General features: G+C 43.5%; 2 protein-coding genes and 1 pseudogene across 52 annotated transcripts in view; 1 reads left to right on the forward strand and 2 right to left on the reverse strand.

The window, feature by feature from the left end:
* DHRS7 (dehydrogenase/reductase 7) overlaps positions 1–11,043 on the forward strand; it is a 15,152-nt gene extending 4,109 nt beyond the window's left edge. For all 3 annotated transcript variants that reach the window (XM_051826398.3, XM_089322614.1, XM_002719519.6), the window contains exons 2-7: positions 2,653–2,805; positions 4,691–4,797; positions 5,371–5,610; positions 8,832–8,954; positions 9,657–9,872; positions 10,718–11,043. In XM_051826398.3, coding sequence (XP_051682358.1) covers positions 2,670–2,805; positions 4,691–4,797; positions 5,371–5,610; positions 8,832–8,954; positions 9,657–9,872; positions 10,718–10,765 — 870 coding nt within the window. In that variant the 5' untranslated portion in view covers positions 2,653–2,669 and the 3' untranslated portion in view covers positions 10,766–11,043. The remainder of the gene's footprint in view (positions 1–2,652; positions 2,806–4,690; positions 4,798–5,370; positions 5,611–8,831; positions 8,955–9,656; positions 9,873–10,717) is intronic.
* Positions 11,044–14,319: 3,276 nt separating this feature from the next.
* PCNX4 (pecanex 4) lies at positions 14,320–59,333 on the reverse strand. 49 transcript variants are annotated; one of them, XM_089322597.1, is made up of 13 exons: positions 58,572–59,034; positions 58,216–58,270; positions 52,918–53,036; positions 50,384–51,128; positions 41,855–42,034; positions 41,233–41,747; positions 40,885–40,985; positions 40,635–40,757; positions 35,617–35,980; positions 34,204–34,307; positions 30,112–31,142; positions 29,562–29,748; positions 14,320–15,450 (listed from the first exon to the last, which is right to left on the reverse strand). In XM_089322597.1, the coding sequence occupies exons 4-13, from the start codon at positions 51,070–51,072 to the stop codon at positions 15,199–15,201; spliced, it is 3,546 nt and encodes a 1,181-aa protein (XP_089178723.1). In that variant the 5' UTR covers positions 51,073–51,128; positions 52,918–53,036; positions 58,216–58,270; positions 58,572–59,034; the 3' UTR covers positions 14,320–15,198. The 49 variants fall into 49 exon arrangements, 40 of the variants coding, with proteins under 40 accessions (XP_089178723.1, XP_089178726.1, XP_089178727.1 ...); XM_089322600.1 differs by having other exon boundaries at positions 58,984–59,016; XM_089322601.1 differs by having other exon boundaries at positions 35,617–35,734; positions 58,984–59,013.
* LOC138847195 (gamma-soluble NSF attachment protein pseudogene) lies at positions 23,468–24,371 on the reverse strand (annotated as a pseudogene).
* Positions 59,334–71,309: the final 11,976 nt, after the last annotated feature.

Genomic DNA, 71,309 nt, shown 5'->3' on the forward strand with positions numbered 1-71,309 from the left:
TCAGCGCTAGCACCTGTGAGGAGCAGTCAGCTTTGGGCCGACAGTCACCTGGCTGTGAGTCACCTGTGAGGTGGCTGCCGGAAATAGGAGGCGAGCCTGGGCTGCCTCTGGTGGCTGAAGCAGCAGCGGCAGACAGTAGAAGCCTCCCGCGCACCTGCTTGTGGGTGCTGGGGCTGCAGCGGTGACCTGCCACATTGCAGGGCACGAGGGGAGTGACAGTGGTGGCAGGGCTGGAGTCCAGGGCTGCAAGCAGAAGTTCGAGGAGACCAGATGCTGGGGGCATGTGGGGGAAGGTGTCGCCTCGGACACGCTGCACTCTTCCAACGGGGCCCAGAAGGGAGTCAACTAGAGCTTACCCAGCCGGCCCCGAGACAGAATCCCCCCCACCCCCGGGCTGGGGTTCGCACCTGAAGTTTCTTTCCAGTTCTGAGGATCTCTTTCAGAGGCTGTGTGCTAGACTGGGCGGAACTGGCAAACAAAAGTTGCTGTCAGAACTCTGAGTGTGTTCAGGTAACCCCAAGCCTGGGGGCTCTCAGTAATAGTTCTTTATCAGTGTAAAAACTGAAGGCATCTTGGTAAATTCCAAGCTAGTCAGTGAATAATTCCAGAACCAAGTGCACTTATCCTGGAGTCTGGGTATTGCGACTCCTGGAGCGATGAGCAGCCGGTGATTGAATACATGATAGAACATGCATCCCGGGATTCCCGCGTGTGGTCCTGCGGGAAGCTTGCTCACTCCTGTCTTCCCACGGACTCGTGGGTCCGGACAGGAGACTAGAGCTTACCCAGCTGGCCCCGAGACAGAATCCACCCGCCCCCCCGCCCCAGGCTGGGTTCAGAGGTTCGCAGAAACCTTTTGTCCTGAGGGCGAGCTGTGCTTTCTCGCATGTCCGAGAGACAGCTGGGTCTTAAACCATGGATGGTGTTGAGATGTGTGCTCCCCGGGATAGGGGGCAGGGGGCCTCATATCCCAGCTCAGCAGGGACTCACGAGTTATCTCTGCCGTCCTTCCAATCTTCCGGTCTCTATGCTAGCACCGAGGCCTTGGGCGAGGAACAAGGCAGCCTTGATGGGAGTGACAGTCTCCTGGGGCTGTTCAGTGAGCCTCAGTTTCCCTTTCTGTATTAGCTGAGTTAACATAATACCTGCTTACCTCCTGAGAGCCTTCTGAGGGCTTTTAGAAGGCAGTCAGAAAAACACGAAACCGGCCGGCGCCCCGGCTCACTAGGCTAATCCTCCGCCTTGCGGTGCCGGCACACCGGGTTCTAGTCCCAGTCAGGGCACCGGATTCTGTCCCGGTTGCCCCTCTTCCAGGCCAGCTCTCTGCTGTGGCCAGGGAGTGCAGTGGAGGATGGCCCAGGTGCTTGGGCCCTGCACCCCACGGGAGACCAGGAGAAACACCTGGCTCCTGCCATCGGATCAGTGCGGTGCGCCGGCCGTAGCGGCCATTGGAGGGTGAACCAACGGAAAAGGAAGACCTTTCTCTCTGTCTCTCACTTTCCACTCTGCCTGTCAAAAAGAAAAACACGAAGCTGTTAGAAGTAGCAGCCACACACGTGACTGGCTGAATGTGCTGTTGTGCTGCCTGGTTCGTTGGTCCGCGCGATCTTAGCAGTTGGCATGCGCTAAGCATGGAGGATGTGCCGGATCCTACGCTCAGTGCTTTCCGTTTTTAACTGATTACTCTCAACACTCCTGTGAGGGCCGTGTTACTGATCATCTGCTCCCAGTTGTAGAAAGTTTTTTTTTTTTTTTTTAAGATTTATTTATTTGAAAGGCAGAGTTACACAGAGAGAGGAGGAGAGGCAGAGAGAGAGGGAGGTCTTCCATCCACTGGTTCACACCCCAATTGGCCCCAACGGCCAGAGCTGTGCTGATCCGAAAGCAGGAGCCAGGAACTTCTTCCAGGTCTCCCATGCAGGTGCAGGGGCCCAAGGACCTGGGCCATCTTCTACTGCTTTCCCAGGCCATCAGCAGGGAGCTGGATCAGAGGAGGAGCAGCCGGGACATGAACTGACGCCCATATGGGATGCCAGTGCCACAGGCAGAGGCTCAGTCCACTACACCACACGAGCGTTTGCCGTCTGTGAATTGGGTAGGGGCTGGTGTTGTAGCACGATAGGTTGAACCACCACCCATGACGCCGGAATCCCGTATGAGCGCAGGTTTGAGTTCCTGATGCTCCACTTCTGATCCGGTTCCCTGCTAATGTGCCTGGGAAAGCAGCAAAGGATGGTCCAAGTGCTTGGGCCCCTGCCAACCACGCGGGAGCCTCAGATGAAGCTCCTGGCTCCTGGCTTCTGCCTCCTGGCTCTGGCCATTGTGGCCATCTGGGGAGTGAACCAGTGGATGGAAGATCTTTCTCTCTGTCTCTCCCTCTCTCTGTCTGTACTGCTACCTCTCAAATAAATACATATTTTTTTTTTAAAAACCCACTTTGTTGATAACTGGTACTAGTATGATCCGTATCCACGCTTAAAAAATAGGCAGGAGATGTTTTCTTTGGGTAGTTAAAATTTTGAGTTCCATGCATCATTACATCCTCTTCGTATTTCGTGGTACCGTTTAAAGCTTTTGGGGGCTAATCTGTCGTTTCTGAGTGTAAGCCACACTTACTTAATTCTGTCCTCCATCTCACCCCTCCCCATGTAGAATGGGAGCTGACCGACATGGTGGTGTGGGTGACTGGAGCCTCCAGTGGCATCGGCGAGGAGCTGGCTTACCAGTTGTCCAAGCTAGGAGTTTCCCTCGTGCTGTCGGCCAGGAGGGTGCACGAGCTGGAAAGGGTGAAAAGAAGATGCCTCGGTAAGTTCACTCATCGCCAGCAGCAGCTTCCGGGTCCAAGTGCAGACCTGGCTTTGGGAATTTCAGAGGGAGGGTGGGATTCGCAGGGCCGGACCCCCCAGCCGCAGGCACTCCCAAGAGCCGTGTGCCAGATTCTCTTCTGTTTGTCATCGATACATTAACTGCCTTTGCCTTTTTCCTTTCTGCCACTGCTTCTCTCCAATGCTGGTGGAGTTTTATTGAACTCGAGTTAGGAAGGATTCGTTCTCGCTTTGCTAAAATGTCAGGTCTTAACCTGTTAAGTCCTAGGTTCTCAGTTCTGTGACTATTTCAGTGATATGATACGTATTTCAAAGTTACCCTGAGTGGTAGGTTTATTGCTCATTGTAAGCTTTTTTAGGATGTCCCATCGATGGGATGATGGGACATAATTGATCAGTCATCTGGGATTGTGTGGGATTTTTGTTATTATAGATAGGAATTTTGTTTAGAACAGGAGTGGAATTAGATTTAAAAGTGCAGCTTGAGACAGTGTCTTCCCTGTTGATGATAGAGAGCAGCAGTGTTCATGTTTTTGTTTGTTTGAACTTTGGTGCAGTAACTGAAAGCAGCCTCAGGTAATAATTATTCTCGCGGGACATTAAGTATTAAACCAGGATCATTTTGAATTTTCCAGAAGACGGTTCATTTCGTTGGTTCTCTCTCTACCTGTCATTCTTTTAAAAATCTTTTTGACTTCACTGCTTGGGCTGACCACTGAGAAGGAGAGTTACTGTGCGTACAACTGCAAAGGCTCTTGTCTTTTTGCACGGGGCGTCTTCCTCACTGCTGTGACTCGCAGTAGCCGCCCTGGCGAGGGTGAGGAACCGTGTCAGTGTTTCTTAGCCCCGTGCAGGAGTTGTTTTCCTTTTAACTCTCAGATCATCGATGCATACTTTTTCCTTTCTTTTTATAGAGCTCGTGGTACCCCAGTTTGCTCTTTTGTGCCTCAGGCCTTCCTGTTTCTCTTTCTCGCCTTACTTATGTTTCCTGTTGGCATTACTTGTTGCATTTCAAGATTAGGGTCCAGGAAAGCCAGCTTCAGTCGTCCTTTGGTGGAACAGAAACAGAACGGCCAATCCCAGCTCAACCTGTTGTTTCTTGGTGTAGGAGGTTTTGGGATTCTGTCCATTGCCTTGGTTGCATCCTGGAATCTTTTGTCTCTGGAGAGAAGCATCTCTCTTCATCTGACTTCAGGGCTCTGAGTTTCTTCACTGATTTTTATGCTTAAATTGCTGTCTTTTCATAGGTGTAAAACAGTGACCATGTAGCCTACCACGAAACAAATGTGTTTCTGTTCTTCTAAAGAGATCACTCTACAATTTTTGCTTTCTTATTCAGCTTATAGTATCAGCTTGATTTTATAAAATCTACTCTTAATTATTTTCAATGTCTTTATTTCTATAAGGTGAACGTGTATTTCATATATATAGACATAGGAGCCCGGTGACACTTCCTTCCATACTCTCCCTCTTCCTTCCTCTCTTATATTTTCTTTCAATTTTTACAGTGACTTACTTGGTTTACTTTATAATCACAAGCTTAACCCTCCACTAAATAAAGCATTCAACAAGTAGTAAGTACAGAAACCACCGTTCCTCACGAGTGTAGACAAGGGCTTCAGCTTGATCTCTGACCGTCGGTTCTGGTTGGACTGGGTGTGTGTTCAAGTTGAAGTGTGCCAATCCACTTCCCGTGTGGCCAGCCAGCGTTCTGTCTGCCAGTCCTCTTCCCGATCCAGCTACTTTCCCAGGCAGGCCCTCCCCAGATGAGTTCACCGCCCACGCCTGTTGCAGGGTGGGGAGCGGCTAGCAACTGGATTGAATTCTGGCATGACTCCCACTAAGTGTTCAGTGTCTTTCTTTAGAGAATGGCATTTTAAAAGGAAAAGATATACTCGTTCTGCCCTTCGACCTGACCGACAGAAGTGCCCACGAAGCAGCCACCAAAGCCGTCGTGCAGGAGTTTGGTAAAGTGAGTAGCGTTTTATGTCCATCGAGCATATGCCGTGGCTTTGTCTTGCTTGGAAGTAAGAGCACGAGAGATTGACATCTGTGGTGCTGTCTTGCAGAATAGTTTTAGGCAAAGGGGGTGCATGCAGTGAGATCAGGTCTAGGAGCTGGGCCTTTCAATCTCTTTGACTTTAGGTTAATTAGTACAAGGGGGTCTTTAAAACAGTTTGTGAAATGTGCCTGTCATGGAAAAATGATGCATGGATTTCAACCAAAATAAATTTATCTTTTAATTCTGTTTCCCATGAACTTTTCAAAACACGCTTGTACTTTTCTGTTCCTTAACAAGTACTGATTCCTTTGTGTAGAAGAGACGAAGCTAAAAAGTCACTGCTGCTTTCGTTTTTAATTACACTTACAATGTTCCATAAGAAGTCACCTAAAATGGGACTTTCATTCCTCAGTGAATCAGGTTCTTATTTTACCTGTTCGGTGCCGAGCTCTAGAGTTACCGGTATCAGCAGCCACCCCCAGGAATTTCTCGGTGCCTCCGTAGCGCGTTCCCAACGCGTGCTGTTTCTGATTGTGTACCCAGATCGACATCCTGGTGAACAACGGCGGGAGGTCCCAGCGTTCTTTGTGTGCAGAGACCAGCCTGGACGTCTTCAAGGAGCTCATGGAGCTGAACTACCTGGGGACCGTGTCCTTGACAAAGTGTGTCCTGCCGCACATGATCGAGAGGAAGCAAGGGAAGATTGTTACGGTGAACAGCCTGGCCGGGATCACCTCCGTGCCCCTCTCCAGTGGCTACTGTGCCAGCAAACACGCACTGCGGGTAAGGCTGCCGACTCCACTCTGCTGGGACCGATCTAAGTATGCGGATGGGAGATACGGCCATCATGGTGTGAGGTCACGGGACGGGGCAGAAAGACCCCAGAACGCCTTTGGAAGTAGATGCTCCCAAAGGCGGGAGGCATGCTTGCCCCTGACTTACTCAGACGTGCACTGAGCACCGGCACGGTGCCGTGTGCTGCAGGAGATGCTGGGAAAGTGAAGACGATGAGGTGTGGAAGAGCACCGTGTAGTCAGCTTGGCACCCTGCACCTTGTCTCTCTCCCCATCACGGCTGCGGGGCAAATTGGGGGTCTATCCCTGCTTTTTTTTTTTTTTTTTTGACAGGCAGAGTGGACAGTGAGAGAGAGACAGAGAGTAAGGTCTTCCTTTTGCCGTTGGTTCACCCTCCAATGGCCGCCGCAGCCGGTGCGCCGCGGCCGGTGCATCGCGCTGATCCGAAGCCAGGAGCCAGGTGCTTCTCCTGGTCTCCCATGTGGGTGCAGGGCCCAAGACCTTGGGCCATCCTCCACTGCACTCCCTGGCCACAGCAGAGAGCTGGCCTGGAAGAGGGGCAACCGGGACAGAATCCAGCACCCCGACCGGGACTAGAACCTGGTGTGCCGGTGCCACAAGGCGGAGGATTAGCCTAGTGAGCCACGGCGCCGGCCCCTGCTTTCTTCTACACATTATTTAGGTTGTATTTTTTTTTTTAAAAGATTTATTTATTTATTTCAAAGAGTTACACAGAAAAAGAAGGAGAGGTAGAGAAAGAGAGAGTCTTCCATCTGTTGGTTCACTCCCCAGATGGCCACAACAGCTGGAGCTGTGCCAATCAGGAGCCAGGAGCTCCTTTCGGGTCTACATGGGTACAGGGGTCCAAGCACTTGGGCCATCTTCTACTGCTTTCCCAGGCCATAGCAGAGAGCTGGATCGTAAGTGGAGCAGCCGGGACTCGAACCGGCGCCCATATGGGATGCCAGCACTGCAGACGGCGGCTTTACCCTCTACGCCACAGCGCCGGCCCCTCGGATGTATTTCCTTCTGCCTTTTTCTGTGCCTTTTTCCCCTCATACTTGGGCTGTGACTGACTTGGAATTATATACACGTGTCAGAAATAGACAATCGTCCTGGGCCTCACAGCCCTGTTGGGAAACATCATGTCTCTGTTCTGGTTTTACTGGAAGAAGAACGTCTCATCGAGAAAAGCTTGAGCATAACTTAGGAGGTTTAAATATTAGAAATGAGTGAATTTTTCATGTCAGCTTAAGAGCGGATGCGGGGAAGCCGTAGGGCGACGGAAGAGAGGCAGCAGAGGAGAGATGGTATTGCTAATGAATGCCCTTGGAGGCCCGTGCAAGTGGGCCCTCTCCGTGTTGGTGACCACACGCAGTTGCTGCGTAGTCATGGCTTCATGTGAACGGAAGGCGGCCAGGTGAGGGGCAGCAGCCGCCCCGCCTCCTAAGACCTGCAGGATGCCGTCGGGAAGCACAGCTGAGCCGCCTGGCTTCCCCCCCGGACTCACTGTTCTGTTACTGGGTTTAGAGGACACGGCAGGCAAGACGCCAGCTGTGCACAGTAGCTGAACACGAAAACCAGGAGGGTCTGTGTGGGGGCACATTTCCTTCTCAGATTCCCAGCCAGCTCCAGAGTGAACCCAGTTATCTTGGAGTTTATACGCCACTATAGTTAGTTCAAACAAGGAGCGCTTTGAGTGCCTGGCTAGATGTCTTCCCTCTTCTGCTATGCTAGAGAGCAGCCAGAGGTCAGAGGTGTGGGACTTCTCCTGCAGTCACTAAGCTTTGCTTTGCTTGCCTTTTTTGTGATCCATCTCTGAGTCAGGCCCTGTTCAGCCCCTGACAGCGTGAACCCCCACAGCCCCTGTGTTTGAGGGGTCGTGTTTGAGAGCTGGTAACTGTTGAATGTTGGACCACATGCAGACATGTCGAGGGTTAGCTCTTTAGCTTTACAGTTGTTAGCCCAGCCTTAGGTCATCTCTGTCTGTTCCATACTGGTTTAGAAATGGCTTTAAGGGGCCAGTGTTGTGTTGTACTAGGCTAATAAGCCTCCACCTGCAGCGCCAGCATCCCATATGGGAGCCAGTTTGTGTCCTGGCTGCTCCACTTCCGATCCAGCTCTCAGCCTGGGAAAGCAGTAGAAGGTGGCCCAAGGCCCTGGCCCCTGCACCCGCGTGGGAGACCAGGAAGAAGCTCCTGGCTCCTGGCTTTTGGGTCGGCCCAGCTCTGGCTGTTATGGCCATTAGGGAGTGAACCATCGGATGGAAGACTTCTCTGTCTCTCCCTCTCTCTGTCTGTAACTCTACCTCTCCTATAAATCAAATAAATCTTTAAAAAAAGGAAATGGCTTAAGTCTAGAGGGTGTAGCTTGACTTACAAAAGTCATTGAGTAGACAATCATACTGCATCTTTCACTAGCCACTTGTCCTGTTAGCATCCCCAAAAGATAAATGTTTGCTGAAACAAATTCATTTTGTTAAAATACCAACTTAGCTTGAAAAAGTTTTCTTATGTCTCTGTGAAGTACTACCTGTTCCTTCTTGCCCCAAATGATGGCTCCTTAGACCACTTTGGGGAATAAAGAGAAGCCCGGTGTCAGTATTCTCTGGAGAGTCTGCACCCCGTTTGGAGTGGGGTGACGAAGACCAGGTCGGGAGGATGCTTCAGAACCTTCAGGGGTGGTTTTTATCTGCCCATCGCTTGCCTACCGTGAAGCCACTGACGGTGGGGCAGGCATTGGCCCAACAGCGGCGGCACTTGTGTCCTATATAATAGTACCTGGGTTTGATTCCCGGCTCTGGCTTTTAACTCCATCTTCCAGGTAATGCAAAGCCTGGGAGGGTTCCTGGTGCCCAGGTGGGAGACCTGCATTGGAGTTCTTAGCTCCCAAGTCTGGCCTCAGTCCAGCCCCAGCCATTGAGGGCAGTGGGGGAGTTAACCTATGAATGGGAGCTTGCTCTATCTGTCTCTGCCCCCACCCTGTTCCTCCCCACCTTCCCCTCCAAATTAAAAAAAAAAAATCATCGAGCCACCATTACCCATGGGGTGAACAGTTTGCACCTGGGAAGAGCTGAGCCTGTTCTACATTGACTACCGAAGCAGCTTGCGTAATTACACTACCCGTCTTTCACTCAGGCATTTCAGAGCGTATTTTGACAACTCACGAGATACATGTCTAATTCACTTTTTTTTTTGGCATGTCCTGTAGGGTTTTTTAAATGCTCTCCGAACTGAACTTGTTGACTACCCAGGTATAATAGTTTCTAACATTTGCCCAGGACCCGTTCAGTCAAATATTGTGAAGAACGCCCTGACTGAGGAACTGACCAAGGTAAAAATGTATACTGGAGAGTAATTTGTTTTACTCGCTATATATTGCTGTTGTGTATGCCAGGTGTGTGTGTGTGTGTGTGTGTGTGTGTGTGAATCACTTTTGAATTACTCACAAAGCTTACCTTACGGCATGATGACATTGGTTACGTTGAGCTGATAATGCCTTGGCGTCAGATTTTGATAAGGCTCACGAAGTTGCCAAATCCCCTTATAAGTGGCCCTCTCTTAGGGGTCCCTTCTTGGGTGACCACTCTCACATGTCCAATGGAACAGGTTTTTTTCCTTCTCTACCAGGAATCTCCTTTTGTCTTCTTTCTCCATGTCATTCCCATGGACCCCACGCTTCATGGGATTTCATTTGCTAAATGCATGTTTTAATAATTTGGTAATGAAATTATCCTTCAGTGCATTCAGATGATGGGGTTTAAAAACCGTGAACTTTCATCTTTGAGTTAGCCTCTACAGTCTTAGCCTACACAATCTTAGCCTACACAGTCTTAGTGCGTGGTGTCAGGGTTTTAAAAAATATCCGCGAGGTCTGTAAAGGCCTAGTGGCACGTGCAGGGACTGCAGGGTCTAGGAGAAGCCCCACGAAGGAAGTCAGACACCCGAGTGGCCAATTCACCCTGTCCTGCTTAGCGGCTCTGTGAGGCAGCGTGGGTAAATACTCAGCAGTCGTTTGCTTTCTGAATTTTCTTAGACCATAGAAAATGAGGGAGACCAGTCCTACAAGATGCCAACCAGCCGCTGTGTGCGGCTGATGTTGATCAGCATGGCTAATGACCTGAAAGAAGTGTGGATCGCGGATCAGCCATTTTTGTTCATGGCATATTTGGGGCAGTATGCGCCGACCTGGGCCTGGTGGATAACCAGCAAGTTAGGGAAGAAAAGGATTGAGAACTTTAAGAGTGGTGTGGTAAGAACAATTTATGTTTCTTAATAATACGCATCAGCCTTGTAGAAAAGTACAGTTTTGCAGTGCTGAAGAGTACCTTCTTGCTAACCCTCTACCAACTCATGCTATAAATGAAAAAGATATCAGAAGTATTCTGTTTGCATGCAAAGCTGTTGGTTTTCTGTAAACTGTGATTAACCTTGGCAAAGCAAGTTTTCTTATAGTTAAGAAAATGCCAATGTAGGTTATCCAAGCTAATTGTACTTGTTTTTAATCATTGAATTTACATCTGTCTTGTAGACTAGGAACAATATATCTGGAAATTTTTTTAGGGACAATAAACCTAGAACTTTGTATGAATGTTATTACTTTCATGGGTGAAGAATAGTAACTATCCTAAATTTTGTGTGATCATCATTATTCTTCGTGGGAAATCTTGGAAGTGGCAAATGTGTCTTTGCAAATGCAGTGTCACACCTCAGGGGTGCCTTGTTTTTATCTTTAAACAGAATACTGAAGGCTCACAGGGCATTGCAGGCATCTCGATTGGTTGTACTCATTAGGGCACGTCCTTGTAGGTGGGATGGTGAGTCCAGCATTTCCAAAAGGACCCGAGCAGATGCTGACTAGTGAACTTCACACCGGCTGGAGGCGATAGCCATGCTAGGCCCCTTAGAGGTGCCTGCCTTAGAGGTGCCTAGAATTTGGGCTCTGATATGTCTGTTAGAATTGAATCATCTCCCAGGTTTTGTAAGGATTCTTAGTGGAGGTTCCTGGTGATGCAGCCCCTCAGGACAGGAGGACTTGGCGAGAACTCGGGTCAGCAGGAGGAGAGACTGACTCGTGACACTGTTGCTCTTTTACAGGACGCGGACTGTGCTTATTTTAGCTCCTCGAAGAAAAAAGCCAACTGAAAGGAGCGCTTGGATTTTTCGAGGTTCTGGAGGGAAAAGTGAAATACAAACAGCAGCCATCTTCTTTGGCACTGAAGACTCATGTGTGATTTTACGTTTTGATACAACTTTCAACATAGAATGAGTAATAAATTAGATGGCAAGGAATCTCGGGAAACGGGTGTTGGCACGGTACATTTGCGGATAAAAGAGCATTTTTAAAATACTTGAGCAGGTGTGCTTCAAAATGTACGTTTATCGAAATCCAACCAAAGAATTACAGTAATCTGTTTGCTACATGTCTTTGTGCTTCTTTAATAACACGTTCGGGAATTTGTGAACAGTGAACGTCACCGCTCCCAGTGCTGGCAGGGTTGGCGTCAGTGTCTGCTGCCGAGACAAAGCCTTGTAGCGGTGTCCTCCAGAGGGGAGCAGCATTGGCCTCACGTGGGGAACGGGAGCCGGGCACCTCCTGAAGATGACCTCGCTGCACCTCTTAGAACCGTGTTGAAGCCGTGGGCATCCCGTGTTGGGGGTTCAAGTTCCGCATGCTCCACGTCCGATCCAGTTCCCTGCTCACATGTCTGGGAAAACAGTGGAGGATGGCCCAAGTGCTTGGGCTCCTGCAGCCACATGGGACACCTAGAGGAAGCTCCTGGCTTCCGAGTGGCCCCGCACCAGCCGTTGAAGGCATGCAGGGAATGAGCCAGCAGGTGGAGGATCTCTCTCTCTCTCTCTCCCTCTCTCTGTGACTCTGCTTTCAAATAAATAAATCTTAAAAAAAAAAAAAAGCACCTGAAGAAACAAGACAACATGATCAACTCTAAGAGGGACAGAGAAACAAGGTCCCAGAAAGGACCCAGTTAGTTGAGTTACTCAAACACAGGTTATAAAATTACCTTTACTGTATTGAAAGATACAAAACACAACACAGAGTTTCAGCTGAGAATTAGAAAGTATACAGAAGAATCAACTGACAAGTTCCCAGCTGAAAAATACATTAGTCAACTAAAAATTCAGTAACTGGGTTTGATAAATACTACACAGAGGTAAAGTAAGAATTTGTGAACTAGATGTTCAGCCAGAAATAAGAATCTGACTTAGCCCACTCTGCCACACCTGCCTCTCAGATGCCTTAATCTGTCCAATATTAAATCTAAAAAATTTTAGGGATGGGTGTTTGGTGTAGCAGTTAACATGCTCCTGGCGATGCCTGCCTCTCCTGTTGGAGTACCTGATTTCAAAATCAAGAATTGTAAAAAAAACATAAATGTCAGTCCATAGTGGATTTACATTTGCTGTCTGCTGGCTAGCTGCAATAGAAATCCAGTTATGGAGACTAACATTCAAACTGCATATGTCTTTATTCACCGTTAACATTAGGCTATAGTTCTTGGGGTCCCAACCCCGTGTGTGGCCAATTGCGTGGGTACCCTCTCCCCTACCTTGGAAAGCCCTCGCTTGTCGTTTTAATCCCTCTTACTCAGCACTAAGGCTGTCGAGAGTGTTGCTTACATTTTTAGACTCTGTCATCTTTTACTGAGTTGGCCTGTGTTCCCTGAAGGCAGGCAACATAAACGTTGAGCTCAGTTCTCGAAGTTTCATCCTGCCATGGAGCTTAGCGATAGAATTCTTTGCTGCTTCTTGGTTTTCAGATGCCATTAAGCGGATTTTAAAATATCACTCTGCCTAGTTTTTCTAGTTCTTCACAGATGGTTGGTGTGAGTTACCTATATACTATGAAAAGCTGGAAGTAGAAAAGTTAGTTTTATAGATAACTCAGTAAGGCCAGTTTTTAATAATCAGATGGATATCAGATAAGGTTCAATGAAGGAACAGTGTTCTGTGAAACACATATGAGTGTATCTGAACATACCCAGTTACTGATGATATAAGGCGCCTTTTCAAAAAATTCATGGAGGAGCTGGTGCTGTGGCTTAGTGGGTTAGGCTTCTGCATCCCATACAGGCACTGGTTCAAGTCTCAGCTGCTCCTCTTCCCATCCAGCTCTCTGCTGATATCCTGAGAAAGCAGTGGAAGATGGCCCAGGTGCCTAGGCCCATGCACCGACGTGGGAGACCTGGAAGAAGCTCCTGGCTCCCGGCTGTGGATCAGTCCTGCTCCCATCATTGCGGCCATTTGGGGAGTGAACCAGCAGATGGGGAGACCTTTCTGTGTTTCTCCCTCTCTCTGTAGCTCTGCCTCTCAAATAAGTTGGTAAATCTTTTAAAAAAAAATCGTGCTAGCTGTGTATTATAAAAAAAAACTATTCATGGATCTCAAGACTTTTTTATGACAATAAAATAATTCTTTTAATTCCATTTTCTGTAAGACTTTCCCCACATATTTGGGAGCAGATGAGATGGTGAAAATAAAATGAGGACCTGGCTCCCATTGTTGAGAAATTCCAAAATCAGAGGTCAGGTGAGAGAGGAAAAGCAGCAAAGCTGATTGAGAGGAGCTAGGAAAACCAGAAGAGCACAGTGTGTTATCAGAAAAGCCCCAAACCAAACACGAAAGATGGCTGGCGCGAGGCTGAATATACAAATGCTATTCAGAAGAAAAGTAAGCGGAGGCAGTAAGTGGCCAGCTGGTTTGACAAATGAAGATTGGAAGTGGTTCAATACAAACACTTTTTATTTGAGGGAACAGTAGAGATGGAATGCAGCCTGCAAGGTGACTGAAAGAGGAAAGTGGACCTTGAATCCAGTGTGTGAGGAGTGCAAGGTTAAGCGACAACATGGCTTGGGATTACTAGAATGATGAAAATCTTCAAACAACTTTAAACTCCTGTCATTTGGGGAAAAGTCCAATAAGATAACCATCACTAAAATGTGATAGTCACTAAACCAATTACCTGTTGTAAATCAATCAAGAAGTTTTCCTACATGACAAAAAGATATAATAGTAAATCTGGACTATGCAAATCATAAGCCTGAGATATGAACTCATATAGAATATGAAATCTCATCTGTACTATACTACCTAAAAAAACTGTACTATGCTACCTAAAAAAAAAAGGCTAATTCACAAAGTTCATGAGTCTGAAAATGAAAATTTGTCCAAAAGACATTGCTAGAGTGAACCAGTCCATATACTAAATAAATGGGCTAATAATAACTTAAAGCCCAACTGGCACATTTAAAATAATCTCACTCCTTTCTACTATTATATTAACAATCTAGCAGGTTCCTATAGGTTCAGTTCGAAATTAAGTAAGGTATAGAAGAAATTCATGCCTCAACTGATACCCATTCATGCTGCTTCCCCTTTACAAGCACTTGTTAAATGTGCCTAAGCAGCAAGAGAATGAAGATCCAACTGTAATCACATTATGGAAAGTCTCTTCCCTTCTGCCTTCAGTTCTTAAACCTTTACATACTAGTGACAGGTAGCCCTGTTTGGCAGGTCCTCTTTCAGAAGTGCTCTTCAGAATACGATCTTCAGAATGGCTTCTGGTAGTCACTCTCAGATGACCCTAACATTGCGCTTCCTGTGAGTATTCACCTGACGAATCTGGTGAACCCTTCCTTTCACATGCATACACAGAGGCGATTCAGAAGGGAAGGAAAGGATTTTACTGGAAAATATTTTATTAAATATTGGTAAAGATTTTGCACTGAAGTATATGAAAAGAAAATGAACACATTATATGAAAACATTGAGACCATGTTAAAAACAGCACATTTGAAAATACAATATTCAAATAAATATATGAATCTATTTTACATTCAATAACATCCATTATTATTTTAAAACACTGATATGTATATCTTTTAAGTATGTAAAAATGACATAGCTGTTGACTTTTTTTTTGACAGGCAGAGTGGACAGAGAGAGAAACAGAGAGAAAGGTCTTCCTTTGCCGTTGGTTCACCCTCCAATGGCCGCCGCAGCCGGCACACTGCGCTGATCTGATGGCAGGAGCCAGGTACTTCTGGTCTCCCATGGGGTGCAGGGCCCAAGCACTTGGGCCATCCTCCTCTGCACTCCCGGGCCACAGCAGAGAGCTGGCCTGGAAGAGGAGCAACCGGGACAGAATCCGGCACCCCAACCGGGACTAGAACCCGGTGTGCCGGCGCCGCAAGGCGGAGGATTAGCCTAGTGAGCCGCGGCGCCGGCAGCTGTTGACTTTTGTAAGGCAAATCACCTTTCATTTAGTAAAGCCTTAATGATGATCTAATCTTACATAAATGTTTCATTGTATTTTCCCAAAGCTTACCACAATCCATAGGGCACAAATATTGGCCAACTATTTCTAACTTTTATGTCAGATTTTTTTTTTTAAACGATTAAGATTACAGAGAGAATTCACTTCATGGAGCTTAGCTTTTCTCAGGCATCTGACTTGGGGCAGGGAACAGTACAGTGCAAGTGCAAGAATCACACTGTTACTTTCTAGGGTGGGAAAAATAAAAACCCCTCATGTGGGGACGTCACAAGCCAAGCGAGCTCTAATACAGCTGTAAATGCAGAGGTTTTGACGAATAAATCGGATATCCCAGGGGGGGATCAGCTGCTTGCACCGTGAGGTTTCTTAAAAGCAGTGGGTGAGCTTGTATGCTGTACCGTTCCTCGTCGTCGTTGGTGGCGTAAAGCAGCTCCCAGGAAAGATTGGCCCACTGGCCTCTAACGGCTTCGGCATTCAACTTCCCAACCTGGATCAGGAGTTCCTGCAGGGTGAGAACTCTCCCGGTGTACACTCCCTTCGCAGTGTAAAAGAGGGGGAAAGAAAGATTCCTCTTAGCCTTTACATTCTCTTCACAAAGTTGCCAAAAACAAAACCTGACTGCAGTTACATAATCTTTCTCACAAGGTCAAAATATACAAGGCTGTGTTTAAAAATGTATGCACACAAGTTGCTCGTCTTTAGAACCAGTATTGGCCGGCGCCGCGGCTCACTAGGCTAATCCTCCGCCTTGCGGCGCCGGCACACCGGGTTCTAGTCCCGGTCGGGGCGCCAGATTCTGTCCCGGTTGCCCCTCTTCCAGGCCAGCACTCTGCTGTGGCCAGGGAGTGCAGTGGAGGATGGCCCAAGTGCTTGGGCCCTGCACTCGCATGGGAGACCAGGAGAAGCACCTGGCTCCTGGCTTCGGATCAGCGTGGTGCGCCGGCCGCAGCAGCCATTGGAGGGTGAACCAACCGCAAAGGAAGACCTTTCTCCCTGTCTCTCTCTCTCACTGTCCACCCTGTCAAAAAATAAAGAATCGAGTACCCACTCGATTTCCTTAGCTCTCTCAATGAAGAAAAAAAATTTCACAATTTCATTATCAGAATAGCGAGATCTCAGCTACTTCTCTTTCTTCTCCTCCTCTAAGCTGTCACTCCATCCAGCTTCAGCAACACGTAAGTCAAATACTTTGTCAGTAGACAACCAGGCAACAGGCCCTTAAAAGAAACAGCGTTTTGGGATATAATTCGCAGCACATGTTATTTACTCCTTTAACATGTACCGGGCAATGCTGTGCTCAGATATGTGCAACCATCACCAGTTAATTTTAGAAGCTTTTCATCATCTCCAATAAACCCTGCACTTTTTTTTTTTTTGACAGGCAGAGTGGACAGTGAGAGAGACAGACAGAAAGGTCTTCCTTTTTGCCGTTGGTTCACCCTCCAATGGCCGCCGCGGCCGGCACGCTGCAGCCAGCGCACCACGCTGAAGGCAGGAGCCAGGTGCTTCTCCTGGTCTCCCATGGGGTGCAGGGCCCAAGCACTTGGGCCATCCTCCACTGCACTCCCGGGCCATAGCAGAGAGCTGGCCTGGAAGGGCAGCAACTGGGACAGAATCCAGCGCCCCAACTGGGACTAGAACCCGGTGTGCCGGCGCCGCAAGGTGGAGGATTAGCCTAGTGAGCCGCGGTGCCAGCCAACCCTGCACTCTTTAGCTATCATCTTCCTATTTCTTCATCTACCTTCATTAACATAGACTAATATATAATTATATTAGAACTTTAATATATAAATATATACTAACTTTTATCACTACAGATCAGCCATTTCTGGAAATTTAACGTGAAACAAGTGATGTCATATGTGGCTGTGACTTTTTCCACCTAGTACAGCTTCATGGTTCAACATGCTTTGCAGTATGTATCAGTACTTTATTCCTTGTATGATATTCCATTGTGTGGATAAACTACAATTTGCTTATCCATTCACTGGTTGATACACATCTGGGCTGTTCCTATCCTTTAGCAATTGTGAATACTGCTATCAGTATCCATATCCAAGTTTTTATCTAGAACCATTTTTATTTCTCTTGCGTACATACCCAAGAGTGGAATTGCTAGGTCACGTGGAAACTCAATGTTTAAAGGCTTGTGAAACTGCCAGAATATTTTACATTCCCAACAAGAGCACACAGCGATTCCAATTTCCCTAAGCCCTCAGTACCTTGTTAACCATTAACGTTTTGATTTTAGCCATCTACTGTGTATAAAGTGTTATTCTGTTGTGGTTTTGATTTGTATTTCCCTGGTGACCAATAATCTGCACATTTTTTCATGTATTTATTGGTGATTTATAATCTTGGGCTTTACAGATGCTTTACCCATTTTTAAATAGGGTTCTTTGTTTTATTACAGAGTTGTAAGAGTTCTTTATATATTCTAATAAGTCCCTTACCAAATATGAGCAAATATTTTTGGCATTCTTTGAGCTGTCTTTTTTTGTTGTTGGTGGTGGTGTTCTTTGAAGCACAAAAATGTATTTACTTTTGATGACATGGAAGCTTTATCAATTTATGTATTCATACTTTCTTTCTCATGCTTTTATTATTGTATCTAAGAACCTACTGCCAAGTTCAAAGTCATGAGGATTTATGCGTGTTCTTTCCCTGAGATTACTATGGTTTTAGATTGCTACATTGCAAGACACACTAGCTGTCACCAGGTGCTGGAAAGACAGGGAAGACTCTCCTCTGGCACCTTCCGAGGGAGGACAGCCTTCCTGGAACCTTCGTTTCAGAATTCTGACCCCCAGAACTCTGAGAATAAATTTTTGTTTTTGCAAAGTTACCCAGTTTGTAGTAAGCATTTGTTGCAGCAACCCTGGGAAACATATTAACGCTCCAATGTCATTCCTGTGAATGTAGCTATCCAACGATCCTAGCACCATTTGCTGAAAAGATGATTCTTTTCCCATTGAAGACTGGGGCCAGTGCTGTGGCACAGTGGGTTAAAGCCCTGGCCTGCAGTGCCGGCATCCCATATAGACACCGGTTCAAGTCCTGGCTGCTCTTCTTCTGGTCCAGCTCTCTGCTGTGGCCTGGGAAAGCAGTGGAAGATGGCCCAAGTGCTTGGGCCCCTGCACCTGCGTGGGACACCAGGAAGGAGCTCCTGGCTCCTGGCTTCAGATGGGCGCAGCTCCAGCTGTTGCAGCCATCTGGGGAGTGAACCAGCAGATGGAGGACCTCTCTCTGTCTCTACCTCTCTAACTCTTTCAAATAAATTAAAAAAAAAAAAGTGGCAGTTTAACCCACTGCATCACAACACCTGCCCTTTAAAAAAAAATTTTAGATTAACACATGACACTTGCACAGTTTTAAGAGGCACAATGCAACATTTCAACACACACAAACACAGCTTCAACTGACCATACCAAGAAACCAGCCTTTCCATTTCCTTATCTTAATGTCTGGAGCATACCAGCTTCCTCTTTTCTGGTTCCCGAGACAGGATATTTCACATCACTATCAGCCACAGGCAACCCACTGTGCTCCAAAGTACCAGAACCTCTGACATTCACCCAATTGTGTTTCAGTGCACCTTGCCAAGTCCCAAGCCCTCCAAACCTATCCAGCTATTAAGAAACCACTACTTTAGATTCAGAACATATGTGAGAGGAACATGTGGTATTTGTCTTTCTGTATTTGGCTTATTTCACTTAACACAATGATCTCCAGTTCTAGCCATTTTTCTGCAAATATATTTTTTATGAGAATATTTCCGTGCATGTACACATGTGTATATATATATGTATATATATGTGTGTACATATATAGAATGCTTCTGTGTGTACATATATGTATATACAGGTGTGTACATATATAGAATGCTATGTGTGTACATATATGTATGTATGTGTACATACAAGTGTGTACATATATAGAATGTATGTGTACATATATACATATATGCATATATGACACTTTACTTATCCACTGATGGACACCCAGGTTGAGTTCGTAGCCTGGTGACTGTGGACAGTGCTGCAGAGAACGCAGGGCTGAGGTCTTCATTTCCTCAGGACCTGTACCTAGAAGGAGACAACTGAGGGGTACACTAGAGCTGTTTCCACTTTCTGGACAAACCTCCAAATGAAGGTTCCCAGCAAGCAGTGTAGGAGTCCCCTCTCTCTGCATCCTCACCAGCACATGTTATTTGTTGTCTTTTTTGGTAACAGCAGTGAGGATACCTCATTTTGGATTTGGTTTGTATTTCTCCAGCAGTTAGCAATACTGGGCATTTTTCTCAGGTATTTGCTGGCCTTTTGCTTTTATTCTTTGGAGAAACGTCAGATTCCTTCCCATTTTTAGTTGGACTGGTTGTTTTTGTTATTGAATTTTGAGTTCCTTATTCATTCTGGACATTCACTGTCAGACAAATAGCTTGAAAATATTTGTTGATGCTGCTGGCTACCTCTGCACTCTTTGATCTTTTTTTCCCTTTGTTCTGCATAAATTTCTTAGCTTGATGTAATCTCAGTAGTGAACACTTTTGTTGCCTGTGCTTTGGGATTCTTACCCAGAAAGTTGTAGCCTATGCCAAGTTCTTGAAGTGTTTCTCCTTTGCTTTCTTCTAGTAGTTTCAGGTTTTAAAAATATATTTCTGATCCATTCTGAGTTGATTTTTGTGTAGGTTTGTGGGGTGGTCTTGTTTTAATCTTTTGCATACAATATCAAGTTTACCCAGTACTAGTTATTGAAGAGACTATTTACCATGGTACATTTTTAGCTCCTTTGTCAAAGATAAATTGGCTATAAATGGATACATTTACTTCTGGGGTTTCTGTTCTGTTCCCTTGGCCAGTGTGTCTGTTTCTATGCCAGGACCATGCTGTTTTGGTTACAATAGCTCTCTCCTGTGACTTGAACTCTTTCATTGTGATGGCTTGTTCTTAACTGCTGAAGATTGCTTCACCTATTCAATATCTTTTGTGTTTCCATATTAATCTCAGGATTTTTGCAGTTCTGTGAACAGTGTCGTTAGTACTTTCATGCGGATTCTATAAAGTCTGTAACTCTCTTTGGGCAATTATGGACATTTTAAACAATATTAATTCTGCAACCATAAACATGGGAGGCCTTGCCATTTTTGTGTATCCAGCTGAATTTCTTTCAGAAGTGTTTTTTAATTTTCATTGCAAAGATTTCACCTCCTTGGTTACATTTACTCCAGGGGGGTTCTGTTGTTTTGTTTTGCCTTTTGGCAGCCATTGTGAAAGGGACTACCCTGTCGCTCCCCCTCTTCGTGGAGGAACGACACAGGACCCTGCGCTGTTCTTTTGTCTGCTCGGCCCTCCCCGGGTTTGCTGCTGGTTCTTCCCGGGTTGGCTACCGTCCCTTCCACCTCCGTGGAAGGGCGGTTCCCTCTGCCACTTTCCCCACTTCCGTGGGGGAGCGGCACACCGCCAGCCGGCTCTCTCGGGGGCAGCACAGGTGTTCCTTCAGATAGATGTTCCTGGTGCATGTTGTCTCTCTCCTCCTTTATAGTCCTCTTCCGCCAATCCCAACTCTGCTACCCACACGCCGAGCACGCTGCTCTCCTCCAATCAGGAGCAAGATCAGCTCCTGCAGCTCATCAGTCAAATTGGTGAGAGGCAGCTGCGTAGAAGCTGTTTCCTCCTCTCCCAGCGCCATATTGTGGGAGAGCAGATGCATAGAATAAGTCTTAATTCCAGTAACTTAGTCTAGTCCGAGTTGCTCCCAGTTGCTCCCCACACTACCCTTAAAATTTCTCAGTGAATTCATTACCGGTATATACAAATCCTACTGTTTTGTGAGTAGTGGTTTTATATCCTGCAATGTTACTGAATTTATCAGACTTTATAGTTTTTTTTATTTCTCTCTATATAGAATCATATAATCTGCAAACATATTATAATTAGTTTTTGATTATTAATTTAATACCTTTACTTATTACAGATCTGTTCAGGTTGTCTTTTCTTATTGGGTCATTTTCAACAGTTTCTTTATAGGAATCTTCCCATTTATCTAAATTATGTAATTTACTAACATAAACTGTTCATAGTATTCTTTTATGATTCTTTTTCTTTCTACAAGGTTGGAGGGAATATCCTTTCATTTCCGAGTCTAGTAATTTCAAGCATTGCTCTTTTCCTAGTCAAAAGTTTCTAACGGTTTTTCAGTTCTGCTGATCTCTTCAAAGAACTACCTGTTGGCTTCACTGATTTTCTCTACTGCTTTCTCTTTTGCATTTTATAGTTACCATGTAATCTCTATTAGTTATTTCCTCCTGCTTGCCTGAAATTTAGTTTGCTCTTTATTTTCAAGTGTTTTAAGGTAGAAGGTTAGATTGATTTAAGATGGTTTATATATATATATTAGTTCCAGGTTTTATTTTCATAATGATCTTCCTATAGGAGCAATAATTCTAATTGATATTTCTGTATCAACAAATTTAATATCACACTCATCAAAGAACTGGAAAAAATAGGAATAAAGCATAGGTCCCATAAACAAATTCCAATCTGCATATGTACAAGTAAATCTAAGATATTATTTTGCAGACTGATTTCACTTACAGTATAATAGAACAGGAATTGTTGCTGTGGCGCAATGGGTTTAAGCCCCCAGCTGCTCCACTTCCAATCCGGCTCTCTGCTATGGCCTGGGAAAGCAGTGGAAGATGGCCCAAGTCCTTGGGCCCCTGCACCCATGTGGGAGACATGAAAGAAGCTCCTGGCTCCTGGCTTCAGATCAGCTCAGCTCTGGCTGTTGTGGCCATTTGGGGAGTGAACCAGTGGATGGAAGACCTCTCTCTGTCTCTGTAACTCTTTTAAATAAATAAAATAAATATTTAAAAAAAATAAAAATATAATAGAGCACTGAACACCAGATTCTGAGCATATTCACGCAGCCTTCATTTGGTAAAAGTGATGACACTAGAGTTTTGGAAAATCATTTTTCCTGTACACATGGAGTTTTCTAACTATACTCTCAGAAAAAAAAAAAAAAAAAGACTTGTCAGGGCAAAACAATGCAGAAATAGGGAACAAACGTTTTTCATTAGATTCCAGGTAGGATAACCCTGTCATCAGAGAAACACTGAGGAGCCCAGTGTGTTAGCTGTCAGTGAGGGTGTCAGTTAGCGGGGAGGGTGCGAGAGGCTGCACTTGGGCAAGCCCCTTATATTGTCTGATGCTCGGGAATCATTCCACTCTGTTTAAATTTTCAGTATGTAAGAAGAATAAGATGAAATTTTTTTCTGGGGTTCTAATTGGCATCAAAGTCTATTAACAATCTGTCTTTCAAGTACTGCCAAATCCGTCCAAAGAGATTACTAATTAGCTGAGATAAATATTAAGATATGACTCCAGGAGCTTCTCACTGGGCCTAAAGTGTGCAAGCAGTAATGACAGGATCTTTGAAACATTAATGTCTTTAAAAAAGAAATACTTAGATGCAGCTTTATTCGAATTGTTCATAATCTCAATACAAGCAATGATAACGAGCTGACTACCTGTGGAATTATGCAAGAAACTTATGGGAAGACATGAAATGGACCCACAGTAAAGACCGTGTACTGAGAGCCCACCCATCCAAGCACACGTGCCAGAGGAGGATGCCTGTCTGAGTGCTCCCATGAAATCGTGACTGAACCCCTGGTTCAGTCCTAACTGGAAAGGGTTCTCTTCCTCATGTGTTCAGGAAGTCTAGCAAGACTAGGATTCCCCTTCCCAGAGAAGGTGTGACTAAGGAGATGGAGATGGCGCATGAACTAACAGGAAAGGGCTTTGGCTGGTGTGTGCCTGTAGAATGTATACTGCTGATGTTTGTACACCCTTTCCAGTTATGAGCTGGGTCTAAAGGTAAAAAGGGATGCTACAAAAATAATGTTTTAGGGAATAACTATAAATTATTAAAATATTGATGGTACAGTGTTTTAAGTATGTCTTGCAAAAACAGTTCTTCTCTTTCCATTTCCCATGTCAACTTACAGTCTAGTTGCTAAGAAATTATTCTGGGAGAAAAAATGCATTACACACTAGATTGATGACAATATTACCTGTTTCTTAGGATGCTTAGAAAGCATCTTCATTAGCTAAAACCTAGTAGGAGGTCTAGAGTCAGTCACTATGTTTTTTTAAGCTGGAAGAAACAGCCATACGTCACAGAGGACAGAAGACACAGAATCATTCTACTCCCTGCAGAGTTCTGCAGGTGCAGACATAAGAACCAAACCATATCTTTTCTGGACTAAAAAATACTGTATGGCTCAAAATGGCTGCCTGACCCAACCTCATCTCTGAAAAGATTAACAATTTAAATATATCTAATATCAGGGGGAACCCGTTTCCTTTTCAAAATGGAAACTTTCTAAATAATGCTTCTTACCAGTAGAGTTCACGTTTAGCTGCAGTCATTAAATGAATTGCAAAGAAAATTCTCTAACAAACTTCACAAACCCAAGAGGGAAGAGTATCTATGCCGACTGCCCCAGTTGTTTAAAATTACACTGAGCTAGATGTTGGATTGTAAATTTTAAAGTCAACTGTATTACAGCGTGACAGAAAATATTCTGGTAATTCTTGCTCTTGTCAGGAACAGCAAACAAACAAAAAAATGACACTTGACAAGCAGTAGATACAATGGTCACTAAAATCTTCATTAGCATTCAAAGTCATGACTTCAATGAAGTCGATGCCCGTAACTGAGCCCCCAGTCTGCTGGATGGTCTGTCCGGAACTCCTCTTTATTGTTTGCAAGTACAGACCAGCACGGTTCTCCCGAGTGCTCCGCTCCCTCCTCAGCAGCGCCACGGCGAGGCCATCAGGCTTGGCCCGGGGTGTTGTGGGTGACCTCTTGGCTCTGCCTCCTGGAATGACTAAGCTCAGGCCCAGCTCAGCAGAGCTGCTGTCCACGTATCTGATGAGTGGCGAGTCCCACTGACACTGGACCTTGGTCTTGCTGGCCATGGCCTCTAAGCTGTTGGATCATGGCAGTCTTCACTCCTGTTGACCCTGGTGTGCTGTAGTTCTCCCTGACAGGTCCCACTGCCGCCACGTAGTCATTTCTGTGCAGATGAACCAAGACTTGAGCAACTGTTTTCTTAAAATAAGTTGGGTGATTCTCAATTTCCTTATAGATATTGTCTTCTTTCTGAATAGCGATGGCAGCCACATCAAACCTGTGTCCTCACGCCAGTCGCCTTGAGGCTTTTCCTAGTAATTCAGCTGCTTGTCCAAGGTGTTCCTTGTTCTTAAACACATTAGCTGTGTGCTGATACAACCGTACAGGCTTTTCTGGTTCCATATTTCCTGTACGTTTTCTGCCTCTCCAACACCATGGCTGCTGTGTCAGGGGTCCCATCTTCCAGGCTTCCTCCATCAGCTGAACAGCCTCCGGCAGTTTCTGTGTCCCCTTCAACATCTGGCTGCATGAACAAGTGCCCTGTTATTTCCACGGGCAACAGCTCCTTTCAGGCAGGCATCTTTTGCTTGCTCGAATCATTTGGTATTTAAAAAAAAAAAAGCTGCTTTTCCATATTCAGAAGCAGCACTGTCATAGTTTGGCTTCAGTTTTCAGGTGTCTCTTGGCTGGTGAGGTGCTCCAGCCCCTTATCCTTGAGGTGCCATCTTCACAGTCTGATCACTGACATGGAGGTGAGGGTGCCTCTTCCGTGGGCCCCCCAAAAACTAGGCCAAGTAAGCATGGGAACTGGTGCATTTTTAATATAAACATTACTATACATTTCTCTCCAAAGATTGCCTTAGCTCCCTTGACTAAGTTTAGGTATGCTGTGTCTTCATTTTCATCCATCTCAGTACATTTTCTAATTTTTTCTTTGACTTATTGTTGATTTGAGAGTGCCACTTAATTTTTACACATCTGTGAAGTTTGCAGTTTCCTTAATTGTTTCTAATTTCATTTCATTTTGGTTGGAGGACAGTGAATTAAATTGTCCCTCTGAAATTTATTGAGGTTTGTTTTATGTCCCTGAATAGAATTTATCATTGGAGAATGTTTCACGTGCACTTGAAAAGAATGTATATTCTGTTACTGTTGGGAAGAGTGTTCTACAAATACCTGTTTGGCATAGTTTGTTTTTAATCTTTGTTGGTCTGCTTGGTTGTTCTAACCATGAAGACTTCTACTGAAGTCTGCTTCCTTTGCTGTCTGGGTTCTCTGTGGTTGAGGTGAGTGTAGGGCCTCTCCATTCAGCTATCTCAGGTGGAATCCTATCTTCCTTTATTTTCATTATTTTTTCTTTTCTTTAGATTTCTCTACCGATCTAGAATCTGGAAGTTCACTGTGTTTTCCTTAAGCCAGTTCAAATATGTTGAGCTCCTCTAGTGAACTTTTGTTTTGTTCTTTATCATTTCTCTCGCTACTGGCATTCATTATTTGATGTGAGATTCTCATCATACCGCCCTTTTATTTCTTTAATCATGCTTTCCTTTGGTTCCTTGAACATACTCACAATGGCCACTTCAAAATCTTTGTTTAATCTGAAACCTGATTGCTCTTACAGGCAATTTCCGTAGCTGCTTGTCTTGTACAGGTTACACATTCAGGTCTCATACTCTTCTTGTTGAAAACTGTAGAAACAGGTTATCCTCCTCCCTTCCAGTCCCAGGGCCCACAGTATGCAGCTGCTCGTTTGGTGAGTTGTTCAGGCTTCAGTGACACCAACCCCTGCTGCCCCTTCTTCCCCTCTGCTCAGCTGGGAGTTCCAGGAGTGCCATTCATGCAGTACAGATCTGTGAGTGCCCATAATAACCTTGGAATGGCGTGATTTTGGCGGAGTTGTCTTTGTTAAGTGTTCACATCCTGCTGTTAAGCTCCACTGATTCCAGCTCACTGTTCTATTTTTTCAATAAGAACCTGGGCCGTAACTTTCTCCATGGGCGGATCCAATCGAATTTGGATCTTTCAAAGGAATAGCTGTGGATGTCAGCGTCTGATACTTGTTCTCATCCCAAGAGGGGAACTCTCTGCTCTTTATCTCCTTGGCTCTTTGCTAATTTAGCCAGGTTACAATGTGGCTTGTATCAGTGATAAAAGATCAGTCTTCTTCTAATTACTTTTTGCTACAACCTCCATTGTTTGTGAGAGAATTCAGGCTTTGATGTGTCCATACTGTTGCACTGTTGCAAATGAAACAGTTCCTTCGGAATGTACCTTTTTGTTTTGTTTTAATTATTTGCCTTTTCTATCAGGAAAGTCTCTAAGCCATAGTTCCAGATCCGGGAGATGGGGCCGCAGTGTGCTTCCGAGCGGCGCTGCTGCTCTGGGAGATGAGCAGCTGAGGGGGAGAGCAGCCTCGGGTCGTTCAGCTCACTCTCCCAGCACAGAGCCCCCACCTTATGACTAGGCAAGCATGAGTGGGGTCCAGCTCTGCTCAGTCGCACCAGTCCCAAGATAAAGCCTCCAGCCAGTGGGTGGCATTGGCCAGAATGGAGTCGCCACCTCTTGACACATAGCTGGACTCGAGTGTTAACAACAGGTGGTGGGGAACAGGAAAAGAAATGCTGAATTCCCGCCCCTCCTGGGAAACAGTCCCTCCAACTGGGAGTCCAAAGGAGAGCCCAGTGTTCTTGTTTGTATCAGGCTGAGCAGAGAGTTCACCTTACTGAAGGGAGAGGAAATGGATCTTGGTTCAAATACTATGTTGTTGTTATTTTTCCTAGTTTTTCAATAAATGTATTTTCATTTTCTATATGCTCTTAAGACCATGTAAATTTTTTTTAAAATAATTATTTTATTTATTTGAAAGACAGAGTTACAGAGAGAGGTAGAGCCGAGACAGAAAGGTCTTCCATTCTGCTGGTTCACTCCCCAAATGACCGCAATGGCCAGAGCTGAGCCGATCCAAAGCCAGGAGCCAGGAGCTTCCTCCAGTTCTCCCACTCGGGTGCAGGTACCCAAGCACTTGGGCCATCTTCCACTGCTTTTCCAGGCCATAGCAGAGAGCTGGATCAGAAGAGGAGCAGCTGGGACCCGAATTGGCATCCACATAGGATGCCGGTGCTGCAGGCTGGGGCTTTAACTTGCAGCGCCACAGCACTGGCCCCAATGTTTTTCTTACAAAAATAAATTTATCGGGGCTGGCCCTGTGGTATAACAGATAAAGCCACCACCTGCAGTGCTGGCATCCCATATAGGCGCTGGTTCAAGTCCCAGCTGCTCCACTTCCAATACAGCTCTCTGCTATGGCCTGGGAAGGCAGTACGAGATGGCCCAAGTCCTCGGGTCTCCACCCACGTGGGAGACCTGGAGGAAACTCTTGGCTCCTGACTTTAGAGTGGCTCAGCTCTGGCAGTTGCAGTCATCTGGGGAGTGAACCAGCAGATGGAAGACCTCTCTCTCTCTCTCTGTCTCTCTCTGCTTCTGCCTCTCTATAACTCTGCTTTCAAATAAATAAATAAATCCTTAAAAATAAATTAATCAGTTTTTTTGGGGAGTACTTGCAGAGTTCCTCACACTGTATTGCTAGACAGGCTTGGAACCCACAACATGCTTGTAACAGTGAAACTTGGCCGGTGCCGCGGCTCACCAAATCTTCTGCCTGCAGTGCTGGTATTCTGGGTTCTAGTCCTGGTTGGGGCACCGGTTCTGTCTTGATTGCTCCTCTTCCAGTCCAGCTCTCTGCTCTGGCCCGGGAAGGCAGTGGAGGATGGCCCAAGTGCTTGGACCCTGCACCCGCATGGGAGACCAGGAGGAAGCACCTGGCTCCTGGCTTTGGATTGGCACAGCACACTGGCCGTAGTGGCCATTTTGGGGGGTGAACCAACGGAAGGAAGACCTTTCTGTCTGTCTCTCTCACTGTCTAACTCTGCCTGTTCAAAAAAAAGTGAATCTTTCATACTGTGTGCACTTGAAAACATCTTAAATGCATTAAGAACAAGTGACGAGTACTCAAACAGTACTTTACACTTTGTGTTTCTGTGTGGGTGCAAACTGTTGAAATCTTTACTTAGTATATACTAAATTGATCTTCTGTATATAAAGATAATTGAAAATGAATCTTGATGTGAATGGGATGGGAGAGGGTGCGGGAGATGGGATGGTTGCAGGTAGGAGGGAGGTTATGGGGGAAAAAGCCAGTATAATCCAAAAGCTGTACTTTGGAAATTTATATTTATTAAATAAAAGTTAAAAACAAAACAGTGAATCTCTCATATTGTGTGCACTTGATAACATCTTAAATGCATTAAGAACAAGTGACGAGTACTCAAACAGTACTTTACACTTTGTGTTTCTGTGTGGGTGCAAACTGTTGAAATCTTTACTTAGTATGTACTAAATTGATCTTTGTGTATATAAAGATAATTGAAAATGAATCTTGATGTGAATGGATGGGAGAGGGTGCGGGAGATGGGATGGTTGCAGGTAGGAGGGAGGTTATGGGGGGAAAAAGCCAGTATAATCCAAAAGCTGTACTTTGGAAATTTATATTTATTAAATAAAAGTTAAAAACAAAACAGTGAATCTCTCATATTGTGTGCACTTGATAACATCTTAAATGCATTAAGAACAAGTGACGAGTACTCAAACAGTACTTTACACTTTGTGTTTCTGTGTGGGTGCAAACTGTTGAAATCTTTACTTAGTATGTACTAAATTGATCTTTCTGTATATAAAGATAATTGAAAATGAATCTTGATGTGAATGGATGGGAGAGGGTGCGGGAGATGGGATTGTTGCAGGTAGGAGGGAGGTTATGGGGGGAAAAAGCCAGTATAATCCAAAAGCTGTACTTTGGAAATTTATATTTATTAAATAAAAGTTAAAAACAAAACAGTGAATCTCTCATATTGTGTGCACTTGATAACATCTTAAATGCATTAAGAACAAGTGACGAGTACTCAAACAGTACTTTACACTTTGTGTTTCTGTGTGGGTGCAAACTGTTGAAATCTTTACTTAGTATATACTAAATTGATCTTTCTGTATATAAAGATAATTGAAAATGAATCTTGATGTGAATGGATGGGAGAGGGTGCGGGAGATGGGATGGCTGCGGGTGGGAGGAAGGTAATCCAAAAGCTGTACTTCGGAAATTTATATTTATTAAATAAAAGTTAAAAAAAACAAACAGTGACTCTCTCATATTGTGTGCACTTGATAACACCTTCAATGCATTAAGAACAGGTACTAAATCGTTATGAAGTCATTCCCTGCTTGGAGTCTCTGAATTGTCACAGGTCTGGCTTGCTTCAAATAAAGTACAAATGTCAGCAAGAGAAATACTTTACCACTTAACAAATTAATTTCTCTTCTAGGAGTCAAATAAATCTAAAGTGATCCTTCATAGACTTGAATGGGGCACAGGAATATAACCCATTCATCAAAAGCAAATACATTCAGCTGTCTTACAGGTCAGTTATAGCACAATGGCAACCTAACATTTTTAACTGGCTCCTATTCAGGTATCAAAAGTGAATGAACCAGGTACTCTCAGGTTGGACTGTCTTGCCCAAAAGCCATGCTTACAAATGCCTTGAAACTGCAAGGATATATTTACCTAAGGAGCTAGAATATATATCATCTATCATTTAGTTCAAATATTTATAACTAATTTCCACTCTTTAAGGTTAACATGAAAATGCTGAAAAACATTTGTAACCTTACCATATGAGGGTCATATCCCATAGAAAACAAGTATGGCTTTTCTTGTAGAATTGCTTCTTTCCACTTTTCTTCAGACACCAAACCAATGTACCAATCACTTTCATATTCTTCAAGGTAGTTAATCAACTCTTTAAAGTCTTGTATTGGACCTAAACTTGCTTTATCGATCATTAGTTTCAAAGTGTATCTAAAAAATAGAGAACCAAAGAATTTTCAAACACTTTATTACCTTTATATAGGAAATAAATTTTGTTCAATCAATATTCTAAAGCATGAATTGAAATTGTATGTATTTCAGATGAAAAGTTACAGTTAGAAGGAGCAAATCCATTAAATCATATGAAAATTAAGTTCTCAACATAAATAAAATCACAGAAAATTCAGATTAAAGTGTGCTTCGGATAAAATAATAATACATAGCAATCTTTTTTTCATCTTTAAGAAAGTAATTTTTTAAAAAAATTAGAAATGAAGGATTGTCTTCTACATAATTTAAAAAAAAAAACATTTTCTTGTTAATACTACAACTCATACATTAAAAATGTGTTACCTGAATGCTTTCAGTACTAACTGGTACAGTTCCGGTTTTTCTGTGAGCCAATTCAAGGCAACAGACCAGGGCAGAACACCACTGTAAACTCTCAGTAAGTGTCCAGGACTGGGAGCCACAGTGTCAATTTCAAATAAACTACAGTAACAAGTCATTACTGTCTGAACATAAAGGTCTTTTAAAACTCTGTCCTTTGCGATTTCTTCCAGTATATCTGAGGCCTTCTCTTCTGAACGGAAACATCCTAACTGCCTTACAACAAACTGGTACCAGTCTTCCGGAAACAAGGAGCGCATCTCCTTCATTCTGGAATTGGGCACATAGTGAGACCGCCACTCCTCAGGCAAGCTCAGCAGGTGAGAATGTGCGCAACTGAACTCCGCCAGGGGGGTACACGCCACCTCTTCTTGTTTTCCTTTGTCAGTGGCAGGATAGGCAAAGGTAACTGCTCTGAAAAGACTGTCTTCAGGAACTGTGCCAGTGGAATGATCACTAACCCTCTGTGATTCTACGGATCCTGGAATGGGCAAATTTCCACCTGGCCAATCGTTCAACTGATCCTTTTCCATTTTTCCTTTTGCAACACTTGGCTCATCATCAAAAATATCATCATTAGACCAGTCAGAAGTTTCTGAGTGTGAACTCTCTGTGTCTTCTGGGCATCTGGGACGTGGGGAAGCGTTCCAGGCCGGCAGGAGTCTCAGAGGTCCTGTCCCCTGTTCAGGTTTGCGAACACTGCCCTGCATGCTGGGTCTTTTGGAGCAGTACCGAACAAGTATCCACACAAGCACTTTAACAAGGTCACCTTGGAAGTCTTTCAAGTTTTCATGGGAATCGATTATGCCAGACAGGATGTTCCTGGCATCAGAATACAGTTTTACAGGCAAAACTGTGCACGGCGTCAGGACGTTTGCAAAGTGTGCATTAAGGGAGCATACTTTTCTGCAGCCTTTCTCAAAAGCATCTTCGAATACTTCGTCAACCCTCTGAGCTTCGGCAGTATGGCAGGATGTTTCTTGCAATTCTAACCCCTAAAGAGGAAATAAAAAATACTTGAGTTTATGATTACATTTACAGCAAACAGTAAATGCCCACAGAATTCTCATCATAAGGACTATGAACAAAAACAATCTCTTTAAGAACTACAACTTATCTTAAACTTAAGGGAGCCTAGCATGTTGGATGTTGGATACTGAGATTGAAAACACTAAGGATATGATTGAAAGAGAAATTATAGAGAATTTCAAAGAAATCAGGCAAACATTTATGGCATATGAACATAATTTTAAAAGACTCTATCTATAGTATGGCTGAATCACACATCAAAATTCTGTTTTTGGGGAAAAAAAAACAAAATTCGAATAACACAGCTCTTTCCTCTACATGTGATAGGAGATTAACAGCATTATTTTAGCATATGAATAAGCCATCATTTATCAAACCTTTTAAAGGTAGTTTTATTTACTGTCTGGATCCTCCAATTATAATATGAACTCCATAAAGCAGCTCTCTTGGTTGCTAGTATATTTCCAGTCCCTAAACCACTCTATGGTATACAGTACATGATACACAGTATGAGCAAATGTATGTTAAGTGAATCGATGTTATGAATATGTTCCTTTATGGATTGCAAACACATTTTGATTATTTTCTTAGACGAAATCACTTGAGAGGATGTACTAGGTCATTGTTTACTATTACTATTATTGTTTATATATTTTTAATGAAACTGCTAGTGCCTTCAGAGCCCATTTTTAAGTAAGGGTTCCATGAGGTGCTGGCATACAACTCCAGTAGGTCACCTACACCTCTTCCCCCTATTTCAAAGAAAAATAGTCCTAGCACACAGGGTTATAAAAATTAAATTTTGTAAACTTTAAAATGTTACATAAATACTAGTAGATGACACAGCCTTTCTTATGGAAAAAGTGTACACTTTTAAACCCCATGTCATAGAGCACAAGAGACTAATGAAAGGACCCACACTATTAGGTATTCTTAATTCACATAATTTAAAAAATAGAATAAAACGAAGCAATCAAAACGTCCCTGAAACACGGCCTGCCTTTTTGCCTTCTCACGCGGGTTGAGTCAGGACAGGGTTCCGCAGCGCTCAGTGAGTCAGAGTCCGCTGGTGCACTGTTACCGACACAGGCCGCTGGGCCCACCGCCAGGGTTTCTGACCTGGTACATCCAGAGTGGGGCTCCAGAATTTAATCCTAACAAGCTCCCAGGAGATGTTACTGCTACTAGTTTGGGGGCTGCATTTTGAGAATCACTGGACCAAAGCGACATCTTTTAAGTATCCAGCAATTTCATCCAGTCTGTGTGAAAACAAACAAATCATTCATCACCAAAGATTTGTTAATGGCTTATCCTGTGCCAGGCATTGTTCCAGGGGCTTAGGACATACAGCTGAACAAAAGCTAGAGATTTCTCCCCTTGTGACATTTACATTAGGGGCACAGGCAATCAACAATAAAACCAGTAAGTAAATTATGTGGTTTTTAGAGAGTATAAGAACTATAAAGATAAGGAAAAAGTAAGGCAAAAGATCAGATTGCCGAGATGAGAGTGTAACCTTAAAAAGATGGTCACATGAGGCCTCCCTGAGAAGGCAGTGAGGGAGCAGGCTATATGGTTATCTACAAGAATGTTCCAGAGGGAATGGCCAGCGGGCTGGAACTGAGTGAGACAGCTTAACAGATGAGGCCAAAGAGGGGCTGCAGAGCTCACTTAGGACCTTGGCTTTTATTCTGAATCAGAGACCCCCAGCAGGGTTTTGAGTAGACAAGTGACATAATTTGTCTCAGATTTTTGAAGATCATTCTGCTGACAACAGACTGTCCAGGGCACAGGCAGCAGTAGGGAGACCAATTAGGATACTGTGCAATTATCAAGGGTACGGTGGTTACACCGGGCTGTGAGAAGTGACGGGATATGGGATATGGTTTAAAGTGGAGTGACAGGATTTCTCATTGGATTGGATTGAGGTATAGAAGTGAAAAATGAGTCCAATATGACTCCAGTATTTTTGTCCTAGGCATTCAGAACAGAGTTGTCAACAAAGAACTGCAAGGCTCTGGGACACTGAGATTAAGAGATCAAGGAGGCCAGTGCCATGGCTCACTTGGCTAATCCTCCGCCTGCGGCACCGGCACCCCAGGTTCTAGTCCTGGTCGGGGCGCCGGATTCTGTCCCGGTTGCCCCTCTTCCAGTCCAGCTCTCTGCTGTGGCCCGGGAAGGCAGTGGAGGATGGCCCAACTGCTTGGGCCCTGCACCCCATGGGAGACCAGGAGGAAGCACCTGGCTCCTGGCTTTGGATAGGTGCAGCGTGCCGGGTGTGGAGGCCATTTTGGGGGTGAACCAACAGAAAAAGGAAGACCTTTCTCCTTTCTCTCTGTCTCTCTCACTGTCTAACTTTGCCAGTCAAAAAAAAAAAAAGAGAGAGAGAGATCGAGGAAAAGAAAAGGAGCCGTCAAAGGGCACTGACAAGGAACAACCTGAGGAACCAAGAATCACCTGTGTCACATGTTGCTGACAGGTCAAGGAAGATCAAACCTGAGTTGACCATTGGATTCAGCAATGTAACAGCCACTGAAAACCTTGCCAAAGGTAACCCGGTAGAGTAACAAGTCAACAACCAAGAGTATGTTGAAGCTAGAATGAGAGGCGAGAAACTGGAGATACGACAGTGAGCAACCTTAATTGGTCGTTTTGCTCTTGAAGGAAGGAGAGAAACAGACTGTAGCAGGTAGGTGCAGTGGGATCAGAAGACGTTTCCATTAAGTTGACCCCTTAACATGATACAGATGTTAAAAATGACTGGTCCTCATTTCTGAGATGTTCAACTAGCAAGGACTAGAGGAGAAGGAGCAGGTATATTTTGTTACTATGATCTATTTATCAACACTAGTCTACCTATCAATATGTCGTTACATAAATATACTTTAAAAATCACTAGTTGTTTTAATCAGTAATTAAAAAGATATTCTTTCAAACTGAGCTTGTAAATGTTTGATGGGTTTATAAAAGAGAAAATTTTATGTATGTACTATAAAAATACTAACAAGGTTTCTAATGGACATTAACCTTAATGTTAATGCAGCAGTAAGTATAGCCACATTCTAGAATCATTATCCATATTAAGCGATCCTGAAAACGGCCCAAGTAATGAGATCCAGGTATGAGGATACCTAAAACAAATTAGAAGGGAAAAAAAAATCATTTTCCAAGCTTTTTTATTTTGCCACGTCACTCATCAAAACATAGCATTATATAATGAAAATTAATTGGAACTGGGTAAGTTTTTAAAGTATAGAATATTTCTTATTAAAAAGTGAAGTTATTCATAAAAATTATTACAAAAATTTCCCCTAAGTTATCTTATATAACAGATAATTACAGAAGTTAACCTAAGTAAGCATTTCACTAAAATTTTTATCTTTAATTACAACTTTGCCTAGAATCAGTTTTTCAGGAAGTCATCTGCCATTTCTTTTTTTAAGATTTATTTATATGAAGGTTAGTGTCACCGAGAGACAGACTGATCTTCTATCCTGTAGTTCACTCCCTGAACAGCTGCAACAGCCAGGGCTGTGCCAGGCTGAAGCCAGTCCACCTTCTGGGTCTCCCATGTGGGTGGCAGAGGCCTAAGCACTTGGGCCATTCTCAGCTGCCTTTCCAGACCATTAGCAGAGAGCTAGATCAGAAGTGGAGCAGCCAGGACACAAACTGGCACCCATACAGGATGCCCGCACTGCAGACAGTGGCTTTACCTGCTATGCCACAACCCTGGCCCCCATCATTTCTAAAAACAAGTGTTGGAGGCAAAAGCTTATGGTAGCAGATGACATACTATTGTCATCAGCTTGGCCCTTTTCTATAACCAACCTTGAGAAGTATGAGAAGTATGTTGCAACTGGATTTATCATCTTCAAATTTGCCCATGCTGATAAAAATACCTTTTTTCTTTTAATATATGCATAGTACTTCACACAGTGAAGGAGGCTACTCTACCAATCACTGATCAAAGATTTTATGTTGCCTTGTGCAGTTGCCTTGCCAGACTGCTTAAGTCTCTCTACAATAACTAGTAAGGTATGAACAAACTCCCTTGAGCTCTTCAAGTTGACATGTTGTAAAGCTGGTTTGACTCCTTGTGGATCTCAGCCATTACATACTTGACATGAAATCATTAGGAATTCATGGAAGTCTTGAGGGTAAAGGTGTTTTCATGTTTCAGTGGTAGAACTATAATTTTATTCAACAAAATTTTTTTAAAAATTGTAAAATCACCTTAATGAAACTTTCCTTGAAGATTTTTACTTTATCTCAAAACAAGAAGCAGGAGGTATATTTCTGTTTCATATGTGGTCTCTCTGCATGTGCATCTGAGTATTAGGATCTGTTCAGTGTTGGACTGAATGACAGTCGTTCAGTGCGTTCTCGTTTTTGGTACTTGGAATAGTTGTGAGGATTGCTTAGCACAACTCATCGGCTTACCTAAACGTCCCGCGGCCATTGCTGTCTGCAGCGCAGCAGTCAACCTGGGGGCCAGCTGGTGGTAGTAAACCGTATCCGCACACACGCAGGCTGTGTTGCCTACTGCTCCTGGCCAGCTCTGCAGAGGCCGGGGAAACCCCACCAGGAACACAGGAAGTGTGAAGAGGGGGAGTAAGGGAGAAGAGAGTAGTGTAGAAAACACTATGAGAACCAGCACGAATGGCGAGAAGACAACGTTGAGTATACACAAAGCAGTAGTTGTTTTCCGACGCTGCTTTTTTTCCGTCCATGATGTCACGAGCACAGTCACAGCAAACTGCAATTTGGAGATGAACTGGGTCAGGCGGTCACGCATGATACCCACCTGCAGGTATGGAAAAAGGACTGCAATATTCCTAAAGGACTTTGCATGAACTTTCAAGATCACATAAGGAAAACTATGTAACGCTGATTTTATAATTGCCCAATATTTTTGAGGAATTAGCCCCATGTGTGACTCTTTGTTGTAATTTTCTCTCACCTCACATTTATCAAAAAGAGACTGCATTTTTAACTTTGAACTTCATTTTTAAAAAAATAACACTAAGAGAGCCAACAGAATAGTATCTATCCATTAAGGCTGAACAACTGTATGCATGTGCCAGCAAATTAGGCAACACAGATGAAGCTGTTCAGATCCTGGAAAGATGCAAATTACTGGAAATGGCTCAATGACCCAAAAAAAAAAAAAAAATCAAACTAGATAGATAGAAAGTGAAAAGATCAAATCAGTAATTTAAAAAACTGTTGACAGGGAAAATCTGAGGCTCAGAGGGCTTTAATACTACAAATGCAACATTTCACAAAACAATTAAGATACATACAGAATACTAGAAAACATTTAAGACTACTCAATACCAATCTTTACCAACTCTTTCAGAAACCAGAACAGTATGGAACACTTCTTTTTTTTTTTTACAGCACATTAAAGACAGAGATCCTACATGAGGAAGGAGTAAGTGCACAGTGACTCCTGTTGTTGACTTTACAAATTGACACTCCTGTTTATGGCATCAGTAATCTCCCTATGCTCCAGTCATGAGTTTCCAAGGCTATGGAAGCCTTTTGAGTTCTCTGACTCTTATCTTATTTAGACAAGGTCATAGTCAAAGTGGAAGTTCTCTCCTCCCTTCAGAGAAAGGTACCTCCTTCTTTGAAGACCTGTTCTTTCCACTGGGATCTCACTCATAGAGATCTTTCATTTAGGTTTTTTTTTTTTTTTTTTTTTCCCAGAGTGTCTTGGCTTTCCATGCCTGAAATACTCTCATGGGCTTTTCAGCCGGATCCGATTGCCTTTAGGGCTGATTCTGAGGCCAGAGTGCTGTTTAGGACATCTGCCATTCTATGAGTCTGCTGTGTATCTCGCTTCCCATGTTGGATCGCTCTCCCCTTTATTTATTCTATCGGTTAGTATTAGCAGGCACTAGACTTGTTTATGTGATCCCTTTGACTCTTAGTATGGAACACTTCTTAAACTCACTTTTTATGAGATCAGTACCACCCTGACACCTAAACCAGACAATGCTCTCACAGGGAAAGAAACTACCTGTACACACATGTGATGTGCACACCTTACGAAAACAGATGACAAAGGCTCTGCCGACCAGATTCTTTAACATATAAAAAAGATTATACATAATGACCTACAGGCATTTATTCCAGGAATGCAAGGTTGGTTTAACAACCAAAAATCAATGAACAAATTACGCCATCTTAATAGACTAAAGGATCAAAACTAAATGATTATTCCAAAGACACAGAAAAAGCATGTGATGAAATTCAACACGCCTAATGAGAAAGCCACTTACCTAGTAGTAAGAGGAAACCTACTCAACTTGCTAAAGAGCACTTATGAAACATCCTTAGCTGACATCATATTTAATAATGGTGAAAGACTGATATCATATTTAATGGAAAAGGCTAACTGCCTTCCTCATAAAATGTCCACTCTTACCCCATCTATTGAACATTCTACTGGAGTTCCAGCCATTACAGTTAGGCAAGAAAATCCAGATTGGAAAGGGAAAAGTAAAGCTACCTGTATTTGCAGATAACATGATCTTACAGAACATTCTAAGAACCCACTAAAAATCAATTAGTTCTAAAACAAGATAGATTAATATAAAAAAGGTTCTATTCTACACTATACAATAAACAAGCCAAAACATGAAATTAAGAAGACAATTTAAATCACCAAAATGAATAAACAGTCAGGAATACATTTAGTAAGAAGTGTACACTGAGGCTACCAAACACTCCTGAAGTAAAGATCAAATAAAGGGAAACAGAGTCATGTCTATGGATCATAAGAATTAATTTGAGTGTTAAAGACTGAATATTAGTTAGAATTAATATTTTAAAATGGCAATAATCCCCAATTGATCTACAGAGCTGAGGTGTCTCCTATAAAAGCACTAGAGGCTTTCTTATATAGACTGACAGTAGAATAAATATTTAAACAGCAATGCAAGGCTCCCAGAATAGCTGAAACAATTCTGAGAAGGACAAAACTGGAGCACTCAAGCTACCTAACTTCAAAACCTCCCACAAAGTTACTGGAACCAAGACAGTGCGGTACTGGCGAAAGGATGAACATAGAGAAGAATGAAAAAGAACTTAGATTAACCCAGAAATAAATCCTAACGTGTATGGTCACTTGAGTTTTTTATAAAAGTGTCATGGAAAGTCATTGGGAGCAGAACACTCTTTTCAGTAAAGATGCCAGGACAATTGTATATCTGTATGCAAAGAATAAACTTGGAATCCTACCTCACTCCATATAGAAAAATGAACTCAAAGTAGAGCATAGATGCTTATGTAAGAGCTAAAATTATAAAACTCTTAGTAGTGAACATTCATGACCTTTTAGTAAGCTGTGTTTGTTAGAAACGACACAAAAACACAAGCATGATCTTACAGAACATTCTAAGAACCCACTAAAAATCAATTAGTTCTAAAACAAGATCCCATATGGGCACTGGTTCAAGTCCCAGCTGCTCCAATTCTGATCCAGTTCCCTGCTAATGCTCCTGCAAAAGCAGTGGAGGATGGCCCAAGTGCTTGGGACCCTGTACCCATGTGGGAGACCCAGAAGAAGCTCCTGGCTCCTGGCTTTGGATCGGCTCAACTTCAGCCATGGTGGCAATTTGGGGAGTGAACCAAGCAGATGGAAGATCTCTCTCTCTCTGTCTCTTTGTACTTGTCTTTCAAATAAATAAATCTTAAAAAAATAAAACCAGATAAATTATTCATTAAATTAAAAATTTTGTACTTTAAAAGACACTGTGAAGAATGTGAAACATATAGCACAGATTAGTCTAAGGACTTGTTTCCACAATAAAAACTCTCACAACTCACCAATAAAAAGACAACTAACTCAAATAAAAATGGACAAAGAATTTGAACAGACACATTCACTAGTATGACTATAATGCAAAAATAAAATAACAAGTACTCGTGAGGATACAAAAGAATTGGGATCCTCATATATCTTGATAAGAATGTAAAAGGTGAAATTTACTTTTTTTTCTTTTTTTCTGAAATGAGAAAAATGTATTTCGAAGCTCATAAAAACCACTAAGACTCTCTCCCTGGATCTGAACAGGACCTTTCGTAAAACATTAGTATAACATTAATATACAATTATAATCATGGTACTGTGAATTCTCAACTATGTAGATACAGATTATTCATTTTTAGATTACTCTCAGTGAAATTTTAATCCAAGTTGGCTTCCACCTGCTACCCAGAGTAGTGGAAGCCACTTTGGAAAATACTTTTGCAGTACCTTGAAGCATTAAACATGGAGTTATTATATAATCAGAGTCCTAAGAATACATGCCTAAGAGAAATGAAAACATATGCACATATAAATTATGTACACATATGTTCACAATATTCACTTTAATAGTCAAAAATAGAAACAATCTAAATATCCACCGTCTGATGAATTAATGAATCAAATGTGATGTATCTACATAAGGAAACATTGGCACTAAGACAGAAGTAATGATATATGCTATAACATGAATGAACCTTGCCAACAAAAGTGAAAGAGGCCAGATGAAAAAAAAACCATATATCATGTAAATCCATTCATTTGAAATGTCAAAGGATAGGCAAGTCCAGAGATAGAAGGTATAGCAGTGGTTGCTGAAATTGGAATGAGTGGGGATGGTATACAGAGTTGGACTGAGGAATGCCTATTTTTTGTGCTTTATTGCAATTCACAAATTTGTGCTATTTACAAATTGAAGGTTTGTGACAATCTTGCAAAGAGCAAGTCTACTGATACTATTTTCCCAATAGCTCAGATAATCATTAGTATCTTTTTTGCAATATAGTACTTTTAAATTAAGGTTTATACTTTTGTTAAAGATATGCTATTATGGGGGTTTGCACTGTAGCACAGCAGGTTAAAGCTGGCATCTCATATGGACACCATTCGAGCCAGCTGCTTCACTTCCTATCTAGCTCTCTGCTAATGCACCTGGGAAAGCAGCGGAAGATGGCCCGAATCCTTGGGCCCTTGCATCCCTGTGGAAAAAAGCTCCCTAGTTTTAGATCAGCTCAGCTTCGGGCACTGAGGACATTTGGAGGGTGAACCAGTGGAAGGAAGCACTCTCCCTCTCGCTCTTTCTCTCTGTAACTCTTTCAAATAAATAAAATAAATCTTGAAAAAAAAAAAAAAGATATGCTACTGCACATATAAGATACCACCATATAATATATATGTAACTTTTTTGTGCACTGAGAAACCAAATAATTTTATGATTCACTTTATCATAGTGCTCTGGACTGAACCTGGAATACCCTTGGGATATGCCTGTATACAGTTTCTTTCTGGAACATGGAAAATGTTCTCAAATGTGTAGGTGGCTACAAAACTCTGAATATACACCACTAAGTGACATACTTTAAATGAATAAATGTTATGGTCTGTAAAATACATCTTAATAGAGCTGTTAAAATGTATTTACCAATAAGAGTCTGATTCCAGTATTGAGGCTTGTGTTCCACCATAAATCTGCATTGGGGCTCAGCAGGTGCACACCGGATACAATGGCTGTCTCAAGCAAAGCACTCTCGGTATTCTGCCACACCTGCAGGATACAAATCATCCACTTCTATTAGATAGAATTTCATCATCTAAGCCAATTCTCAGAATGAAACAAAATCGTAATGAAATTTAGTAACAGGAAAATATAATTAGGTATATGTCAGTGTTACCATCCTAAAAGCTCTTGTGAATCCAATGGAGACAGATATGGAGTGGAGCCCTTGTAATGAACTGTCCAGTGAGAGAAATGCCATCATAGCAAAAGGTGACACTAAAAACAAAACAAAAAAAGATAAATTAAGGCAATGTAATTCCTTCTACCATATTCTCTTTTGGCAAATATGAGGTTCTTCTATGAGCACATTTAAGCAGTTAACAGGAGAAACTAATATCTGAAAAATCAAAACAAACACTTGTATGCAGTAAAATATTACACAATCTTGGGGATTCTAATGTATTTCTCAACACTTCCCAGATATGGTTTTTCATATCAAGGGCAGCAGGTCGGATCTTCTTACCTAGGGTTAGCAAAATCCGTCTGACAACACCAATTCTTGTGAGCCTCGTGTGCTTCTCTAAGAACGCAGTCGCGGCTTGCACATCCTTTGGATAGAAAGGGTTTCGGAAAATTCCGAAGATATAGACACCTTGAATTTCTCTAAGTATCCACAGTATCATAAGTAAGATCATCAAGATATAGCCAACCATAGTCTGGGAGTTGCTTTTAGAAATCTGTGAGAAACCAGCAAAGTGATGCAGCAGACTGGTTTCTGAGAGGGCCAGGGCCAACATAACGAAGTAGAAAAGGCACTCTTTCCATGTAAACTGTCTCTCAGAACTACTGGCTAAAGCCTGAGATTTGGTTTCAACTCTGCGTCTGTTCACACTGTGTATGAAGAACAAACCGATGCCACTTAGGTTAAGGCTCAGTAAGAATCCAAGTCCAGTCATGAAAAGCACCACACCGAGAGAGCTGGGAATAAAATAGGATATTACGGCTGTTCCAACAGAGATGATGAACATTGCTAACAACCTGCAGAGAGAAAAAAAAAAAAAGAGGAAGAAGAGATGCACTTAGAGTGAAAAATGTCCTTCAAGAATCAGTTACATATATCATCAATATTTTTTCTTAGAACGTACCACAGGCGGGATGACATGGATGAACCTCCAATGCCAAATTCTAACACTTGTTCCATCGCCCAGAGGAGAAATGCATCAGGTGGGGGCAGAGTTCCAAGTGCCCACAGGAAGGGTAAAAACACAAACAAGATGTGTAGGATCTGATTTATTTGTCCAAGAGCTGAAATATTTTCCATAAACCTAGGAGAAAACGAAAACACTTAAAATCATGCAAAATAGTATGTAGAAGAGATTCTTCTGCAAGAAGAACGAAACAGCACATACTCTGAAAGAACACTTACAAAACAGGTCCCAATTCAAACTCACAAACATCAACACACACTGTGACCTTGTGCCTTCTCCTGTAACAGCAACAGCCCTCGTCAGTTACTACTAAAGTAGCCTTTAGAAAATACGTGAATCCCAACATGTGCAGGAGCAGGAAGTCACGCAAAGCTTTACTGAACAGTAATAACTGAACACAGGGAGATCTGCAAAACGGAACGGAGGCCACAGCAAAGATATTCTCCCCTAAATACAGAAACTACAACACTGGTCGAAATTCTACCAACAGTTCCTTAGAATTCAAAATTCTGTAATTTAAAACTGCCATTACCTGTGGGAAATGCAAAGCCTTACTGACATTCATACATGAACAGCTGGCAAGGAGAGACATTTCTTTCTCCCTATTACTCAATCCTGCACTGTCCTGCTCTTGGATCCCAGAATTTGAAGTCAGAATAGTTAATATCAGAAGTTAGAAACTTAAGATTATATTTATATCTCTGTGGGTTATCCTGGTAATTTAACGAGTATTTATAATACTGTTCTATCTTGTATAACTAATGGTATGGGTGTGAGAACATGAACTTGAACAATATAATCTCTTTAGTCATAAACTAGAGACTACCTCTACCTTAAATGGAAAAAACTCAGTCACGTTTCCAGTTAAAAATAACATTGTTAGGGGCTGGCACTGTGGTGCAGCAGGTTAAAGCCCTGGCCTGAAGCACCGGCATCCCATATGGGTGCCAGTTCTAGTCCTGGCTACTCCTCTTCCAATCTAGCTCTCTGCTATGGCCTGGGAAAGCAGTGGAAGATGGCTGAAGTCCTTGGGCCCCTGTACCCACGTGGGAGACCTGGAAGAAGCTCCTGGCTCTTGGCTTCAGATTGGCGCAGCTCCAGCCACTGCAGCCATCTGGGGAGTGAACCAGCGGATGGAAGACCTCTCTCTCTGTCTCCACCTCTCTCTGTAACTCTATCTTCCAAATAAATTTTTTTAAAAATAAAAATAGCATCATTAAATTGGTTCTAATAATTTAACAAAATTTTAAAGCATAGAAGAAAAAACATTATCAATATGTTGCTAATTTTTTGGAATAATGGTACCCAAACACCATGTCTAGAGACCAGTAATATCAGAGTGTTTGTGGGGTTCCAAAAACAATTTTCAAAAGAGAAAACTAGATCAAAACTTACAATCTAATTCTACTTGAATACCTGAGCTGTGGAAAGCCAATAAGGAAAAAGACAACTTCTGCAATAATTACCTGCTGTGTATATTGACTGCCCTGGAGCAAATAATGGCTGTAATACTAGCATAACATGTTTACCTCACAGAGATACCAGGGCTATGTCAGCTACTACTCTTTGCTCATAACGTACATCCTTCAAATTACTATCAGCAGAGAATTAATGTACACAGGTTAACAATGTGATGCTAAACTAGAGAACAATACTTTCTATAGTATAATTTTAAAATAGAATTTCCATTCTAGGAAGAAAACACTCAAGTAACAGAACAGAATACCAAACCACACATAAAAAGCCACAGAAAGGCCAAGGAAAACAGGCAGATTTGTACAATTTTTTTAAAGGTTAACATTTTTCTTGCAAACATGCCTAAGGAAAGGATAATTCATGTAAAAATAAAGTATACTCAGGAAACATTTTACCAAAATCAGTGTCTACCTCTCAATCTTTTTGTTCTTTTTTTTTTTTTTTTTTTTATTTTTTTTTTTTTTTTAACTTTTATTTAATGAATATACGTTTCCAAAGTACGAATAATGGATTACTATGGCTTCCCCCCCATACCGTCCCTCCCACCCACAACCCTCCCATTTCCCACTCCCTCTCCCCTTCCATTCACATCAAGATTCATTTTCGATTATCTTAATATACAGAAGATCAGCTTAGTATACATTAAGTAAGAATTTCAACAGTTTGCTCCCACACAGAAACATAAAGTGAAAAATAATAGATGATTTTTTTTAATGATGATGAAATCAGATCAGACCTATTGTCATGTTTAATCCCAGTGAGAGTCAAGTTGGGAGTTGATAGTTTCTTTTCTTTTCTTTTCTTTTTTTTTTTTTTTTTTTTTTTTACAGAGGATCAGTTTAGTATGCATTAAGTAAAGATTTCAACAGTTTGCACCCCCATAGAAACACAAAGTGAAATATATTATTTGAGTACTCGTTATAGCATTAAATCTCAATGCACAGCACATTAAGGACAGAGATCCTACATGAGGAGTAAGTGCACAGTGACTCCTGTTGTTGACTTTACCAATTGACACTCCTGTCTATGGCATCAGTAATCTCCCTATGCTCCAGTCATGAGTTTCCAAGGCTATGGAAGCCCCTTGAGTTCTCCGACTCTTATCTTGTTTAGACAAGGTCATAGTCAAAGTGGAGGTTCTCTCCTCCCTTCAGAGAAAGGTACCTCCTTCTTTGAAGACCTGTTCTTTCCACTGAGATCTCACTCACAGAGATCTTTTTGCCAGAGTGTCTTGGCTTTCCATGCCTGAAATACTCTCATGGGCTTTTCAGCCAGATCTGAATGCCTTTAGGGCTGATTCTGAGGCCAGAGTGCTATTTAGGGCATCTGCCATTCTATGAGTCTGCTGAGTATCTCACTTCCCATGTTGGATCACTCTCCCCTTTATTTATTCTATCGGTTAGTGTTAGCAGGTACTAGACTTGCTTATGTGCTCCCTTTGACTCTTAGTCCTTTCATTATGATCAATTGCGAACTGAAATCGATCACTTGGACTAGTGAGATGGCATTGGTACATGCCACCTTGATGGGATTAAATTGGAGTCCCCTGGTATGTTTCTAACTCTACCATTTGGGGCAAGTCAGCTTGAGCATGTCCCAAATTATATATCTCTTCCCTCTCTTATTCCCACTCTTATGTTTAACAGGGATCACATTTCAGTTAAATTTCAACACTTAAGAATAACTGTGTATTAATTACAGAATTAAATCAGTCATATTAAGTAGAACAGACAAAAAAACTACTAAGAGGGATAATGTATTAAGTTGTTCATTAACAGTCAGGGCTATGCTGATCAAGTCACCGTTTCCCATAGTGTCCCTTTCACTTCAACAAGTTTCCTTTTTGGTGTTCAGTCAGTTGTCACCGATCAGGTCAATCTTTTTGTTCTTAAAAAATCGCCAATGGCATTGACAAGGATGTGTGTGACTGAAGTAACCAAACACTGTGATTGTGCTCCTACAGTGATTATTCTACTCTTCTGTTATATATGACTCAGCCCCATAGAGGATTACTGTGGCTAAGATTCTTCTTTACATACAATGTTTCTGATCATGGAAAAATAATTTTCTAGGCTAAAAAAATAATCAGTCCTTAAGAAAAAAACTTTGCTTTGAACCTAACATAAAAATATTTCAAATTCTGCACACAAAGACCCACATGCCAAGAAAACAGACTTTAGAGTGACTCAGATTATTTAAATGTCTAGTATCCTTTCAAATAATCCCTGACAATAAGCAAACACTTATGGATTCAGTGCTGTCTTTGAGAAAATTAAAATACACAGAAGTATCCTTTAAAAGGATTACTGCATACTATACTGGGTAGGATGAAGAATGGGGAAAAGATTTTACTACACTGGGTGCTCTTCAGCTTTCTTTTACATCCTCTGAAATAAAACTAGGAAAAGTTTGATATACATGAGAACTATCCACGTTGGAAGAATATAGACACTTCATACATCATTTGGCTGCATGATCACACCTACTGCATAAAGATCATATCAGTTCATTATTATTGTTAGTCACAAGGTAGAATTTACTAAAAAATGAATTTCAAGTTTTTTTTGGTGTAAATCTATTATTTTCTTCTTTAGAAACACATGTGGCCGGCGCCCAGCTCACTAGGCTAATCCTCCGCCTTGCGGCGCCAGCACACTGGGTTCTAGTCCCAGTCGGGGCGCCGGATTCTGTCCCGGTTGCCCCTCTTCCAGGCCAGCTCTCTGCTGTGGCCAGGGAGTGCAGTGGAGGATGGCCCAAGTGCTTGGGCCCCGCACCCCATGGGAGACCAGGAGAAGTACCTGGCTCCTGCCATCGATCAGCGCGGTGTGCCGGCCGCGGCGGCCATTGGAGGGTGAACCAACGGCAAAGGAAGACCTTTCTCTCTGTCTCTCTCTCTCACTGTCCACTCTGCCTGTCAAAAAAAAAAAAAAAAAAAGAAAAGAAACACATGTATGGGCTACTTTCACCATTTCCTTTAGTCATAATAAAAGACATTTATAATTATCAAACTTTAACCACTAAAACTGGATAGTAAGGGATGGTATTGTGGTGTAGTAGGTTAAGCTGCTACTTGTGACACCAGCATCCCATATCTGAGTGCTGGTTTGGGTCCCAGCTGCTCCACTGCCAATCCCACTCCCTGCTAATGTGCCTGGGAGAGCAGAAGACAGCCCAGGTACTGGAGCCCCAGCCTCTCACATGGAAGACCCAGAAAGAGTTCCAGGCTCCTGGATCTGGACTGGCTCAGCCCCAACTGTTGCAGCCATTTGTGGAGTCAAACAGCGGATGGAAGATCACTCTGTCTCTTCTGACTCTTTCAAACAAATAAATTTCTTAAAAATTAAAATAAAAACTAGCAGAGATTGCTTAAAAATTGAAGAACATGTGATATCATTTCAAATGCAAAGATGCATTGTAGCAAGTGTATAATTTCTGAGTTTGGAAATGGCACAGTGCAATAGTAACTCAAAAACCTGCACTCTGAAAATAATAATTTTATAAACTTAAATCTTTTAAAGATTTATTTATTTGGAAGTCAGAGTTACAAAGAGAGAGGGAGAGACAGAAAGAGTTCTTCCATCTGCTGATTCATTCCCCAGATGGCTCTAATGACTGGGAATGGGCCAGGCCAAAGCCAGGAGCCAGGAACAAGTCTCCAGTGGGTGGCAGGAGCACAATCATGTGGGCCATCTTCTGCTGCCCTCCCAGGCCTCCAGCAGGGAGCCAGAATGGAAGTAGAGCAGCGGGGACACAAGCCGGTGCCCATATGGGATGCTGGCATTGCAGGCAGCTGCTTTACCCACTACACCACAACAGCGCCCCCCCCCCGACTGAAATCTTTTAAAAAGAGATTATGTTCCTATAAATACGTATTTCAATTTTACTGCTGACCTTTCAAAATAAAGTACTAACTGTAATATCATCTCAGTAAAGTGTAATGGTATTATGAAACAAATTATAAAATGATTTCCTATTAATTCTCCCATTACATATTTGATTAGAACTATGTGAGTATTACAGTGTGCCCTGGTCTTTGAATGTAACATAATTAGAGGAGATTAAGAGTTAAGGAGCATAGGCCGGCGCTTTGGCATAGCTATAGGTAAAGCCACCACCTGCAGTGCTGGCGTCCCAATGGGTGCTGGTTAGAGACCCAGCTGCTCCACTTCTGATCGAGCTCCCTGCTGTGTCTGGGAAAGCAGTGGAAGATGGCCCAAGTGCTTGGGCCCCTGCACCCATGTGAGAGACCAGAGGAGACTCCTGGTTCCTGTCTTCAGATCAGCCCAGTTCCTGCCACTGCAGCCGTTTGGGGAGTAACCCAGCGGATGGAAGACTCACACACACTCTCTCTCTCTCTCTGTAATTCTGCCTTAAAAATAAATAAATAAATAAATAAGCATTAAGGAACAGCAAATAGATACTCAAGAGGTAATTTTATCAATACAAACTAAATGTTTTTAAATGCCTCATCTTGACTTGAGCTGCCATAACAAAATACCATAGACTGGAAGGCTTGAACAATAGAAATTTATTCTCTCACAGTTTGGCGGTTGGAAGTCCAAGATGAGGACGACAGCACGGTCAGGTTGTAGGGAAGGGCTCTACTCCTGGTTTGCAGATGGTTATCTTTTTTGCTACGTTCTTTAATGATGGAGATCAAGATCTCTGGTGTCTCTTCTCATAAGGAACAACCCCACCTTCACAACCAAATTACCTCCCAAAACACCTCATCTCCAAACACTAACATTACGCTGAAGTCTGAAGTCCAAGTCTCATCTGAACACCATCTAAATTAGACGTGAGTATGACTCGAGGTACAATGCTTCCTGAGGCCAAATTCCTGTGCAGGTTAACCTGTGAAAGCAGACAAGTTACGTGCTTCCAAAACACAATGGTGGGACAGGTACGGGAGAGATATTTCTACCCCAGAAGGGAGACACAGGGAAGAAGGAAGGGGTGACACGTCAAGAAGTCCAAAATTAGCAGGGTAGCTTCCACTAGATCTTCAGGTCTGGTTCCACTCTCTGCTCTCTAGGCTCCTAGGGTGGCAGAATCCCCTCCACAGCGCCAGGCAGGGGTTTTGCTCTGAAGAGCGGCTCTGCCCACAGGACTTCAGGTGGAGGGCATCTTGCCGTTGAAACGATGGCAGTGGCCCTGATGATCTCCGAATTAGCTTTGGTCTTTTCTTGGAGAACTGTGCGTATTTGTAGCGGAGTAATTCTGTTATCCTGTCTTGTCAAACTGCGGCAATCTGAGAGTGTTTACTCCATCCCACCTCCAACCCCTTCACTGCAAGCTGGCTGTGCTTCAGCTACAGAACCCCAGCGGCACTTCAGGGGATAATCATCCAGGCAACCCCGTGCTGCTCTCTTCAGAAGTGCTTTCTCGTGTTCTGCAGTGTCCGTAGGCTGAGGACTCTCCACACCTTCAAGGTCTGATCACTTGCTTACTCAACAATTCCTTCTTCAATTCATCTCTCTCCTGTTGCATTTACTATATGCAATCTGGGAAAACAAGTTACTCCTTCAACATGCTGCTTCAGCATTGACTTGCCTAACTATCCAATTTCATCACTAGCAAGTTCTGTCTTCCACAGAACACTGGAACACAGTTCAGTCAAGTTTCTTGCCACTTTCTAACAAGGACTGCCTTTCCTCCAGCTTCCAATAACAGGTTCCTCACGTCCATCTGAGACTTTAAGAGACTTACCTCAACGTTTGCGTTTCTAGCTTGCACGTTATAACTCAGCCTCTACCTATTACCTGGTTAACCTGGTTAATGGAAGCCATTTCCACGCCCTTAGGTAGTCACAGCAGAACTGCCCACATTTTTGGTGCCAAGCTTGGACACCCATAACAAAATAACATGGACTAGATGCCTAACAACAGAAATTTATTTTCTCACAGTTCTGGAAGGCCCCACCTTCAGGGCCTGATTTCCTCCCAGAGGCCACATCTCCCAATTCCATCACACTGCAGTGTAGGGCTTCTGTATATGCATTTTGGGGACACAACATTTAGTTCACAATATTCCTATACATTTCTACCTGGACACTAACCTGAGAAAGAGAAAGCTGCAATCTATAGAAATAGAGAAAGAAAAGTCAGATTTAGAAAAGGCAAACAAAAGGAATTATCAAACATTTTTGTCACCAAATATGTTTGTTAATAAAACTTATTTTCTATTTTTAGGTTTACAAGTTGGCTTAAAAATATGTCTTTCTGTATATCGTGATTATAATAAAATTAGATATAAGCTTTCTACTCATCTTAAATCTACTCGATCTGCACATAATATTTATGTTTAAATTCTAAATTCCTCATCTCTTCTTACAGAAATTTCTTCTCACTTTTCTTTTTTTTCTTTTATTTATTTATTTATTTTGACAGGCAGAGTGGACAGTGAGAGAGACAGACAGAGAGAAAGGTCTTCCTTTGCCGTTGGTTCACCCTCCAATGGCCGACGTGGCCGGCGCACGGCACTGATCCGAAGCCAAGAGCCAGGTGCTTCTCCTGGTCTCCCACGGGGTGCAGGGCCCAAGCACCTGGGCCATCCTCCACTGCACTCCCTGGCCATAGCAGAGAGCTGGCCTGGAGGAGGGGCAACCGGGACAGAATCTGGTGCCCCGACTGGGACTAGAACCCGGTGTGCTGGCGCCGCAAGGCGGAGGATTAGCCTAGTGAGCCGCGGCGCCGGGCTCCTCTCACTTTTCACAGGTTTCAGTCAGACTATCTTAAAGATTCAAAGCTTCTTATTTAAAGTGAAACACAGAACTGACAATTGCTTATCTTAAAGAGGATTTTTTTGTTTACTATTCAGTAAAGTTTAACTTTAAATGTTTTATAGAAATTCACTTTCAGAGATCAGTCATTCTATGGTTTTCTCCTGATGATTTTTAATCCAGATTCATGTTTTTAATACTAAGGAGAGCTCTCTTATCGTGTATAGCTAAAAACAATGCAAACTGTAAAGTATCTGGTAGGCTTTTACCTGTGTGCAAGATCCACGGAAACAAAGAACAAAATGTAAAGAGGTCTCGTCAGCGGAGTGATTTCGTAAGTATCCTGAGTTTGGAAAGTCGCAGTCTCTGTGGCCGTGTTTACAATTAATGAATACTCTCCTATACATAATGTCAGCCATCCAAAGACAAATAATAGAACAGTGCCTCCTGTGCTGCCATACAGCGAGGTTATTCTATCCGGGAGCAGATACCACGTTCCAAGACCACACACTAACCCAGCAAGCACAGAGTGAAGCACTGTGTTGGCTATGTATTTTTTGCCTGGAATCAGAAATCTGACAGTCTCGGCACCAGCACAGCTTGTGAATTCATACTCATCTTCCTCTGCGATGATCCCTGTGGCTCGCATTCTCTCCACGGTCACGGCCTTGTTCCTGGCGTACAAACTCGTGAGCTGGATGATGAACGCGGTGAGCAGCATCAGCCCGCCTGAAAGTGCTGCTGCATAGTAGTCCTTCAGGACGCCCAGCTGGTACACCAGTGTCCCGATCCCACCCAAGACCCATGGCATCAGAAAAAGGATAATCTGATTGACGTATATGTACGGAGGTGCGCAGTAGCCTAAGTTGAGTCGCGCGCCTCCGAGGACGGTCTGCGGGAAGCGCTTCAGGAAGAAGTCCTGCTTGTAGTCGTTGAGCAGAGGCGCATCGGGACTCATGCTGCCCTCCGCCGCTCACTCGCAAGGTCGCATCCTCTTCTGTAACGCGGCGGGTGCTGCAAGAGAGAGAGTCACCGGGTGAGACTGTCCTTCCCAAGGCCCCGGGAGAAAACCTGCCGGTCCGCTACCACCTTAGTTCTCTCAAGGGCAGGATGTGTAACTTCACTTCTCAGGCTCCTCCCACTGCTGACACATTGTGCTCTAAGTTGCTTTAAGCAAAATATACATTAGTTTTTTTAAAAAACCGTTACTCTTTATTAATGTATTTATAACTTAACATCTGGTGTTAAATATTAACTCACAGTTTTAGATTCTGAGGTTAAGGAAAATTCAAAAGGCCAGTACTTTTAACTCAATCCTGCAGCGGTTTAACTGGTCATTCCCCAGTAAGTTTTATTGTTTTGTTCTTTAATTTTTCCCTCTCATGAGAGTCAGCAAACTTTTTCTATAAAGGCCAAAATAGTAAATATTTTAAATTTCATGAACCATACAGTTTCTGTTGAAATACCACAAAATCAGCCATAGACAATACAATAAATAAATGGATTTTTTTAAAAAAGATTTTATTTATTTATTTGAGAGGTAGAGTTACAGACAGTGAGAGGGAGAGACTGAGAGAAAGGTCTTCCGTCAGCTGGTTCACTCCCCAAATGGCCGCAATGGCTGGAGCTGCACCAAGTCTCCCACATGGGTGCAGGGGCCCAAGGACTTGGGCCATCTTCTACTGCTTTCCCAGGCCATAGCAGAGAGCTGGACTGGAAGAGGAGCAGCTGGGTCTAGAACCGGCGCCCATATGGGACGCCAGCGTCTCAGGTGGTGGCTTTACTTGTTACACCACAACACTGGCCCTAAATAAAAGGATACTGAGTAGGTGTGTTAAATCAAAATTTCACTGTACATATCCACCCAAATAGACTGTGGGCCAGGCTCTGCCTGACAGTCACAGTTTGCCAACCCCCACTGTATAAAATAAGAATATTCTCTATAATCCCAAAATTCAATTGGAAATAGAAGTGGAAAAGAGAAATATTAAGAGTGTCATTCATAGCCGGCGCCGCGGCTCACTAGGCTAATCCTCCGCCTAGCGGCGCCGGCACACCGGGTTCTAGTCCTGGTTGGGGCGCCGGATTCTGTCCCGGTTGCCCCTCTTCCAGGCCAGCTCTCTGCTGTGGCCAGGGAGTGCAGTGGAGGATGGCCCAGGTGCTTGGGCCCTGCACCCCATGGGAGACCAGGAAAAGCACCTGGCTCCTGGCTCCTGCCATTGGATCAGCGCGGTGCGCCGGCCGCAGCGCGCCGGCCGCGACGGCCATTGGAGGGTGAACCAACGGCAAAGGAAGACCTTTCTCTCTGTCTCTCTCACTGTCCACTCTGCCTGTCAAAAAAAAAAAAAAAAAAAAAAGTGTCATTCAAACCACTTGATAATTATGGTAAATATAACATTTTCCATCAATTTAAAAAGTCAATCCTATTCAAATAAGTAGCATTTCAATAAAAGTTCACACGGACACTGGCAGCTCAACATGTATTTAGAAAAACAATGAACAGGAACTTAAGACTAAGTTAAATGCCGAAGTTGATGACTCTTATTATTAGATATGTTACCATGGGCAAGTCACCTAGTAATTTACCTTTTAGTCCCTGTTATCAGTTTCCAGAATCACCAGAACTGGGGAAACAGGAAATAATAAGGGAAACTGTACAGGCTTCGGTCTAAATTATTTTCATGTCAGGGCCACAATAATGTAAGTATCAAATAACATGGCTCTTGTCAGCCCAACTCTTCCTTATACTCAGCAGCTTATTCTGAAAAACAGCTGTTGACACAACATGAGCTAGAAAAATTACCTCAGCGAACTGCTTGTTTGCTAGAAGAGAAAAGCGAAGTTTAAGCCATCTCCAAATAGTCTTTCGGTCAGGTCTCAGCCTGCAGAGAGCAGTGGGCATCCTGGAAGGTTCTGGGGTCACTGTGTAGAAGCAGCACAGGTACTTGGCCTAGCAGTCAGGACGCCTGCATCTGGTCTCAGAGGGGCCTGAGTCCCAGCTCTGGCTCCCGATTCCAGCTTTCTGCTAATGCAGAGCCTGGGAGGCAACAGGGCTTGTTCAAAGTAGCTGGGATCCTGCCACCCATGCAGACTTACTGGATCCCAGCCCTGGTGAAGGCATTTGGAGAGTAAACCAGTGGATGGAGAGGGAGAAGGAGAGAGAGGAGGAGAGAGAGAACTAGACCTTGGCGCCACCTCCCCTCATTGTTAAACTGTTAGGAAGTTCTTTAACTGTAAATATTTCTCTTCTGTGCACAGCTCTTCCTTACATGAAAGCCCTACAAGAACCCAGGCAACATTCTAAAGTTATAAATGTTTATTCCCTGTTTTAACACACTTGGAAAATACCTTCGTTTATGTTTATTATGGAATAAGCAATGTTACTTATTGATAGCACTGTTGGCTTAGGGAAGATTCTGCCTAAAGCAATTGTATCCCAAAGACACACAGGAACAGGATAAACGTGAGGGAGAAATACAGCTGGGTTTCTCCTGTGGAGATGGAAATGGCTAAAGAATCATTTTTTTACACAAACAAGTATGCCTTTTAAAATTTATGTATGTATGTATGTATATATTTTTTGACAGGCAGAGTGGACAGTGAGAGAGAGAGAGAGAGACAGGGAGAAAGGTCTTCCTTTGCCATTGGTTCACCCCCCCAAATGGCCGCTGCGGCCGGCGCACTGTGCTGAGCCGAAGCCAGGAACCAGGTGCCTCCTCCTGGTCTCCCATGCAGGTGCAGGGCCCAAGCACTTGGGCCATCCTTCACTGTTTTCCCGGGCCACAGCAGAGAGCTGGACTGGAAGAGGAGCAACCGGGACAGAATCCGGCACCCCGACCGGGACTAGAACCCAGCGTGCCGGCACCACAGGCGGAGGATTAGCCTATTGAGCCGCAGTGCCGGCCTGTATGTATGTATTTTTAGAGACAGAGAGCTCCCACCTGCTCATTCACTCCCTAAAAGTCTGTAAGAATGTGGAGTGGACCAGGCCAAAGTTAGGAGCCTTGAACTCAACTGGAGAACTCTGATGTGGGTGACAGGGACTGAACTACTTTCGTCATCTCCTGCTGCCTTCCTGGGTACACAAGTGTCATCAGGAGCTGGAAACGCAGCACAGCTGGGATGTGGGCATCTCACGTGCCATCTCAACCATTAGGCCAAACGCCTGCCTCTGGAGAATTTTAGTTGTCAGAAGTCCAATTTTGGCCGGCGCCACGGCTCACTTGGCTAACCCTTCACCTGCGGTGCCGGCACCCCGGGTTCTAGTCCCAGTTGGGGTGCCAGATTCTGTCCCAGTTACTCCTCTTCCAGGCCAGCTCTCTGCTGTGGCCCGGGAGGGCAGTGGAGGATGGCGCGGTGCAGGCCGTAGCAGCCATTTGGGGTTGAACCAACGGCAAAGGAAGACCTTTCTCACTGTCTCTCTCTCTCACTGTCCACTCTGCCTGTCCAAAAAAAAAAAAAAAAAAAAAAAGTCCAATTTTAATTTGCTTCCTGCCCTATACTACATTTAAAAATGTTTTCTTTTCTTTTTATTTGAGCGGCAGAGAGAGAGAGTTCCCATGTGCTGGTTCACCTCCCAAGTGTCTGCAATGGCTGAGGCTGAGCTGAGGCTGAAGCCAGGGGCTGGAAACTGAATCCAGGGGTCGCATGTGTGTGGCAGGAAGCTATTTACTTGAGCCATCACCACTTCCTCCCAGGGTCTGCATCAGCGGGAAGCTGGAGTCTGGACCGGAGCCAGGCATCAAACCTAGGCATTACAAGATGTAAGATGCAGGTACCTTAACCACTAGGTCAAACATCACCCCCAATCCTACACTCTGATCTCCTGCATCATCAGGAAAGGAGGGTCTAGTTCACAGTGAAGAAGGGCAGAGGTAGAAAAGCAGGGATAAAAGGCAAAAAAAAAAAAAAAAGGGCAGGAACAACTGAGTGAGAGCAGGCCAAGCACGAAGAGAACATAAGTTTCCTTAAGAATCATCAGAGCCTGGCAGTGCCGCTCAGCAGGTTAAGCCACAGCCTGCAGTGAGAATCCCATATGGGCGCCAGTTCATGTCCTGGCTGCTCCACTTCTCATCCAGCTCTCTGCTAACGTGCCTGGGAAAGCAGCGGAAGATGGCCCAAGGAGACCTGGAAGAAGCTCCTAGCTCCTGGCTTCAGCTTGGCACAGCCCTGGCCATTCAGTCATTTGGGTAGAGAACCACTGAGTGGAAGATTTCTCTCTCTCTCTCCTTTTCTCTCTCTGTAACTCTTTCAAATAAATAATGAATTAACACACAAACAAAAACATCCTCAGAAACATGAGAGAGGTAAGTGGGATGGTGACTTTGAGTTATTTTAATGGGATATATGTTTTTAAAAAGTTTGAAGGATTCAGGATTTGTCCTATAGAATATTTCTTGAAAAGGAATCTATGGCTAAAGAAGTTTGAGAATTAGTCTTTTTTTTGTTAAGACTTCTTTTATGTATTTGAAAGACAGAGTTACAGAGAGGAGGTCTTCCATCCACTGGTTCACTCCCCAGATGGCTGCAACGGCTGGAACTGTGCCGATCCGAAGGCAGGAGCCAGGAGCTTCATCCAGGTCTCCCACACAGGTGCAGGGGCCCAATGACTTGGGCCATCTTCTACTGCCTTTCCAGGCCATAGCAGAGAGCTAGATCAGAAGAGGAGCAGCCAGGACTCGAACTGGCGCCCAAATGGGATGCCGGTGCTTCAGGCCAGGGCTTTAACCCGTTGGGCTACCGTGTCAGCCCCAAGAGAATTAGTCATCTTAAAAGAGTCAGACTAGAAATCAGCAAATTAAGACTTTGAACATCCTTAAAATTAACAAAACAGGGGAGCCCAGTGCTGTGGCATAGCGGATAAGGCCACTGCCTGCAGTGCTGGCATCCTTTATGGGCTCCGGTTCGAGTCCCAGCTGCTCCACTTCTGATCCAGCTCTCTGAATGTTTTTTGAGGAACTTCCAAATTGTTCTCCATAGTGGCCGCACCATTTTGTATTCCCATGGTACGAGTCAGGGTTCTAATTCCTCCACATCCTCATCAATCCTTGTCCTCTTGTTTGATAACAGCTGTTGGAACAAGTGTGAGGTAATGCTGGGTCACACACGGCTGAGCATTTCTGTACTGCGGCTCTTGCTCTTTCACTACTTGCTATCTTCTAATGCATCCATTCCAATTTATCATAGCGCACATTTTAACTTCTAAGAGCTGCTGAATCTCTGAATATTACTTTTTAATAGAATCTTTCATGAATCTTGTCTATTTTTCTGCGAATATTCATTACATGCATACGTTTGTATTGTGTAAATAAACGCTATTTTATCTTTGTGTGGACTGTCTCTTCATGTTGCTTTTTTACTATCAGACTGTTCATTTTCTATTAGTATAGAAGAACTTCATCGGTAGACGAAGCATCTCTCTGGGGCTGGCATTGTGCCGTAGTACATATAGCATTGCCTGCAATGCCGGCACACCACATGGGCACGTTCATGTTCTGCCTGCTCCACTTCCAATCCAGCTCCCTGCTGATGTGCCTGGGAAGGCAGCGGAAGATGGCCCAAGCGCTCGGGCCCCCACACTCATGTGCAGGACTTGGAAGAAGCTCCAGGCTTCAGCCCGGCTCAGCCTGACTACTGTGCAGCCATTGCGGAGTGAACCAGCAGATGGAAGAACTCTCTCTCTCTCTGCCTTACAAATGAGTAAAAAAAGGAGAAGGGGGAGGGGGAGGGGGAGGAGGAGAAGAGGAGGGAGGGGAGGGGAAGGGGAAGGAGGAAGACAGACAACAAGCACTGGCGAGCTCATGAAAAATTAAAACCCTCCATCACATCTAATATGAATATAAAATGGTGCAGTCCCTTTGGTAAACAGCCACAATTCCTCAAGAGACTAAACACGGGTACTACACTGATATGGGCAGGTGGGCTGCTAGCAGAGGAACTGAGGTTTGACAGCACTGCACTGCCGCAGGCCAGCCCTCCCAACAGCACAGCAGCCTTGCCTGGTCCACGTCATAGCCCCACCTGCACCACCCAAGCCCCCTTTCTGTGCACTTCCCAAACCTGCCTTCCATGCACCAGTCCCAGCCCTCTCCCCCTTCCCTGCAGTGCAAACCCCAAGTTTCACAATGTTGCAAATTTAAGAATGGGGGGAGGTGCCATGATGCAGAGGGTTAAAGCCCTGGCCTGAAGTGCCTGCATCCCATATAGGCGCGCATCCTAGTCCCTGCTGCTCCTCTTCCAATCCAGCTCTCTGGTGTGGCCTGGGAAAGCAGTAGAAGATGGCCCAAGTCCTTGGGCCCCTGCACCCACGTGGGAGACCCAGATGAAGCTCCTGGCTTTGGATAGGCACATCTCTGGCCGTTGCAGCCATTTGGGGAGTGAACCAGCAGATGGAAGACCTCTCTCTATCTCTACCTCTCACTGTCTGTAACTCTACCACTCAAATAAATAAAATATTAAAAGAAATTAGCATCAGCTATAACAATCCAAAATGGCTGCAGACAGTGACTCTCCCATGACATTTATATCATTAAATTATTATAATAATAAAATTACTAGGGTCAGTTTTTTTACTCTCACCGTGCCCCTAACACCATGACACTTCTGAGATTTCCAAAACAGGGCACAGAAATGGGCAGTACTCAGGTGCTGCACCAAACTCTGCTCCCTTTGAATGATCAATCAAGCCGCAGCCAGACACCACCCCCTATGCCTCGCAATACCATAACAAGATAGCCCGCACCTTTCCCTTTTCTTTAAGTAAATCCTGCTTTCCTGTACACCTCGTTTCCTCCTCGACTTCTTTCATGCATGGAGACAAGAACCCGGACCGAGCCTAGCCAAGGACCACCCCCATGACAATATAACCCAGCAATTCTACTCCTAGGTAAGCACACAGGTTAATGAAACCATGTTCACACAAAAACTTGGCACATAAACATTCACAGCAGAAATATTGCCTGCCCAAATTAGAAACAATGCAACTGTTCATCAACAGCTGAATGGATAAAATGTGAGGCATCACCTAATGGAGTGTGATTAGGCGGTCAGTGATGAAGCAGACAGGCTGCGGCATGCATGAACCCCCAAACACTATGGCTACCTGTTACACGCCAGTCTCAAGGGGTCGCATTCTGCAAGATGCACAGGAAACACCTCTACAGAGACAGAAAATACACTGCTGGTTGCTGGGGGCGTGGGGGGTGGGTCTCCATTTCCAGGGCCAACTGTCAACTCCAGTGGAGATCATGGGAACTGCTTGGGGTGGGGGGCGTTGAGGGCTTGAAAGGTGTGCGGTTTCTTTTAGGGGCAACAACACAACGTTTCTAAAACCGATTGCTTTCGGCTGCACAATTCTGTGACTATTCTAAAGACCAGTGCCATATACACTTCCAGTGGGTAAATCTCACGGAATGTGAATTATATCTCAATAAAGCTCTCGGGAAAAGGTTCCCTTACCTGGCATCTTCTGCAGCAATGAATGATGACTAGGCAGCGCCTTAACTAGAAAATACAGGGGCCGCCAACAGGTGTCCCAAGCAGTCAGAGGACTCAAACAGCAACATCCGACCCGAAGGCTGGGACAGAGTTTGGGGATCCGGCTTGGGGGGCGGTGGCTATTTAAGCGCAAGGCGGCCCTGGCCTCACTGAAGGAAATTTGCCCAGTTCCTGGGGGGAGCGGGTGGTCGCGCGGCCAAGCCTCCGTCAAGGCTCCATTTCGCAGGGGCCACAGGAACAAACGCTACAGCTCAACAGGCTAAGCAGCCGCGCAGTCCTCACACCTAAAGGTTCCACACCACACGAAAACAGCTCCGAGACCATCGCGGCCGCCCACAGGCCAGGAAACCCAGCCGGCGCGCGACCAACTCACCCGGGCCCCCGGCCTGCGTCTCCATGGCTAACGTCAACGCCGGCCGGCGCCGCTCGCGGCGCGGCGTCACGCACGCGCCCGCCTAGGGCCCCGCCCACACCTGCGCGCGCTCCCGACGGGGCTTCACGCCGGCCGGGCGAGGCAGGGCAGGCGGGGTGCAGCGCCCCACCCGGCCCCGCTCCGCTGTAAGAGTCTCGCGGGTCCTTCGACCGCGTCTTGGGTGTGGGCGCGAAACCACGGCCGGACCTTTCACCCGGACACGCCCCTACGCCAGAGCGTCGTTGCCATGGTGATGTGACGTAGTGACGTAGTTCCGTAAGGCGCGCCGCCGCCATTTTGCCAGCCCCGGAAGTGTGGGTGCCCCGCGACCCGCTATCTTGATGTCTGCGCTCTGGCGGCCACGGCCTGTCACCGCGTTTCAAATGAATGCTGCATTCGTCCTATTCGGTTGGAAGATGTGCGACTGTGTACAACCTCGCTTTATTGCGCTCCACTTTGTGTCGCTTCACAAATAATTGTATTTTATTAGAAATGGAAAGTTGTGGCAACACAGCGTCGAGCGAGCCTGTCGGCACCATTTTCCCAACAACTTGTGCTGTGTTGTCTGTGTCGCGGTTTGCTAACTCGCGATATTTCAGCTTTTTTCCTTATTGTCCTTTTTTATGGCGAGGTGTGATTAGTGGGCCCTTCTGTGGTGATTGGGGATGGCACGGATTGCGCCTGGGTCCGTCCGTGAACTTAATCTGTACATGCGTGTGTTCTGACTGTCCCTGACACACAGCGGTGTGGGAAGTAGGTCTGTTAATAACTAGCTTCGAAAAAGTGTTTTAAATCAAAAGCTGGAAATGGTTACTTAGTGAGAAAGGCATGTCAAAAGCTGAGATACATGGACAACTAGGTATCTTGTGCCAGTTAGCCAAGTTTGACTGCGAAGGAAAAATTCGAGGGAAATGCAAAGTTCTACTCCAGGGAACACACGAATAATAAGAAAGCAAAACATTATTGCTGATACTGAAAAAGCTGTAGTGGTTTGGATAAAAGATCAAGCCAACCACAACCTCCCCTTATGCCAAGGCCTAATCTGGAGCAAGGCCCTCTCTTCAATTCTATGAAGGCTGAAAGGGGTGAGAAAACCGCAGAGGAAAAGTTTGAGGTTGGCTCAGGAGGTTTAGAGAAGCAGTTTCCGGCACACCAAGGTGCGAGGTGCAGCTTGATGAAGGTGGCTTCATTAAACCTCAGATTTTCAATGCAGCATTGGAGCCTGGAGACGTGACGGAATCGCTGCATTCTCATGATAAAACTTTAACAGATGATTCACTTCTTAGAGATGAGCAAAGACAGTCGTTTCGTAGGATGGCCTCTACTGGTGAAGAGGCTATGAGCATTGTTTTCTTGTTTGTTTGTTTTTTAAAGATTTATTTATTTCAAGAGACAGAGTTATACAGAGAGAGGAGAGACAGAAAGAGAGAGAGGTCTTCCATCCTCTGGTTCACTCCCCAAATGGCTCCAATGGCCAGAGTTGAGCTGATCCAAAGCCAGGAGTCAAGGGTCTCCCATGTGGGTGCAGGGGCCCAAGGAGTTGGGCCATCTTCCTGCTTTCCCAGGCCATAGCAGAGAGCTGGATGGGAAGTGGAGCAGCCAGGACTAGAACCAGTGCCCGTATGGAATGCCGGCGCTGCAGGCTGGGGCTTTAACCCACTGCACCACAGTGCCATCCCAAGGCTGTGAACATTGTTGAAATGACAACAAAAGATTTAGAATGTTCCTTAAGTTTAGTTGGTAATGCAGCAGCAGGGTTTGGGAGGAATGACTCCAGACTCATTTTGTTGGATTACTCACTTTATTGCAGTGCTGTGGAACCCAACCTACAATATCTCTCATGTACTTGCTATAACCCCTTTATTGGATTTGTATCTGCATTTTTATACACAAGAAACCAACTTGCCCATCATTCAAATGTGTTACTAAGATATCTGTTTATTAATAAAATAAGAGTTCCCATGTCCCATTTTAAAAAAACAAAACTTTAGCTTTTTCATGAGGCATTTGTTTCAGATCTGGAAATCTACAGGCTAGCCACAAAGACCAGGTCCCCACCCACGTCCCCATTCTCCCTGAGGTTTGATCCTTCCCTCCACTCTCCCCAATTGTCAATTAGTAGTCCTCAGGTGGCCCCTGTGAGCTTTAATGATTGGTCTCAACTGATGGAGAGACTAGAAGCCAATTTGTCAGTATCGAGGTACCTGCAGTTTCCCATGTGATTGATATCCTAGCAATTCTGTACACTTGGGGACTGACGCCTAAGTGACTTGAGGACTGTCTCATTAGGATCTCCTTACCTCAAAACTATAATGCAGTGGTTTGGTTTTTTCTAGTGATACTGGAAATGATGGCTTAGTTCTTATGTCTATAGGTTTTCAGGTCAAATTGAGTAAAAATTTTTCTGTTAATATTAAGTGGAAGCCAAGTCTTATATATAAAAATAATTTTTTAAAAAGATTTATTTTGGGGACCGGTGCCATGGCGCAGTAGGTTAATCCTCTGCCTGTGGCACCAGCATCCCATATGGGCGCCAGTTCTAGTCCCGGCTGCTCCTCTTCCAGTCCAGCTCTCTGCTGTGGCCTGAGAAAGCAGTAGAAGATGACTCAAGTCCTTGGGCCCCTGCACCCGTATAGGAGACCAGGAAGAAGCACCTGGCTCCTGGCTTCGGATCGGTGCAGCTCTGACAGTTGCAGCCATCTGGGGAGTGAACCGACAGAAGGAAGACCTTTCTCTCTGTTTCTCTATCTTACTGTCTGTAACTCTACCTCTCAAATTTTAAAAAAAGATTTATTTTGTTTATTTCAAAAGCAGAGTTACAGAGGGAGGGAGAAAGAGAGATCTTTCAACCTCTGGTTCACTCCCCAATGACTGTAACAGCCAGAGCAGGGCCAGGCTGAAGCTAGGAGCCAAGCTTCCTCTGGGTCTCCCATGTAGACAGCAGGGCCCAACCACTCGGGTCATCTTCCACTGCTTTCCCAGGTGCATTAACAGGGAGCTGAATCGGAAGAGGAGCAGCCAGAACTTGAGCCAGCACTTATGGGATGTTGGCATCGCAGGTGGCGATTTAACCTGCTACACCACAGTGCCTGCCTCAAAAGTTATACTTTTAAACATAAGAAAACCCTGTATGGTTATTCTTGAAGGTAGTGTAGTGAAGAGTAAAAGCTGCAGTCAGAAGCTTGGGTTGAAACCTTGACACTACTACTCATTACTTGGTGATTCTGGGGTTATTAGTCTTTCTGGTGTTAAGTTTCTAAGTCTTAAAAAAATAGGGCCAAATGTGGGCTGGCACTGTGGCGCAGCAGGTTAAAATCTCAGCCTGCAGTGCCAGCATCCCAAATGGGCCCCAGTTCAAGTCCCAGCTGCTCCACTTCCGATCCAGCTCTCTGCTATGGCCTGGGAAAGCAGAGGAAGATAGCTTAACTCCTTGGGCCCCTGCACCCGCATGGTAGACCAGGAAGAAGCTCCTGGCTCCTGGCTTTGGATCAGCTCAGCTCTGGCCATTGCAGTCATTTGAGGAGTGAACCAGTGGAATGGAAGACCTCTCTCTCTCAAGCTCTACTTCTCTCTGTAACTCTGTCTTTCAAATAAACAGAATAATTCTTTTTTAAAAATAGAACTTAAACACCAGGGATGTAAAATGTCTTAAATAAGATAATTGTAAATTGCTTAGCACAGTAGCTTGCACAGAATGAGCTATGCATGTGAGAGCAGCAGGACTGGAGCCAAGTGCCCATGTGAGACACCGGCAGCTTTTATCCTCTGTGCCACAGCACCGGCCCCTCCAACTACTATTTTTTATTGTCAAAGTACCTGTTGTTGATACTTGGCATGTGCTTTTTAAGTACATTCCAACACTACTCTGCACTTAGAAAAAATTAGTGAAGCTCATAAGCCTCTGGCTGTTTATGTGTAGTGTTGACTCAATATTTATTGAAACAGTAAATGAAATTGATTCCTATTTGCTCAGAACTATGTTAAGCTGCAGATAAACTGTCCTCAAGGAATTTACCAAAATATGACTTGGAAGAGCAATAAGGACATAAGTAATTACAGAATGTGTGATAAACAGATAAACACTAGGAGCTATAGAAATATAGAAGTGGGATACAAATCATTTGGGGAAAATTGAGCATGACCACCACCTAGTTTTAAAGGTAACTACAAAGGTATTGCAAAAATTTGGTGGAAAAATTGGAGCAAGTTGGGGGCTGGAGCTGTGGTGCAGCAGGTTAAAGCCCTGGCCTGCAACAATGGCATCTCATATGGGCTCCGGTTCGAGTCCTGGCTGCTCCACTTCTGATCCAGCTCTCTGCTATGGCCAGGGAAAGCAGTAGAGGATGGCCCAGTTGCTTGGGTCCCTGCACCCATGTGGGAGACCTGGAGGAAGCTCCTGCCTCCTGGCTTTGGATCAGCTCAGCTCTAGCCATTGTGGTCATTTGGGGAGTGAACCAGAGGATGGATGCCCTCTTTCTCTCTCTCTCTTCTCTCTCTCTCTCTAATTCTGTCCTTCAAATAAATAAATCTTTAAAAAAATTGGGAAGTTATGGGGGGGGGGAAAGCCATTGTAATCCATAAACTGTACTTTGGAAATTTATATTTACTAAATAAAAGTTTAAAAAAATTGGAACGAGCATTGTGGTACAGCATTTAAGCTGCCACTTAGGATGCCTGTGTCCAATATTGGAGTGCTTAGGTTCGAATCCCAGTCCTGCTTCTAATCCAACTTCCTGCTAATGCACACTCTGGGAGACAGCAAGTAATGTCACAGGTAATTGAGTCTCTGCCTTCCATTTGGTGGACTAGATTGATTTCCCAGGCTCTTGGCTTTCACCTGGCCCAGCCTTGGCTGTTGCAAGCATTTGAGGGGTGAACTAGATAATGGAAGTTCTCTCTATGTCACTAAGCCTTTTAATAAAAATAAAAATTTTTAGAAGTTCTTGAGGTAAGTTTATTTTGGTGCAAAAATTTTGAAGTCATATATAAGGGGTCTTCAAAAAGTTCATAAAAATGCATATTACATTAAAAAATACACATGGCTTTTTTTTTTTTGCACCAAAACATCTTTTTTGTTAAGATTTATTTATTTGAAAGTCAGAATTACAGAGAGAGAGGGGCAGAGAGACCTTCCATCCGCTGGTTCACTCCCCAAATGGCTGTTGCGCCAGGACTCGGCCAGGCTGTAGCGAGAAATCAGGAGCTTCATTTGAGTCTCCTGCATGGGTGCAGGGGCCCAAGGACTGGGCCCATCCTCCACTGCTTTCCCAGGCACTTTAGCAGGGAGCTGGATTGGACGTAGGGCAGCGGGGACTTGAACCAGCATCCATGTGGGATGCCAGCACTGCAGATGGCAGTTTAACCTGCTGTACCACAGCACTATCCCCAATAAAGTTATCTTTTAATTCCATTTTTTTCACAAACTTTTGAGGTATATTCATAAAAGTTCACTGAATGAAAATATGGAAAAGGAAGTATTCCAGGTAAGGAGCATTCATTCATTAATTTTTTTTTTTTTTTTTTTTTGGACAGGCAGTGAGAGAGAGAGAGAGAGAGAAAGGTCTTCCTTTTCCCTTGGTTCACCCCCCAAATGGCTGCTGCCGCCGGTGCACCATGCTAATCCGAAGCCAGGAGCCAGGTGCTTCTCCTGGTCTCCCTTGGGGTGCAGGGCCCAAGCACTTGGGCCATCCTCCACTGCACTCCCAGGCCACAGCAGAGAGCTGACCTGGAAGAGGAGCAACCAGGACAGAATCCGGCACCCCAACCGGGACTAGAACCTGGGGTGCTGGTGCCGCAGGCAGAGGATTAGCCTATTGAGCCGCAGTGCCGGCCTCATTAATTCATTTAACAACTATATAGAGCATACATAGAATTGAGTGCTTTGTACATGTTATTTAATCTTAAGTTTATGAGGCACCTTAACCTCTAGTCTCATTTCAAATGTAAGGAATCTGAGCTTCAGCAAGGTAAAAATGAGATCTGCAGTTGAGCCTCTACCTGCATGTCTTTAAGATTCATATATTTTCTGCTACCCTGCTGATTCAATTCAATGAAGCAAACTAGGGAAAATCTGAAGCTACAGTTTCAGCCAGAGGAAATGTTTAGCCAGGCATTATCATGACGTAGTGATGCTCTGTGTGTGTAAAGGTAATGCCCAATTTCAGTTCATAACCAATTATTCCTCTTGCAAAATACCCATAAAACTCCTGCACTTCCCTGTTAGCTGGAGCCCATTGGCTACAGGGCTCTGAAAGCAATGAGGAGTTGCAGCACTGGGCAAAATGGGCTGAATTTAGAGGAAGTGGAGAGGCTCGGGAATTAGAAAGCTGAGCTTCCAAGGCAGAGGGCTAGAAATGCTAGGATTTGAGAAATGACTGGGGATGGGAGAAGGGCAGGCAGTAAGGAAAGCCCAGAAGAAAGTTTGAAAATGCAGCAACCTTGGAGACTACAGAGTTTGAGGCGCCCTAAGATAAGCACAGGAAGAAGCATAGTTTTGGGAAGAAGGACAATGAATCCACTTAGTGATGTGTTTAAGAGGCTGGTGAGATATTCAGATATATATGTCCAGTTAGAAATATAAATTTAGACCTTAGCAGACAGATAAGACTAGACTTTTAGGAGTCAGCGCTGTGGTATAGCGGGTAAAGCCACCGCCTGCAATGCTGGCATCCCATATGGGCACTGATTGCTCCACTTCCGATCCAGCTCTCTGCTATCGCCTGGGAAAGCAGTAGAGGATGGCCCAAGTCCCTGGGCCCCTGCACCCACGTGGGAGACCTGGAAGAAGCTCCTGGCTCCTGGCTTCAGATTGGTGCAGCTCCGGCTGTTGCAACCATTTGGGGAGTGAACCAGTGGATGGAAGACCTCTCTCTCTCTCTCTCTCTCTCTCTCTCTCTCTCTGCCTCTGTGTATGCCTCTGTGTAGCTCTGCCTTTCAAATAAATAAAAAGTCTTTTTTTAAAAAAGATATTTGGAAGTATTCCACATTTTTTGGTTTAAACAAAATGACAGCTAATGTCGTGAGTTTGGAAGATAATGCCAATGTTTAGATCTTAGGGGATGGAAAAAAACCTGTGATTGTCCATTTTCTGTAGCTATGACAAAATACGTGAGACTAGGTACTTGATGAAGAGGTAAATTATTTGGCTCAGGATTCTGGTGGCTGGCAAGGGTCCCTGACTGCTGTACAGAGGAGAATTGGAAAGGGAGCCAGCCTCGGGTAGAAGGGGCCTCTGAGTGGGGCAGTTGCTTAGGAACAAGTTTCCTTTGGGAGAACGCCACAGGATCTTCTGAGGGCTGTGCCCCCATGACCCAGTCAAGTCCCTATTATTCCCCCTCCTCAACACTGCCACACTAGCGACCAGGCATCCAGGTTTCTAGGAGACTTAAAGGGGACATGTTCAACCTGTACCCAAATGATAGCAAAAATAAGAAGAAAACCATGGTGAGACCGGGAGAAAGGAATCATAAAATAAGATGGTTGCTCTCTTATGAGTTGTGCTGAAATTCATCTCATTGCTTTGTATCAAAGATCATGATTGTGCCTATAAAAATAAAGATCAGTTTGGGGAAGAAATTTTATGTTCATAGGCATATGGCTTGAGAGACTAATGAGAACAAAGACAGGGAGTGATTAATAGTTCATTAAAGTTTCATCTGGAAGCTTCGATACAGAAAATTTTCTAAGCATTCATAAATAGAATTATCAAATAGATAATCTATAATGTAATCATAGCTTTGACATTAGTTGGTTTTAAGCCTTGTTTGTTGTTTTTTTTTTTTTTTTTTTGTAGGATTTGTTTATTTACTTGAAAGTCAGAGTTAGAGCGAGAAGGAGAGGCAGAAAGAGAGAGGTCTTCCATCCTGACTTACTCCCCAACTGGCTGCGATGGCCCCAGCTGCGCCAATCTGAAGCCAGGAGCCAGAAACTTCCTCTGGGTCTCCCACTGGGTGCAGGGGCCCAAGGACTTGGGCCATCTTCTATTGCTTTCTCAGGCTATAACTGAGAGCTAGATTGGAAGTGGAGCAGCCAGGACTTGAGCTGGCACCTATATGGGCCGCCAGCACTGCAGGCGGTGGCTTTACCCATTACACTACAGCACCAGCCCCAAGCCTTATTTTTTTTAAAGTACAGTTCTGAAAAAAATATGATATGAAATATAGGGTTGGACAAATTTCTTAGATTTTGATTATGATCTGGAACTTTGAATTTTCTGTAGAGCTCTTAAATTTCACTATAATTTCACATCAGCAACTTCACAGATTAAATTTTTAATCTTAGAGTATTCCAATTAATATTATTTTATAACATTATCACTACTGGACACTAGACAGTTATTGAAGAACACAGGTGTTTCAAAGGTGATCAGGATTATTGGTAGATTGAAAATCAATAAATTGGATTATTTAAAGGGCTAGATTTTCACTTTAAAATTGTTACATTTCACTAAAAATGTTACATTTATAAAAACTTGTTAACATTTATAAAAATTTGATCTTTACTGGAAAATTAAGTTTTAAGAGTAACAAAACTGAATATTGATGGGCATATTCACAATTTGACTCTACAGGAAATGAATTAACTACAATGATTCCTAAATAATCAACAATTGACTATGCAGATTTCATAATCTTTATTCTAACATCCTATACTACAGTTGGGATATCAATTAACTTATACTGAGAGTGTTACCAAGGATATGATGCCTTATTATTAATATCAATTTCTAAGCTAGCAGTGAGGTTAGTAACTTCAAGTAGATGCCCCTTTCCCGGCATTCCTGCTAAGTTTTCTGTTTGTCAGTGTATTAAGCATTTAGAATCGTGTGAACATTATTGTTGCTTTCCTCTAGAGTGAAAGTATATCTTCACTTGCCCGTAGAATGACAGTAGAAGGAAGAGCAATGAGCAAGTTAACTGACAGAATTTCTATTTGGTAGCAAAGTTGTGATTATGTAAGAATGAGGAGGAAGAGTTAGCTATAACTTCCCTAATGGTGCGGGAAGCCCACATAACCTCTTACCCTTTCCAACCTCACGATACTGTTACTGAAATGAATGAAAAAGTCCACCTTGGTTAGCATTACTCAAGTTAATAATTTAAAAACATGAAAACTAGAAGTTTATGTTATTGGTATCCTATGCAAAGATTATATTTACTAAATTAGTTTTATTTGTCCTAAATAATGATCTAGAAGTTTTATTAGCTAGCTTAGAAATTGATATTAATAAGCCGGCATATCCTTGGTAACACTCTCAGTATATTTGCCCTAAATAATGACCTAGAAGTTTTATTAGATCAGTATTTAGGGCAAATAAAACCCCATTTAGTAAAAAAAATCTTTGCATAAAATACAAATAACAAAAACCAGGCCGGCGCCGCGGCTCACTAGGCTAATCCTCCACCTAGAGGCGCCGGCACACCGGGTTCTAGTCCCGGTCGGGGCGCCGGATTCTGTCCCGGTTGCTCCTCTTCCAGGCCAGCCCTCTGCTGTGGCCAGGGAGTGCAGTGGAGGATGGCCCAGGTGCTTGGGCCCTGCACCCCATGGGAGACCAGGAGAAGCACCTGGCTCCTGGCTCCTGCCATCGGATCAGCGCGGTGCGCCGGCCGCAGCGCGCCGGCTGCAGCGGCCATTGGAGGGTGAACCAACAGCAAAGGAAGACGTTTCTCTCTGTCTCTCTCTCTCACTGTCCACTCTGCCTGTCAAAAAAAAATTAAAAAAAATTAAAAAAAAAACAAATAACAAAAGCCAATTTTGATGGCATGCTAGGTTAATGCACATTTTTGAAGGTTAGCTTGGCTCCAACACAATTTAAAATACTGTTCCTTTTGCTATGCAAATTTTATCATTAGAAATACACCTTACAGCAGCACTGTTTGTATAAAGATGTGCTTCAGACATTTGCTGCAGCAAAACCACAAAATATTCAATAGAGAACATGATGAGCTAGATGAAAAAAGAGGTGTATCTACATGTACTTTTATGCAAAGATGTCTGATCTATTAAGTACAAAACTTAAAAATCACACTTTGTATAGTATTTCATTTACATAAAAACTAGAGGTAAGCATGTGCGTGCTTTGTATACTTATTTCTGAAGGATACCTAAGAAACAGATTTAATCTCAAGAAGTTAACTGGGTTTTGATGAGAAGAGAAACTTTTTACTTTATATTCTTTTTTTACTATTAACAAAATTTTTAAAGTATTTTCATAATCTTTAAATGATAAAAAATTAAATTGACAAGACAGTCCTCCCTCCAACAAGCCATTCAATGATTTAGCCACCCTGCAATCAATAAAACGGCATGGTGGAGTTTGTTTTCATAATTGTATCTTTATCCAGAAAACAACTTGTGAAATATTGTTAGTTGCCCTAAATAAATAAATTAGTATAATAGTCATGCTTTCCTAGGGAGAAAAATGCTATATAATTTTCAGTGTCATATTGCAGTTGAAAATTATGCTAAGTTATTTGGCATTTCAGTAAGTTTTGGGTTCTGATAATCAGAAACTGCTTAAACCCTGGACCACTGCAGTCCTTTGAACTCCTTAAGGTTAGTTCATTTTCTAGAAAATGAGGTTATTTACTGAATATATATTCATATTTTCAAGATTATTAGGTTTTTCAATGTTGCATATAAAATCTGAATTTTATTATTTATGTGAAAATATTAATATATAGATATGAATATGTGTCAGATATTTGTACATATGTAAAATATTTTATATCTAACATGCAAATTAAAATAATGAGACTCCTTGATTATTGAGCCAGCAATGACTAAATAATATTAGAAGTTTTCATATGTGGTTTGTCTTTAGCAATACACTTGTTTTTAATTTTAGTAAGATTTTAAATTTTAATTATTTTAATAATATATGCTGGAAATTAAGTAAATGCTATCAAAGCTGTTTTTCAGGCTCTTTAATGAAAACAATGTATAGAAATGATGTTGAATAATTATTCATCCTGAAATTTAAAGTTCTATTATTTATAAATTTTAAGCTAAGACTTTAAAATTGATGGAAAATATGTATAGTAGTAAAGAGCATAGAATATTAAAAAGTATAAAAAAGAAATGTGTTTAATTGTAGAGATAACCATATGTTAAAAAACAATGGATCAGTCATTTTTATCTGTGGTTTTTGTATAAAACCTGCTTATGGAATTTTTTTTAGGTGAAGCTTTTCTCTTGATATCATATTGATAAATAATTTTATCCAAATTTAAGTAATAGAATTTTAGAGGCAAACTTTCACTTTGAAGGACAGATGAGCTCTATGTAATATGTAAAAGAAAACAAATATTCATCTGTGCACTGCAAAAATCAAACGAAAATGTTTTATTCTCAATGTCTCAGTTACAGCAGAAAGCAGCAAGTCCCCCAGACCCCTGTCCCGTGTCGTTGGTGCCCAGATGACTCCGCAGGACCGTGAAATGACACCACGCTGCGTGCATCCTCACCGAGGGAGTTCCTTTGCCCAGGATGCAGATTCTTTAAAATATGGTCTGCCCGAAAAATACTAACCTGAAAACACTTGGCACTCTTCCAGAAAGAGTTATATTCTTTTTCCGCCCGATACACAAAATCCAGCATTTGCCCGCTGACTCACGGAACGGGACCGGCAGCGTCTGCGGTGGGTTTCCCCTCCTTTGATTAGATCCGCAGTAGCCCACCCATCACCGCCTCCTCCGGAGAGTCCGGCTCCGTCCTTTCAGAAACGGCCCCAGCCCGCCGGGAGCGCTGTGACGTGGCGCGTCCCCGTTTTCTCAGCGCGCACCTCACTCCTCCTCAGAGCAGGAACTCCATAACCGATTCCTTCCCTGTCGAGTAATGCGCGTGAGAACTTCGCTCCAAATTAAAATGGTGGAAATTTGAAAAAACAGGGCTTTCGCTGTGAAAGAAAAAGATAATTATATTCATAGAACTGTGGACAGCATACCCATCAGGATTAATGAGAGCTGAATAAGGAAAGATTCGTAACATACAAGAAATGCAACGCTTTGACCTTGGAAAGTCAAACTCCCAGACTTCAGTCATCCTCAGTAATGTTAGAAGATTAGATTAAATACCTAAATTTCCATAGAATTCTATATTTCTGCTATTGTATTATTTTTATGTTAAACTTATCATACAATACACAGAAATAAAGATCGTCTTTAGAATTCTATCTTTAATGTAAACATAAATTTTCAAGTGCATACATTTTCCAAATAAAACACTTAAACATAAGATTGAGTTTTATTTATTGCTAAGTGTACCTAAACAAAGCATGATTATTGTTG

This window comes from Oryctolagus cuniculus, chromosome 20, assembly GCF_051225735.1.
Source record: "Oryctolagus cuniculus isolate XC-2025 breed Fujian yellow rabbit chromosome 20, ASM5122573v1, whole genome shotgun sequence".
NCBI lineage: Eukaryota > Metazoa > Chordata > Mammalia > Lagomorpha > Leporidae > Oryctolagus > Oryctolagus cuniculus.

Coding starts and splice junctions, on each gene's coding strand:
- PCNX4 (XM_008271866.5), bottom strand. CDS start 51,072: ATGAGTCCCGATGCGCCTCTGCTCAACGACTACAAGCAGGACTTCTTC. Junction 34,308..35,616: donor AATGGCCGCGGGACGTTTAG/GTAAGCCGATGA, acceptor AATTTGTTTTAG/GTATCCTCATACCTGGATCT. Junction 31,143..34,203: donor ACTGCTGCATTAACATTAAG/GTTAATGTCCAT, acceptor TTTCCTCTTTAG/GGGTTAGAATTGCAAGAAAC.